This window comes from Capricornis sumatraensis, chromosome 2, assembly GCF_032405125.1.
Source record: "Capricornis sumatraensis isolate serow.1 chromosome 2, serow.2, whole genome shotgun sequence".
Taxonomy (NCBI): domain Eukaryota; kingdom Metazoa; phylum Chordata; class Mammalia; order Artiodactyla; family Bovidae; genus Capricornis; species Capricornis sumatraensis.
In genome coordinates, this window is record NC_091070.1 from 77,301,681 (window position 1) to 77,373,769 (window position 72,089).

Below are 72,089 nucleotides of genomic sequence, written 5' to 3' on the forward strand. Positions count from 1 at the left end.
TCCTTTTCTGAATGTTGAGCTTTAAGCCAACTTTTTCACTCTCCTCTTTCACGTTCATCAAGAGGCTTTTAGCTCCTCTTCACTTTCTGCCATAAGGGTAGTGTCATCTGCATATCAGAGGTTATTGATATTTCTCTCAGCAATCTTGATTCCAGCTTGTGCTTCTTCCAGTCCAGTGTTTCTCATGATGTACTCTGCATATAAGTTAAATAAGCAGGGTGACAATATACAGCCTTGATGTACTCCTTTTCCTATTTGGAACCAGTCTGTTGTTCCATGCCCAGTTCTAACTGTTGCTTACTGACCTGCATACAGATTTCTCAAGAGGCAGGTTAGGTGGTCTGGTATTCCCATCTCTTTCAGAATTTTCCACAGTTTCTTGGGATCCACACGGTCAAAGGCTTTGGCATAGTCAATAAAACAGAAATAGATGTTTTTCTGGAACTCTCTTGCTTTTTCCATGATCCAGCGGATGTTGGCAATTTGATCTCTGATTCCTCTGCCTTTTCAAAACCAGCTTGAACATCAGGGAGTTCACAGTTCGCGTATTTCTGAAGCCTGGCTTGGAGAATTTTGAACATTCCTTTACTAGCATGTGAGATGAGTGCAACTGTGCTGTAGTTTGAGCATTTTTTGGCGTTGCCTTTCTTTACAATTAGAATGAAAACTGACCTTTTCCAGTCCTGTGGCAACAGCTGAGTTTTCCAAATTTGCTGGCATATTGAGTGCAGCACTTTCACAGCATCATCTTTCAGGATTTGAAACAGCTCAACTGGAATTCCATCACCTCCACTAGCTTTGTTCATAGTGATGCTTTCGAAGGCCCACTTGACTTCACATTCCAAGATGTCTGGCTCTAGATTAGTGATCACATCATCATGACTATCTGGGTCGTGAAGATCTTTTTTGTACAGTTCTTCCGTGTATTCTTGCCACCTCTTCTTAATATCTTCTGCTTCTGTTAGGTCCATACCATTTCTGTCCTTTATCGAGCCCATCTTTGCATGAAATGTTCCCTTGGTATCTCTAATTTTCTTGAAGAGATCTCTAGTCTCTCCCATTCTGTTGTTTCCTCTATTTCTTTGCATTGATCGCTGAAGAAGGCTTTCTTATCTCTTCTTGCTATTCTTTGGAACTCTGCATTCAGATGCTTATATCTTTCCTTTTCTCTTTGTTTTTCGCCTCTCTTCTTTTCACAGCTATTTGTAAGGCCTCCCCAGACAGCCATTTTGCTTTTTTGGATTTCTTTTCCATGGGGATGGTTTGATCCTTGTCTCCTGTACAATGTCAGGAACCTCCATCCATAGTTCATCAGGCACTCTATCTATCAGATCTAGGCCCTTAAATCTATTTCTCACTTCCACTGTATAATCATAAGAGATTTGATTGAGGTCATACCCGAATGGTCTAGTGGTTTCCCCTACTTTCTTCAATTGGAGTCTGAATTTGGTAATAAGTAGCTCATGATCAGAGCCACAGTCGACTCCTGCTCTTGTTTTTGTTGACTGTATAGAGCTTCTCCATCTTTGGCTGCAAAGAATATAATCAATCTGATTTCGGTCTTGACCATCTGGCGATGTCCATGTGTAGAGTCTTCTCTTGTGTTGTTGGAAGAGGGTGTTTGCTATGACCAGTGCATTTTCTTGGCAAAACTCGATTAGTCTTTGCCCTGCTTCATTCTGCATTCCAAGGCCAAATTTGCCTGTTACTCCAGGTGTTTCTTGATTTCCTACTTTTGCGTTCCAGTCCCCTATAATGAAAAGGCCATCTTTTTTGGGTGTTAGTTCTAAAAGGTCTTGTAGGTCTTCATAAAACCGTTCAACTTCAGTTTCTTCAGCATTACTGGTTGGGGCATAGACTTGGATAATTGTTGTATTGAATGGTTTGCCTTGGAGATGAACAAAGATCATTCTGTCGTTTTTGAGGCTGAATCCAAGTACAGCATTTCGGACTCTTCTGTTGACCACGATGGCTACTCCATTTCTTCTGAGGGATTCCTGCCCGCAGTAGTAGATATAATGGTCATCTGAGTTAAATTCACCCATTCCAGTCCATTTTAGTTTGCTGATTCCTCGAATGTCAACGTTCACACTTGCCATCTCTTGTTTGACCACTTCCAATTTGCCTTGATGCATGGACCTGACATTCCAGGTTCCTATGCAATATTGCTCTTTACAGCATCGGATCTTGCTTCTGTCACCAGTCACATCCACAGCTGGGTATTGTTTTTGATTTGGCCAAATAGTATATTCATGTTTTCTTGTAACATCTTGCATGTGATGATTTTGACTGGGAAGAAATAGGCTACCTTGGAAAGGAAGCTCAGAATTACTGCACAAAAGGTTGTTTTGGTTTTGTTTTTTCCTTCTTCTTCTGGTAGGTGAAATTGTTTCTACTGCTCTGTCCTTTCTTGTAATATAGTATAGAAATATCCTGAGAATGGGGGCAAGAATCAAAAATGGGGAAAAAAGCAAAGAATCATAGCAAACACTGCTTTGGTATATTCATTCCAACAACAACAACATCTCAATCTCTCAATATAACACCCTAATGAACTGATTTTCCCTGAACAGTAAGAACATGATAGACCATGGAAACTTACAAAAATACATGAAATCTACCATTTAAACTGCCAAATATACCTCAAAAATATTAAGCTCTATCTTGTGTATAGACTCCTTTGCAATTTGAGAGTTTGGCTCCCAAATCCTCAACGTTCTGTGCATTGCCTGTAACTGAGTGCCTATGCTAGGGAAAGTGTTGTGTGAGGTGATTTTCAGGTGTGTTCTCACTCACTTCTTATCCTAACCCTTCAAGGTTTGGTCCATGCTACTTTAGGGAGGCAATGTAACAGTGCTTGAGATGGAAGACTTGGATTATGTTTCTAGATCTATCACTCATTAGTTGAGTGATCTTGGGAGTATCACTTAATTATTTTTGTGCTTCAGTTCCCTCATATCTGCAGTGTGGATATTGATAGAATCTACCATGCAGGGTTGTTAGGAGAAGTGAATGCGATGATGAATGCCAATGTGAGCCCGGTGCCCAGCAGGATACTGACTATTCACAGAAATGGAAACTGAACATGAGAGAGGTTCAATACCTTGCCTGGTGTTGCAGAGTAAGTGTCAGAGTGGAGCCCTCCCTCCATACCTTACTTAGAGCACAGGCCTTTCCTTATTCCAAGAGTAACTCTCTATCTTAATACAGTATCTTATTGTCTTTAAAGTGCTTATCCAATGCAGTGGGTGCTATGCTGGTTTGATACTTGCTCAGGGAGCTAAGACCCCATATCCCTTGTCCCCAAAAAACAAAAACATAAAAAATCCAGAAGTAATATTATAATAAATTCAATAAAGATGTTAAAAATGATTGACATCAAGAAAAATTTTTTTAAAAAAGAACAAAAGTCAACAAGAAAACTCATATTATTTTTAAAATATATTATTCTGACATTTAAAATATTTACAGAATATCACAAACATAGGGGCATGACAGATTCCAAACACCATAGGCTTCATACCAGATAGATAAGTGTTCTAATTTTTACTATGCCAATTACCTGATATTTCACCTTGAGTTAATCACCCAAACTCTTTGAGCTTCAGTTTTTGTTACATCCTAAACCTGCTTCTCTTTCTGTTTCTATATATAAAGTAATTCAGATTCAGATTTACTTTTGACTTTAAAGAAGTTTTGAGATTTCTACTGTTTGTATAATTACATGGCAACACTTCAGAGACATTAAGGACCCTATAGTGTGTTGGAGGGCGGGCCGCGAAAGATACATTCACATCCTGACCCATGGAAACTGTGAATGTGAACTTAAATTTAACAAAGAACCTTTTCAAATGTAATTAAGCAAAGGATATCAAAGTCCAATCATACTGGATTGTCTTGGTGGGGCCTCAATCCAGTGACAAGTGTCCTTTTAAGAGACACACAGGTGAGAAGCATCTCCTTCCTCACCAGGAAGTCCTTGTGAGGTCTTCTCGATGGAGGAGGAGGCTGGAGGTATGCAGTCACAAGCAAAGGACCACATAGAGCCACCAGAAACAAGAAGAGGCAAGGAAGGAGTCTCTCCTAGAACATTTGCAAGGAGTATGTTCCTGCTGACACCTTGTTGTCAGACTTTTGCCCTCCAGGTTGAGGGGACCTGATTCTTGTTTTTTGGAGCCATCGAATTTGTGATGATTTGTTATGGGAGAAATAGGGCTACTGGGGCTCACACAGTTTTCCAAAGGTAACATTTCTAGATAGCTACAAGCAACTCCTGACTCTTTACATTCATGGAAGGGCACTTTTAAATTGCTCTTTGGGAGATTTGGGTTCAAATTCTCACATATGCAAACATACATATTTATTTATCATTCAACAAATGTTTGAGTAACCACTATTTACCAGGTATTACTGGATCAGCAATTTTTGATCCAGTCACAGAGGGGCAGCATCTGCAAACATTGACACTCCCTGGGGAAGATGGGTGGGTATATACAAGGTCATAAGTCTGATTGGCTGTCTCAAAGTGTACTCACTCCTTTCTATTTTCTTTCCAAAAGGCAGTATAGACTACATTTCTATAGGTCTGGAAGAAGCTGATACAAGGGAAACCCTTTTAGGAGCAGGCAGATTCAGCAACTCTTTCTGAAGAGGAAGAAAAGGGAGATGCTACTGTTAGCACCAGTGTTGATCTTATGGATACAAATATCACGTGAGTTTGGGGTTTCCCTGATTGCTCCCCAAAAATTCAGCATAGAGGAATCTTATCTGCAGGCAACTGCAGGAGTGGGATTTTCTGAGTGAAAGCAGGATGTTGAGAAAAACATAAAAACTAAAATGTGGGAGATAGAGGGAGCTGGGGAAGGAGACACGGAAAGAAGGAGAAAATACACAAGAAGAATGAAAGAGACCGTTACAGCTGAGAGAGTAAACATCTAATCAGACTTTCTCTGTTACTTCTCATTGCTTTTCTGAACAGAAATGAATGGACAACAGATAAAGCATTTTCCTGAATTCTTGCTTCTCCAAGAAGGGGAGAACTTCACCACGTACTGCAATTCCTCAAGCCTTTTAAGCAGCTTACAGTGGTATAAGCAGAGGCCTGGGGGCAGTCCTGTCCTCTTGATGACATTAGCTAAGAGTGGAGAAGTGAAGACACAGCAGAGATGGACAGGTCGGTTTGGAGAGTCCAGACAGCACAGCTCCCTGCACCTCGCTGCTGCCCAGCTCTCAGATGCAGGAACCTACTTCTGTGCAGAGGCACAGTGCTCTAGAAGCACCTGCTGTCTGTCCCCAAACCTCACTGTGGACTCCAGCGGTCTCTCCTCATCTCTCCTCAGAGCAAGGGCCAGAGATAGGTGAAGTCATGATGTCTATGAAAAAATTGAAGTTTTAATTTAAAAAAAATCCCCAAACTCAGTGTCACTGAATAATTCTGTCAAACATTGAATTATACACAATTTCTTGCAGAAAATAGGAAGAAAATAATTCTTCACTCATTTTATGAGACTAATATTACCCTGAGACCCAAATCAGACAAAGACCATAAAGAACCAAAAATTACAGGGAAATATCTTTTATCTTGAAGACAGACACAAATTTCTGAAAATATATTAGCAAGTAAAATTCATTGATATATAAAATGAATAATATAGTGAGCACAAATGTAATTTCTTTCAAGGGTGCAAGACTCTTTAATATTGAAAATCGATGGATGGAATTCACCATATTAACAAGGTAGAAAAGAAAAATCATACCATCATATTAATCTAGTCAGAAAAAAAGGATTTGCAAAAATTCAATAGTCAGTTATGGTGAAAACTCTGAGCAACACAAGAAGAGTGGGGAATCTCCTCAATAGCTAATGGTATTTTTACTAGTAAAAGACTATGATTTTCTCTAATAAAGAGAACAAAACCAGAGTTTCCATTCTCGTCATTCCTTCAGTACAGTGCTAGATGTTGGAGCCAGTACAATAAAGAAAGTAGATGTAACAATCTAATAGAGTTGGAAGAAAAAGTAAAGCTTCCACTATTTGCTGGTAACATGATTATCTATGTAGAAAATTCAAAGAATATACCCCTAAAATTATATTAGGGAAATCCAAATTAAAATTACAAACAGAAACCACTTCACATCTATCATAAGGGCTAAAATGAAAATTACTGACAATACCAAGTTCTGGCAAGGAAGCAGAGAAATCGGATCACTCATGCATTGCTGGTGGGTGAATGGCCCAGTCATTCTAGAAAACAGTCCAAGAGTTTCACATAAACTTAAGTATTCACTTACTGAACAACCCAACAATCACACTCCTGGGTATTTATGCTTGAGAAAGGAAAACTTTATGTTCACACAAAAATATGTACATCAGTACTGGAAATTAACCAGTGATCTTCACTGAATGAACAGATAAATATCCTGTAGTACATTTACACAATGAAATACTATTTATACATCTTCCTCAACTTCAACAGGGTTATTTTGCAATAAATCATTTTAAGTTGAAACAATAGTAAGTCAAAAGTTCATTTAATATGGGAAGGAAATCTAAAAAGAGTAGAGATAAATGTATACATGTACAACAGATTTTCTTTGCTGCACTGCAGAAACTAACACTGTAAAGAAACTATACTTCAAAAAAAATTAAAATTTTAAAAATGGTAACCCATGTAATATATTTAACCTAGCTTCCCTTGAAAGTGAAAGTCGCTCAGTCGTGTCCAACTCTTTGCGACCCTATGGACTGTCTATGGAATTCTCCAGGCCAGACTAATGGAGCGGGTAGCCTTTCCCTTCTCCAGGGCATCTTCCCAATCCAGGGATCGAACACAGGTCTCCTGCATTGCAGGTGGATTCTTAACCAGCTGAGCCACAAAGGAAACCCAAGAATACTGGAGTGGGTAGCCTGTCCCTTGTCCAGAGGAACTTCCTAACTCAGGAATCAAACCAGGGTCTCCTGCTTTGCAGCAAATTCTTTACCAACTCAGCTATCAGGGAAGCAGTAGCCACCCTTAAATGTGGCCAATGCTTACATTAGCCTACAGTTCGGAAAAAATTGTCTCACACAGTCTATTTTATACTAACATGATGAAAATCTTGTGAATGTGTTGAGTACTGTACTGAAAGTGAAAATCAGAATGGTTATATGGGTATGAAATGGCCGTAAATGTGTTGGTTATTTACACTCATGATTTTGAGGCTGGCCAGGAGCTCTGCTCACTGCTGCTGCCCAGAATCACCAGGGAATCTCATACTGCATACTGCTAGCCCAGGAAAAGATAAAATTTAAGTATTCCAAGTATGGTTTCTACTGAATGCATACCACTAAATCCTAAATTGAATTATCCTTAATTAAGTTGGGGACAATCTGTAGTGATTAAAAAGAAAAGATTATTGATATATGCAATAGTCTAGATGGATCTCAGGATGTTATGCTGAGTTAAAAAAAAATCAATCTCAGAGGCTACATGGTGTATGATTACACTTACTGGATTATTATGATTGTATACATAGTGTGATTCTACTTATACAACAGTCTCAACAGGACAAAATACAGAGATGAAAGGAGATCAGTAGTGACCTGAATTGTAAAGAATTTCAGGCCTCAGGAAGGTGTACAAAGAGGGTTTCTTTAGACAGAAGGAATAATTCAATGTCATGATTTTAATAGTGGTAACAAGAGCCTGTACATGAGATAAAGTTTCACATAGCTATGCATCAAAACCAGAGTGCATATAAACCTGAGGTGTCAGATCGCGATCCGTATTTTAATAAAATTTTAGCAATATCAATTTGCTGTTATGTATATGTAATTATTATATCAGCATATATATTTTAGAATATCAAGCTGCTCCCCAGGCTGTTGTGGGCCTTTGTGGTCTCTTCTGCCTAGTCACAAATGATTGGAAACCAAGGCATCAGCAGTTTTCAAGGGTTGCATAGGTGGGGATGATTGGCAAAGCAAGTTCTTTAGGGTGATGAAATGGTTCTGTATCTTAATTTCAGTGGTGGTAATAAGAATTTACAAATGTGATCAATTCACAACTATGCATAAAAAGGTGGATATAAAACATGTGATAAATATAATATACTGATACCTATAATACATGTATTATCTTGCTGTTCCCCAGACTGCTCTGGGCATTTGTGGTCTTCCTTGCTTCCTTGTAAATAATTAGAAACCAGGACTTCAGCTCCCTGTCACTCAGAGTTCATATAGGACAGAAGAATAGATGGTTCAAAGTCATATAAACTCACCTCCCTGCATCACTCATTAATGAGTTCTTTTGACCTTAATTTCTAAGAACTCGCACTGTTTTGGAGACGGTGTCTATACTTCCTTTTCTACTTGTTTGTTTGCTTTTGGTGCTTTTAAATGAATTCATCTATTAAAATGATGAAACCAAGTGGAAGATTGAGAGATACAGACTTCATGATCATGTACAGTATATAAAACTTCAGTCAAGTTCTGTGGTATTGACATATACTAAGTGTTTGAACAGGACTGGAAAATGCCAGTTTTCATTCCATTCCCAAGAAGGGCAATACCAAGGATTGTTCAAATTATTATGCAGTTGAGCTCATTTCACATGCTAGTAAGATTATGCTTAAAATCCTTCAGTTAGCCTTCAGCAGTATGTGAACCAAGAACTTCCAGATGTACAAGCTGAGTTTCAAAGAGGCAGAGGAACCAGAGATCAAATTGCCAACATCCATGGGATCATGGAGAAAGCAAAGGAATTCCAGAAAAACATCTACTTCTTTTTCATTGACTACACTAAAAACTTTGTGTGGATAACAACAAACCGGAAAATTCTTAAGGAGATGGAAATACCAACCCACCTTACTTGTCTCCCGAAAAACCTGTATGCAGGTCAAGAAGCAACAGTTAGAACTGGACATGGAACAACCGACTGGTTCCAAACTGGGAAAGGAGTATGTCAAGGTTGTATTGTCCAGCCCTCTTATTTAACTTATATGCGGAGTATAACATGTGAAATGCTGGGCTGGATGAATCACAAGCTGGAATCAAGATTGCTGGGAGAAATCTCAAAAACCTTGGATATGCAGATGATACCACTCTAATGGGAGAAAGTGAAGAGGAACTAAAGGGCCTCTTGATGAGTGTGAAAGAGGAGAGTGAAAAAACTGGCCTGAAACTCAACATTCAGGAATCTGACATCATGGCATCTGGTCCCATCACTTCATGGCAAATAGAAGGGGGAAAGTAGAAGCAATGACAGATGTTACTTTCTTGGGCTCCAAAATCCCTAGGATGGTGACTGAAGCCGTGAAATTGAAAGATGCTTGCTCCTTGGAAGAAAAGATACGACAAACCAGCAGGTGGGCTAAGTCGCTTCAGTCATGTCCGGCTCTGCATCCCTATGAACCATAGCCCTCCAGGCTCCTCTGTCCATGAGATTTCCCAGGCAAGAATCCTGGAGTGGGTTGCCATGCCCTCCTCCAGGAGAACTTCCTGACCCCAGGATCGAACCCATATCTCTTATGTCTCCTGCATTTGCAGGTGGGTTCTTAAACATTTGTGCCCCCAAGAAGCTTAAGATGGCATATTAAAAAGCAGACACATCACTTTGCTGACAAAGGTCTGTATAATCAAAGCTATGGTTTTTCCAGTTGTCATGTGTGGTGTGAGAGCTGGACCATAAATAAGGCTGAATGCTGAAGAATTGATGCTTTTGAATTGTGGGGCTGAAGAAAGCTCTTGAGAATCCCTTGGGCTACAAGGAGGACAAACCAGTCAGTCCTAATAGAATCAACCATGAATATTCACTGGAAGGACTGATGCTGAAGCTGAAGCTCCAATACTTTGGCCACCTGATGTGAAGAGCCAACTCTGGAAAAACTCTGATGCTGGGAAAGATTGAAGGAGAAAGGAGAAAGGAGCAGCAGAGGATGAGGTGGACAGACAGCATCATTGACTCAATGGACATGAATTAGAGCAACTTTGGGAGATATTGAAGTACAGTGTAGCCTGGGGAGCTGCAGTCCATGGAGTCACAAAGTTTGGACACGACTTAGTGAGTGAACAACAACGAAAAAGTGTTTAAAACCTGTAGATACCAAGTTTTGTAGGAGAACATTACAGCATTATGTCACAGAAAGATCTGGCATACTTATTTTGAATTTATTTTACAAAGAGAAAAATAATGAGCCACTAACAAGTGAGACTGAACACTGGACCAATGACATAGAAAATGTGACATCAGGACAATTCCAGGACACATGGTCTGATAAATGCAATTCTACTTGTGTAGGGGACAGGACTGAATATCCTGACCTTCCTCAAAGTCTAACAAATAAGACTCAATTTCAAATTTCAAAAGAATATTTTATTCCTGTATAATTTCATTCAAAATTTAAAACTGGATAGACTCTGAAAGTCAGATGGACTGATTTTTTTTTTTTTTTGGTCATTTCGTGGTGAAGTAATTTTATTTATTGAGAAACCTAAATAGAGTCACAAAACTGAATACAAAGACAGAGATACATTAATGATTTTGAATAAAATTTCCATTCACCAAGAAGCCTAAGATCTGCAAGTTTTTTATTTTTATTTTTATTTTTTTTACAATTTTTTTAAAAGAGTCATTACATTCTGGATGGAGAAAAGTAAGAATAGGCTAAATGAACGACCTGTTAGTAGATTACAGAAAGTTTCATAGGCTATAGTAAATTATATCTTAAACAGGATGGCAAAACTATTTTGCTGAATAATTATCAATGTATGTCAACTTGCTTAATATTCAGTTCTCCTCCGCTCAAATTTTAACACTGATTGCTTTTTTTCATGCCTTCTTTCAGGATCTGCTTATCTTAATGACTAGGGAAAGACAAGCAGACAAAGTAAAGGTTTGTGGTGAGCCAGACTTATTCCCGTATGTGCACAGACCACGTGGTCTATGAACATGACAACCCCCACTTCCTGTTCCGGGGAGTCACACGGGTACCGGGTAGTATGTATATGTGCTGCCAGGCACTCAAAGACACTGAACTCTCAGCTTGAGACAGAACTAAGCACATTTGTGCAGGGGAATTCATGCCTCATGCAGCTCTCCAGTCTGCCCTGGATGCTCCTGGCCTTCACCTTCTCTGGTAGGGATGCTTCCAAACATGAGTGCGTGTGTTCAGGATGAAAGGACTGCACACAGGCACGTGGAGCTTCACAGGGACTTGGGGAGGAAAGGAGGGTTGGAGAAAAGCAAGCGTCTTAGGATTTCAATTTTTTGTCTTTGGATCCTAAGTAACTCCTACACTATTTTATTCATTGCTTCATCTTTGTTTTCTGATTTTTTTCCCTACAGGATCTGGTGTGGCCCAGAAAGTTACTCAAGACCAGTCAGATGTATCCAGCCAGCTGGGACAGTCAGTCACCCTGAATTGTCGGTATGAAACAAGCTGGAGCGCTTACTACCTTTATTGGTACAAGCAACTTCCCAGTGGACAGATGACTTACGTTATTCGTCAGGGTTCACAAGTGACAAACGCAAGGGAAGACCGCTACTCTGTAAACTTTAAGAAAGCAGATAAATCCATCAGCCTCACCATTTCAGCCTTACAACTGGAAGACTCTGCAAAGTACTTCTGTGCTCTCTCTGTCTCACAGTGCTTGAAGTGATAGGAAAAGCTGTACAAAAACCCCGGAGCTTAGTAAGAGAGAGCCACCCTGCTGCAGGACCCCAGCTGAAATGTGCACCCGCAGACCCCAGACAAGAAATGATAGTCCTGTGGTTATTTAAGTTGTGGTCTGGATCAGAAGATTTAGTTCCAGTTAAAGGCACCTTCTACGTTATTTGGAAACAGGTGTCCAGAGTAATTTTCTACTAATATATTCTCCTCTTGAATTTTTGACTTTAAATCAACTGTACAGAACATGTGTAAAGTTGTCTAAATTTGAAAACTTGCCCCATAATATTTTAAACTGGCAGTTTTACTTCATCACAAAACTGGGTCTAGTTGTGTGGAATCACCATCAAAACTATTTCCTTAATCATTCCTCTTAGACTTTGTGTCAGGGCACAATCAGAAAAGCAGAACCATGAGTGATGTAGAATAAGAGATTAGTTCTAGGGATTAGAACTCAGGCAATGGCTAGAGCTGGTGGACGAGTCTGTACAAAGTCATTATCTTCATATCTGGTGTTGAGCCTGAATTCACTTTAAGTCAGCTTAGAGTAACACTGATGCTTTTGAATTATGGTGTTGGATAAGACTCTTGAGAGTCCCTTGGACTGCAAGGAGATTCAACCAGTCCATCCTAAAGGAAATCAGTCCTGAATATTCATTGGAAGGACTGATGCTGAAGCTGAAATTCCAATACTTTGGCCACATGGTACGAAGAACTGACTCATTGGAAAAGACCCTGAAATTGGGAAAGATTGAAGGTGGAAGGAGAAGAGGATGAAAGAGGATGAGATGGTTGGATGGCATCACTGACTCAATGGACATGAGTTTGAGTAAGCTCCGGGAGTTGGTGATGGACAGGGAAGCCTGGCATACTGTAGCCCATGGGGTCGCAAAGAGTTGGACACAACTGAGCAACTGAACTGAACAAAACTGAACTGAGGGTAACATTTATAAAGGAAAGTCTGATGGGGATGAAAGCATGGACAAACTGTGACAAACAAAGTCATACTTGAACTATGAGGACAACTGGAACCCACAGACTTGTCTGTTCCTAAGCTGCGATTCATGGGGTCAAAAAGAGTCGGACACGACTGAGCGACTGAACTGAACTGAACTGAAGGAAGGGAACAAAGGGAGAATATCCACTTCAATCACTCCCCTTCAGCACAGTGCTGGACACTGTAGCCAGTGCAGTAAAGCAAATAAATATATAAACAATCTTTTAAGCCAGAAAGGCAGTCAAATTTCCACTATTTTCTATTTATGTAGAAAATCCCAAAGAATATATCTTCCAAAACTCCTACAACTAGTAAGTGGGTTCAGAAGGTCTCAGGACATATAAGCTAAACACACAAAATAAAATGCATTTTTATATACTATCAGTAAACATGTGGATACATAAATTAAAAATATAATACTATTTACAATGGCTCAAGAAAGACCCTAAATCTTTAGGCATAAATCTAAGAAAACATGTACAGAACTTATACACAGAAAGCTACAAAACACTGCTACTTCCAAAAAGTAAAAATAGCCAATTATTCTAGCTATTATCCTAGAAAGACAAACTTTCCCCAGTGGAGCAGCATAGGCAGTTTTAGAGAAAAAAAATTGATGGCACATGTATTATGACCTCTTTTTGGACTTGATTCTGTTTATTGACTTCTTTATTTTATCCTCATACCAACAGACCATTCTATCTTAATTACTGGGGCTTCATACACATTTTGAAATCTGGAAATGCAAGTCTTGTTTTCTTTGTCTTATTCAAGGCTTATTCTAGGTCTTTGCACGTCCACGTAAGGTATAGAATAGCTTCTACCACAAGAGACTGAGGTAATTTCATTGGGATTGTGTTGAATTTATGAATTCATTTAGGACAATTGACATTTAACATATGGAGTCTTTGGGTCCATAGCCTCTTTATTTGTCCTCTCTGATTTCTTTCAGTAATCTAGGTCCTCTCTGACTTCCTTCGTTAACGTTGAGACTGCTGTAGAGGCTGCATTGCTGCTGTTGTTTAGTCTCTGTCGTGTCCAGCTCTTCGCAACCCCATGGACTGTAGCCCGCCAGGCTCCCCTGTCCATGGGATTTCCCAGGCAAGAATACTGGAGTGGGTTGGCCCTCCCTTCTCTAGGGGATCTTTCCAATGCAGGGGGATTTTCTACAGGTACAAACGTATGATGTGTAAATAAAAATAGTCCACCTGGTTGGCAGGCAGACTCTACTACCACTGAGCCACCTGGAAAGCAAGGCTACTTATAACAATTTTATCTTTTATTTTGTAAAGCTTTTTTTTCTTAATTGACCTAAATGCCCAGCATCAAATCCAGAGCTATGACTAATGGGGTTAAGAAAAATGTGGATACAGGGAATTAATTATGCCAGAAATTACTTCTGTTCTGAAATAGCCAGAACAGAGCTAGGATACCTGTCAATATGAGAACAGAGTTAGTTCAACAGCCAAACAGGTGGTACCAATCTCTTGTTTGGGGTTTTGGAAACATTATTTCATTGAGCAGCCTTAGGATATGGTCTTTCATGACATTAGTGTCTGTAGGCGGCAAGGACTGGTCACCACTGAGTACCAGGCCATGATTTATGTTAGTTACCCCAGACCTCAGAAGTGAGGACTTTTCTCATCTCCTATGTGATTTTTATCTCTCAAATCAAAGCTATTTTAGAGTTACTGGAGAGGAATCAAGAAAAGGTCTTGCATACCTTAAATTAGTTCCCAAGCATTTGATAAATGACATTTTAATTGCATTTTCTAACGCTTTTGCTAGAATCTAGAAATAAAATTGATTTTTGTGTTTGGTGACTGTTTCAATGCACTAATAGGTTCTAGCACTTAAACAGCTTGTTTAGAGGTACTTTGTATTTTCTACATGTATAAACTTATGATCTATAAATTAAAATAGTTCTGCTTCTCCTTTTCAAATTTAACTTATCTTATTTCCTTCCCCGGTTTGATCCCAGGTCCTTCATTAGGACAGTGAATAGAAGTAGTAAATAGAAGTACCCGTCTTGTTTGTGATCCTGCAGGGAGTAATATTAGCTTTGATATTTTCACTGATACCCTTTATTAGATTTGGGAATTTCTCTTTTATTTTTGGATTGTGGGGAGTATTCATCATGCAGAGACGTTAGCCTTTCATCAGAGTCCCTTGATTTTTTAAAAGTAAATTAAGTACATTATTTTGGTTTTCATCAAGCAAAGAAAGATCACTTCACCTCATATGGTCAAGATATAATCTTCTAAAATTAAAAATTCTGAAAAGAGCCAATAGGCTAAAAAACTTATTTTTAGATTCTCCATATTTTGGTTTCCTTTTTTTTTCGGTTTTCGTTATTATTTAAAATGTCACTTTGAAATGTTTCATACAGTCTTCTAAACAATAAAGTCAAAGAAACCAAGAAACAAAAACATTTTTTTTCTACCTTTGTCTAATATAATAAAATAATATATTCCTATATAGCTTAAATTAGTTTATGTTAGTTCTTATATTTTCAGTAGTAGTAGGTGTTGACTTGTGTGTGTGTAATCCACCACATAACAGACTACCAAAGAATATTTATGAATATTTGTTAAATATTTGTATGGGAATAATATTTATTCTCATATAATAATATTATTTATTAATTATAAATATATAATAATATTTATTCCCATATCATCAGTTTAATTTTCCTCCATCCTAGACTTGTGATTTTGTTATCTGTTCTTGAATTTTGTCCACAAATATAACCCTCTATTTATCCTGCTGGAGTCTTTTTTTTAACTTGACTGCCATAGTATTGAAAGATTGCTTTCGGAATAATTTCAAGAGTTGTTCAGTATAACTTCTTTCACTAAGTTCATGAATAACAACTCATCTACTCATTCAGAAAACAGATAACTCTTGAGTGCTTTATGTGTACCAACCTCTTTTTATAAACACTGAATAAACTTTAAATATGGGAAGATAAAAGACAAAAGGAAAACTACAAAGAAGCCAACAACTGAGGGTGTGTGACAAAGAAAGGAGCCAGAAATGATGAAAAAAATTTGTGGAATAGGATAGAACTAAGAAAACACAGATGAATACAGAGGTCATGCAACTAAGATGTGTGTATCTCAGTCGAATCCATCTCTTGGGACACCATGGACTGTAGCCCACCAGACTCTTCTGTGCATGGATTTACCCAGGCAGGATACTGGAGTGGGTTCAGTTCAGTTCAGTTGCTCAGTCATGTCCGACTCTTTGCAACCCCATGAACTGCAGCATGCCAGGCCTCCCTGTCCATCATCAACTACCAGAGTCCACCCAAACCCATGTACATTGAGTTGGTGATGCCATCCAGCAATCTCATCCTCTGTTGTCCCCTTCTCCTTCTGCCCTCAATATTTCCCAGCATCAGGGTCTTTTCAAATGAGTCAGCTTTTTGCATCAGGTGGCCAAAGTATTAGAGTTTCAGCTTCAAAATCAGTCCTTCCAAAGAACAACCAGGACTGATTTCCTTTAGGATGGACTGGTTGGAACTCCTTGCAGTCCAAGGGACTCTCAAGAGTCTTCTCCAATACCACAGTTCAAAAGCATCAATTCTTTGGCACTCAGCTTTCTTTATAGTCCAACTCTCACATCCATACATGACCACTGGAAAAACCATAGCCTTGACTAGATGGACCTTTGTTGGCAAAGTAATATTTCTGCTTTTTAATATGCTGTCTAGGTTGGTCATAATTTTCCTTCTAAGGAGTAAGTGTCTTTTAATTTCATGGCTGCAATCACCATCTGATTTTGGAGCCCAGAAAAATAGAGTCAGCCACTGTTTCGACTGTTTCCCCATCTATTTGCCATGAAGTGATGGGACTGGATGCCATGATCTTCGTTTTCTGAACGTTGAGCTTTAAGCCAACTTTGTCACTCCCTTTTTTCACTTTCATCAAGAGGCTCTTTCATTCTTCTTTACTTTCTGCCATAAGGGTGGTGTCATCTGCATATGTGAGGTTGTTGATATTTCTCCTGGCAATCTTGATTCCAGCTTGTGCTTCTTCCAGCCCAGCATTTCTTATGATGTATTCTGGATATACGTTAAATAAGCTGGGTGACAATATGCAGCCTTGACATACTCCTTTCACTATTTGGAACCAGTCTGTTGTTCCATGTCCAGTTCTAACTGTTGCTTCCTGACCTGCATACAGGTTTCTCAAGAGGCAAGTCAGGTGGTCTTGTATTCCCATCTCTTTCAGAATTTTCCACAGTTTATTGTGATCCACCCAATCAAAGGCTTTGGCATAGTCAATAAAGCAGAAATGGATGTTTTTCTGGAACTCTCTTGCTTTTTGATGACCTAAATCAAATCCCTTATGACTATACAATGGAAGTGAGAAATAGATTTAAGGGACTAGATCTGATAGACAGAGTGCCTGATGAACTGTGGACGGAGGTTTGTTACATTGTACAGGAGACAGGAATCAAGACCATCCCCAAGAAAAATGCAAAAAAACAAAATGGTTGTCTGAGGAGGCCTTACAAATAGCTGTGAAAAGAACAGAGGCAAAAGGCACAGGAGAAAAGGAAAGATATACTCAACTGAATGCAGAGTTCCAAAGAATAGCAAGGAGAGATAAGAAAGCCTTCCTCAGTGATCAGTGCAAAGAAATAGAGGAAAACAATAAACTTGGAAAGACTAGAGATCTCTTCAAGAAAATTAGAGATACCAAGGGAACATTTCATGCAAAGATGGGCACAATAAAGGACAGAAATGGTATGGACCAAACAGAAGTAGAAGATATTAAGAAGAGGTGGTAAGAATACACAGAAGAACTGTGTTAAAAAGATCTTCATGACCCGGATAATCACGAAGATGTGATCATTCACGCTCACCTAGAGCCAGACATCCTGGAATGTGAAGTCAAGTGGGCCCTAGAAAGCATCACTACGAACAAAGCTAGTGGAGGTGATGGAGTTCCAGTTGAGCTGTTTCAAATCTTGAAAGATGATGCCGTGAAAGTGCTGCACTCAGTATGCCAGCAAATTTGGAAAACTCTGCAGCGGCCGCAGAACTGGAAAAGGTCAGTTTTTATTCCGATCTCAAAGAAAAGCGATGCAAAGAATGCTCAAACTACCACACAATTGCACTCATCTCACATGCTAGTAAAGTAATGCTCAAAATTCCCCAAGCTAGGTTTCAGCAATACGTGAACCGTGAACTTCCAGATGTTCAAGCTGGTTTTAGAAAAGGCAGAGGAACCAGAGATCAAATTGCCAACATCCACTGGTTCATCGAAAAAACTGGAGTGGGTAGCCATTTCCTTTTCAGGAGGCTATTCTTGATCCAGGGATCGAACCCCCATTGCCTACACTACACATGGATTCTTTACCGACTGAGCCACTAGGGATATTCACCTTTCAGTCTGAGAAACATTTCAAAAGGTTGGCATCCGGTGGGAGTTTAGCGCTGCAGTTCATTTATTCAGTCACTAGAGGGGGCTGCGTCATTTGGAAACAGCGGTCTTTTCTGGCTATCAAGGAAAGGAAGTTTATGCTTTCCATCGATGTTCCACAGAAAAGTAAAAAAAAAAAAAAGATTTTCATCATCTTTAGACAACTTGATTTTATAATCCTTTGTTGAGTGCGTGTTGTCAAGGATTCAGGGGATCATAGCCTTATAGCCTTAACCTCTTCCATGTACCTCCCTAAACACTGCTTTCCCATTTCCCACCCCTGTTAACTCTTCCCTTCCCGATTCCTTACGCGCTTTTCTCTTCACTCCTCTTTTTCTGCCAGGATCACCCACCTCCACCCTTGTCCTCCCCAGATAGTGTGCTTTCCCTTCTGTCTCTTCTCTCTGTCTCTGCATCCTTGGTGTCTCTCTGTCTCAGCATCTTTGGTGCAGACCACCTACAAACACGGGCACAGAGGGCATAAGGATTAAGGACCATTGTTCAAGGAGGATGAGGAGAATACCGTCTGTGTCATCAGTTACTATTTCAAGAACAGATGCGTTGAGAAATGTCTTCCTAGATGGAGACAGATCCATGATTCCAAGGACCTTTTCAGGACGCTGAGCTCTAATGTCTGAGCTCAAGACGTTTAGCTTTCTGTCCCAATGTTATTAATATTTCTTGTCCCTCAGAGCAATCACAGCCTACTTTGAAATCTCACATACATTTGCTAGAACATGGATGGGAATTTTTATCTCTTTACAATGCACAGCTCAGTACAGTTTTCTGGGATTAAACAATGTTTTCCACAAGCTTCATGGAACACTAGAAAATGTCTTTGAAGAAGAAATGATAGAACAATGGTTCTGGATAGACACACAACTGTGATTGGTGTTCCTTTTCCAGAGTCAGACTTTAAACTTCACAGAGGATGGCAGCACACACCCTGTGAGTTGAGGATGTATCCCCTCCTTCGGGGGACATGATTAAAGCAGGGCAGAAAAACCTAAACAAGGAACTGCCTCATCATTGGCTGACAAATCCTGGCAACAACAGACTGCGACGGACACCTGCACTGGTTGTAAGTCTCTAACAGCAGCAGTTGCTTCTGTTCTCTGGAAACAAGCCCAGGAGCAGACCCAAGTCTGAACTCTGAGCCCACAGTCCTGGTTTGTCCTTGAAGTATGAGGCTGGTGATTGGAGTAACTGTTTTTCTGACCTTGGGTAAGTGTTCTCTGTCTACAAGGGATGACTTTGAAGCCAAGGAACCGTGAAGGGTCATTTGCTCTCTGCTCCTCTCCCTGTGTTTTATTCAGCATTGTAGCAATGGAATCGAGAACAGCTCTATGCATTTGCTAGGGAGCACAAACTTCCATATGACAGGTTAATTCATAGCCATGATCCAGAAGAGACCTTAGCAGTAAGCAGGTTAGAAGAACTCTCTGGGGTTATTGAGCCAAGGACCCCAGGATAAAGCCTATAGGGTCTCAGATTCTTGCCATCTGTCTTTGGTCCCTATATAATAAGCATCAATAATATTTCTGAGGACATAGATAAAAACACTGGAGTAGGGGATAGGTCCAGACAGTTTGGGGAGTGTTGTGCTCTTGATCCATAGAATTACACTGATTTGTTGTCAGGGGATAATTTTATTTTCTTCACCCTTTAGGGACTGTGATTAATGCTAAGACCACCCAACCCAGCTCCATGGATTGTGCTGAAGGAGAGGATGTAAACCTGCCTTGTAACCACTCTACCATCGGTGGAAATGACTATATACATTGGTATCGGCAAAATCCCAATCAGAGCCCACAGTATGTCATTCATGGCTTACGAGGCACAGTGAACCGCAGCATGGCCTCTCTGCACATAGCTCCAGACAGAAAGTCCAGCACCCTGGTCCTGCCCCAGGTCACCCTGAGAGACGCCGCTGTGTGCTACTGCGCCCTGAGAGAGGCACACGGGGACAGACGGGGCTGCACCTGTGCAGCATCTCTGGTGGGAAGATGGGGGGACGGAGTGGGGAGAGCAGTCACGAGAGCAAATTTAGACTCTTCTAGCAGGAGAATCAGAGAACAGTAAGAGATGGGAAAAATGAAGGGAAAGGAAAGGGAAGAAGATGGTTAATAACAGAAGAAAAAGAGGACAAGGAATAAGCACCCAGTTTACTGAAGAATCAGAAGAATTTTGAGGAACGTCAGAATCATAATTTTAACAAAGTAATAAAGTAAGAGGTGTTAATAATTTTTACGACTCTTTCTCATGTCAATAAAATGTTGGTGTCAGTGTGCTAGTCCCACATAAGAAGTGGGAAACATACACATAATTCTCCTTGTACCAAAGGCTTCTTTCATTTGGATCCAAGGCCAAGTCTAGACTCTGATGTGTTATAGCTTTTCCACTTACCAGAAACAAGTTACTCTCTCTGAGAAAGATCTAAAATGTTATTGTTGCTAGTCTAGAACATTCATATTTCCCATGAAGTTTTTTGAAAGAAACAAAAATTAAGTGAATAATGATTTTTCTCTTTCTAGGCAGGTCTGGAAACCCTGCCTCTATAAGGAGTCTTCATCAATTTGATAATCCCTAAGCAGCACATGGGGGTTCCCCCATGGCTTAGCAGTAAAGAATCCACTTGCAGTGCAGGAGCTGCAAGAGACCCGGGTTCAATCCTTGGTTCAGGAAGATCCCTTGGAGGAGGGCATGGCAACCCATTCCAGTATTCTTCCCTGGAGAACCCCATGGACAGAGGAGCCTGGCAGACTACGGTCTTTAGAGTTGCAAAGAATCAGACATGACTGAAGTGACTAAGCATGCAAGCAGCATGTGGGGCTTACCCTGGTGGCTCAGTGGTAAAGAATCTGCCTGCCAATGCAAGGGACCCAGGTTTGGTCCCTGGTTGGAGAACTAAGATCCCACATGCCTTGGAGCAACTAGGCCTATGTGTTGCTACTACTGAACCATCCTTGAACTGTCCATCTGAACGTTAGTGTCTGCAGATCACTTCCCTTTCACTGCAGTGAAAATATTCAGGTCTTCATCTTCCATCCCTTTTACCCCCAAATCTACTGACAGAGAATCGATATTATTTACAGAGTCTGAGATAAGAGCACAAACTAGAATTATCTTCATCTGGTTTCAAAAGCACTTATTTTTCTCTAAAATATCCTACTAAAATTAAAAAGCATAATACAAAACTAGTAATCAACAGTTTAAAAATGTATTTACAATAGAAATTAAAAAATAATTTATTCACTTTCACTTTAATAAAAATAAAATTATTACAATTCAATTTTCAATGTCCAGCTGGTTGTTAAGATAACTAATATTGCTCTCAGTGCAGGCTGAGTCTAAACATATATAACTTTTAAAATCATCAGTACCATTTTTATAGAATAAATATATGCATTAATATACAATTTTTCTCTTTCTGACTTTCATCACTCTGTTTAACAGGCTCTAGGCTCATCCACCTCACTAGAACTGTCTCAAATGTGGTTTTTTTCACGGCTGAGAAATATTCCATTGTATATGACAACTTCTTTATCAGTTCATCTGTTGATGGACTCTATTTGCGGGGTAAAAACAGAGACACAGACATAGAGAAAAGACTTTGGACACAGTAGGGGAGGGAGAGAGTGGGAAAAATTGAGACAGAAGCATTGAAACATATGCTTTACCATATGTAAAAGAGATAGCTAGTGGGAAGTTGCTGTATGATGCAGGGAGCTGAACACGGAGCTCTGTGACAACCTAGAGGGATGGGTGGAAGGCTCAAAAGGGAGGGGACGTATGTATACTTCTGGCTGGTTCACATCATTGTATGGCAGAAGCCAACACAATATTGTAAAGCAATTATCCTCCAATTAGAAATAAATTGATTAAAAAAAATAAAATTTAAAAATAATACCGTTTAATACAGCAAAGTGTTTCAGCCAATAGAAGCAACTTCTGATCGTGCTGATTCATGAATGCCCTTCAGAACCACAAGGAAGTGCATAAGAGAAGCAAAAGCTGCATCCTCAGCTCTTCCGGGAAAAAGTGTTTCATTAGGGAAGAACCTACTGCATCCATGCCGTGTGAGAGCAAGATGGGGCTGTGTAATTAATGTTTGCTTTCTTTTCCCTAAATTCTCCCAAATCCTAATCAGGGTCTGCCTTCTCCTAAATGTTCTCAGAAAATGTCCCTCAAATCATAAATAATGATCTTTCTATTTCCTTCTCTCCCCCTGGCCAGCACGTTCTGAGTAGGTTGCGGTGGGGGGGTGGGGCGTCTTGTCAGTGTCACCTGAGCAGGATTTGCTGGGTGAGCTGATTGGCTGCAGGAGCAGGAACGACTTACGACACTCACTCCCTCGGGGTTTTGTTAAGTATGTTACAGTGAAAATGTCCCAATAAGAGGAAGCATCATGAAGAGGCTAGCAGGCACTGTGCTGGGGCTTTTGTTTGCCCAGGTTTGCTGTGAGTTGGGGCTGCCCCACAGGGGACCTGAAGGAATGAGACGCTGCTCTGTTGTTGGGGGATGGAGAGGAGCTGACAAGTCCTGCAGACTTTTTATCCTTCTCATCATCTATGCGGATGGGGAGGGCACTTTCAGGGTTTAGTAGGAGTTACAGTGACCGTCACCAGTGACTGTTTCTCTTTCCTCATCAGGTGTGCGAGGGGTGGATGTGGAACAGAGTCCCCCAGCCCTGAGTCTCCAGGAGGGAGCCAGCTACACTCTTCGGTGTAATTTTTCCACTTTCCCACAGAGTATGAATTGGTATCTTCAGAACCCTGGGGGCCGCATCATCCACCTGTTTTACATTCCTTCAGGGACAAAGCGAGATGGAAGATTAAATGCCACAACAGTTCCTACAGAACGCCGCAGCTCACTGCACATTTCCTCTTCGCAGACCACAGACTCAGGCACTTACTTCTGTGCTGCGCTGCACAGCGCAGTGCTCCCCAGGCACCTGCAGCCTCTACACAAACCCTCCGCGGGGCTCAGCCCCTCCTCCAGCCACAGTCACACCGTGAGGCCACCAGAGGGCATTTTCAGTGCTTAATGTTACTCACCTTTATCAGGACAGTTTTAACCACAGACACTTTTTGGCCCTACAGATTATGGACTTTCGTCTTTATCTTTCCTTCTCAACATGTATCTCCTTCTGCACTAGAAACTTCTAACTGTGAACTAGCAGAGTAGTTGATAAGAGGATAGAATTAAAATAAATATTTATCCACAGCTTCCCAGGGGTAAAGAATTTGCCAACCAATGGAGGAGATGCGGAAGACATGCGTTTGATCCCTGAGTTGGCAAGATCCTCTGGAGGAGGAAACGGTAACCCACTCCAGTATTCTTGGGAAACACTGGGAAATCTCATGGACAGAGGAGCCTGGCGGGCTCCAGTCCACGGGGTCTCAAAGAGTTGGACTGACTGAGTGACTAAGTACACATGCTGAACTGAAAAATGTTAAAAAGTGAAAGGAATTAAATGAAATCACTCCAGTAAAGATACTACCCAGTGTGTGAGAGGGTGGGGCCTACTGACGAATTAAAGCATATATGAACTTAGAGCTCTAGCTGGCTGAGAAGAGCAGAAGAGGAACTTGAGCTGCCACTGAGCACTGACGCCAGAAACAATGGGCAAGATACTGGGAGCATCATTTTTGATTCTGTGGTTTCAATTAGGCTGTGACTAGTGGAGGAGGAAACCTAGGATATCTCATCAATTAGGCAGACTGAGAAAACTGGATTACAAACAAGTTCATGCAGATAGAAACTCTAAGAAGGAAATAGGTGTCTGTGGAATTAACGACTTTTTATCTCTTTAAGTAGGGGTGAGTGGACAACAGAAGGAAAAAAGTGACCAAGAGCAGGTGAAACAGAGCCCTCAATCTTTGACAGTCCAGGAAGGAGAGATTTCCATTCTGAACTGTAGTTATGAGAAGAGTGCTTTTGACTACTTCCTGTGGTACTGGCAATATCCTGGTAAAGGCCCTGCGTTCTTGATAGCCGTAGTTCAATTATGAATGAAATGGAAGATGGAAATTTCACAGTTTCCCTCAATAAGAGTGCCAAACAGCTCTCATTGTACATCACAACTTCACAGCCTGGAGACTCAGCCACCTACATCTGTGCAGCAAGGGCACAGTGCTCCCCAGGCACCTGCAGTCCGTACTCAAACCTGCAGCTCAGATGTAGCCACACCCTGCTGTGTAGATGAAATACACATGCACACACACACACACACACGCACACACACAAAATCTGTTTGGTCATAAAAATCTTAACATATTTAAGAAAACTGAAATTATATAGAATTTATTCTTCAACCAAAATGGAAACGACACAGAATATCTAGTACAATGAGATGTCTGTAGAAACTCTCAAAATTTGGAATATATGCACTAACTTAAAGATAACCATAGGTTAAAGAAACAATTACTATGACTTTAGAAAATATTTTGAAAGTAAATATTGTGAGAGCACATTGTATAGATATGTATGAGATGAAGCTAAAATTATACATAAAAGGAAATTTATCTTTTTAAATGCTTATTTAACTAAAGAAAAAAGGTTGAAAAAATATCATCTAGGCTTTCAGTGAAAGATGATAGAAAAGTGAATTAAACCCAACCTAAACTGAAAGAAGTAAATAATAAAATGTTGGATTGGTGAAATACAAAGAAAGCTTTAGGGATAGCCATGAAATACAAAGTTAATTTTGTTAAAATGGTCAATAAGATTGAAATATTTCTAGGTAGAATTATCAAGGGAAAAAAGAAAAAAAACACAAATTATAAATATAAGTAACTAAAAAGAAAATTATTCTTCAAGTTCTATAATGTTAAAAGGGTAATAAAAGAATATAATTAACAAGTTTACGTCACTGAGTAAGTGTATAGAAGTAGACTTACACAGGTAGGGAAGATGTGTTTTTTTGACAAAGTTCAAAGACAATTCAATGGGGGTAATGAATGAGCAATTGATGAGCAAATGATGTTGGGACAATTGGGTATTCTTGGTAAATAATTAAAACTTGGCCAAATATCACACCTTATACAAAATTTGGGTACAGCCTCAAAATGAACCATACATCCACGTGTAAGATGTAAAATTACCAAATCTTTTAGGAAAAATATAAGAGAATATCTTCATGACCTAGGGTTAGACAAACAGAATTTTGACATGACACCAAGAGCACGATCCATAAACAAACTTAGATTTCATCAAAATTAAAAATTTACTCTGTGAAAGACACTGTTTGCTCTGTGAAAGACACTGTTTAGAGAAGGAAAAAGATAAACTGCAGAAATGACAGGAAATACATTTTCATCAAAAGATTGTGTTCCAAATACAATGAACTCTCTAGACAGCAGGAAGAAAACAATCTAGTTGAAAACTGGACGATAGATTTACACAGACACTTCACCAGAGAGCTATGTGGTAAGGAAATAAGCATATAAAAAGACGGCCAGGCTAAGTCAAATATCTCTCTTAGTAAATGTCACATTGCCCTGGAAAATATGTGGGTTATTTTCAGATATTTTTTGATATTGATTTCTAACAATTCCACGATGATTAGGAAACAGATGGTAGGATTTTAATATCTTTAGACCATGAAAATTTGCACCTTGTTTTATGTCCCTAGATATGTACCAATGTCTCCTAGTTTATAGTCTATGGAACCATGAATAGAGTTTGCATCCTACTACTGCGTGAAAATCGCATAAGTCTTAACTATGTTGATTCACAGTGCTTTTCAGGTCTACTGTACCCCCCTACTTTTCTGTATATTCATTCTATTAATTTTTGAGAGTTTGCTATTGAAACTCCAACCAAAAATTTTTATTTATTTACTTAAAGAATAGTTGTAATATATAGTGGAACTGTATTTTGTGCTGTGTTTTCTAAGTCTAATATACACTTTCGTAATTTAAAAAATAAGGAGAAAAAAAGATGGTCAACATTATTAGTCTTTAGGAAAATGCAAATTAAGGCACAAAGAGATACTACTTCACATCTACCATAAAGACTAAAAGTAAAAATACTGACAATATTGAGCTCTGGCAAAGATGCAGAGAAATTGGAGCACTCATATATTACTGGTGGGTGAATGGCCCAGTCATTCTGGAAAAAAGTTCAGCAGTTCCACATAAACTTAAATATTCACTTACCTTACAACTCTGCAATTACACTCCTGAGTATTTATGCTTGAGAAATGAAAAACTTATATTTACACAAAAATCTGTACATGAATATTCATAGCAGCTATATTCGTGATGACCAAAAGTGGAAACCAGTCAAGTAGTCTTCTTTGGGAGAATAGATTAATAAATCCACTGTAATACATCTGTACAATGACATATTATTTATAGATTTTTTTCAACTTGTAGTAGAATTGTGTCTCAATAAATCATTTTCAGTTGAAAATAACAAAAATGCATTTAATATACCTAACCCAGCCTACATTAAAGGTGCTCAACACTTACTTTAGCCTACTTACTTTATCTTTAGACGGGAGAAATCATCTAATGCAAAGTTTATTTTATTCTAAAATGTTGAAAATCTCATGTAGTTTATTGAGTGCTGTACTGAAAGTGGAAAATAGAATAGTTGTATGATTACAGAATGAAGGTAAGTGTGTCAGTTTTTTACCCTCATGATCTCAGGGCTGGCCGGGAGCTCAGCTTATTGGTGCTGCTCAGATCACCAAAGAATATATAGCAAATGTTGCTAGCATGGGAAAAGATCAAATTTAAAATTTCAAAGTGTGGTTTTTACTGAATGTGTATCACTTTCTTACCACTGTAAAGTCAAAAATCCAAAGTCAAGACATCATAAGTTGGTGACAGTCTATAGTGATTAAAAGAAACAGACTACTGATATATGCAATAGCTTAGATGGGGCTTCCGAGGTGGCTCAGTGCTAAGAATCTGCCTACAATGAAGGAGATGGGGGTTTGATCCCTGGGTGGGGAAGATACCCTGGAGAAGGAAATGGCAACCCACTCCAGTATTCTTCCCTGGAAAATTCCAAGGACAGAGGAACCTGGAAGTCTACAGTTAGTGAGGTTGCAAAAGAGTGGGACATGACTTAGCAACTAAAAAACAATAGCCTCGATGGCTCTCAGGATGTTGTGCTGAATGAAGAAATAGTCAATCTCAGAGGCTACATGGTGCATGATTACGCTTATTGGATTGTTTTGATTGTATACGTAGTGTGATTCTACTTATACAGCATTCTCAAAGAACAAAATTAGAGATGAAAAAGAGATCAGTACTCAGGGTTGGAAAGAGCTGCAGGGATGGGGAGAGTATACACAGGGGATTTCTTTAAGAGAAAAAACAATTTTGTGTCATGATTTTAGTGGTGGTACAAGAACCAATACGTGTGATAAAATTTCATGGACTAATGCATCAAAACCAAAAAATGCAAATAAAAACTGATGATAAAGTTACGGTATTTTAATAAAATTTTATCAATATCAATTTCTTGGTATATGTAATTGTTATATTAGTATGTATCTATATTTTATAATATCATTCTGCTTTGCAAGCTGCTGTGGTCATTCATGATCTCCTCTGCTTAGTTACAAATAATTTCAAGTCCAGGCATTCGTTGCCTGTCAGCACTCAGAAGTGAAATGAGACAGAAGAGTAAATGTCTCAGATAAATACAATCTCTCCTCCCTGCTTCAGTCATTCATGAGTTATTTTGATTTTAAATTCCATAAACTGGCACTATTTTAGGCCTTGTCTGTATTTTCTTTTCTACTTTCTTTGGTTCTTTTATATTAATTCATCTATTACAGCAATGAAACCAAATGAAAGATAGACAGCTACATTCCACATGAACATGAAACAGTGCAGAGAACTTCAGTCACCAACTTCTGTGGTGTTGACAGGTACTAAGTGTCTACAGTCTGTAAATATTAAATTGTATAGGAGTGCATTATAGCATTACACCAGAGAAATCTGGCATGTTTATCTTTATTTTATAAATAGAAATAATAATGAGCAGCTGACAAGTGAGACTGAACACTCTGGACCAATGAGACAGAAAATGTGACATGACAATGACTCTAGGACAGATGACTAATAAGTACAATTCTACATTTAGAGGTAACAGGATTGAATAGCCTGATTGCCCTCAAAGTCTAATACATAAGACTCAATATAAAATTTAAAAAGAATAATATTTTATTCCAGTTATAATTTCATATAAATATACACCACTGACTGGTGGCGCAGACGGTAAAGCGTCTGCCTGCAATGCGGGAGACCCGGGTTCAATCCCTGGGTTGGGAAGATCCCCTGGAGAAGGAAATGGCAATCCATTCCAGAACTATTGCCTGGAAAATCCCATGGACAGAGGAGCCTGGTAGACTACAGTCCACGGGGTCGCAAAGAGTTGGACACGACTGAGTGACTTCACTGATTGACTGATATACCACTGAATAGACTCTGAAATTCAGATGGGCTGATTTTTTTAAATCATTTTATGTTGAAGTGATATTATTGATTGAAAAATCTAAGTGGAGCCCTGGAACACAGTAAAAAAACAAAAAGACATATATTAATTCTTTTGTGTAAGATTGCTATTCACCCAGAAGGCCTAAGTACTGTGAATGTTTTAAAATAGTCACTAGATTCTGGATGGAGAAAAGTAAGTGTAGGCTAAATGAATGACCAATCAGTACATTACAAGAATGTTTCAGAACCTATACTAAATTACATCTTAAACAGGATGACGAAATTATTTTACTGAATCAATGCATGTCAGCTTGTTTAATCTTCAGTTTCCCTCAGTTCAAACCTTTAATATTAATTGCTTTCTTCATGCCCCTTTTCAGGATCTGCCAAACTTAATGACCAGGGAAAGAAAAGTAGACAAAGTAAAGGTGTGTGGTGAGCCAGTCTTCATCTGTACACAGACCACGTGGTCGATGAACATGACACCCCACTTCCTGTTTGGAAGGAGTCACACAGGAACCAGTTACCATGTATATGTGCTGCCAGGCACTCAAAGACACTGAAATCTTAGCTTGAGGCAGAACTGAGCACATTTGTGTAGGAGAGTCCATGCCTCATGCCTCTCTCCAGTCTGTTCTGGGTGTTCCTGGCCTTCACCTTCTCTGGTAGGGCCGCTTCTAAACCTAGGTGTAAACGTTCAGGGTGAAAGGACTGCACACAGGCACATGGAGCTTCACAGGGACTTGGGGAGGAAAGGAGGACCGGGAAAAAGCAAGTGTCTTATGATTTCAGTTTGGTTTTTATTTTAGAGACCTAAATGAGTCTATTTCCTACACTATTTTATTCACTGCTTCATCTCGGGTTTCTGATTTTTTCCACAGGATCTGGTGTGGCCCAGAAAGTTACTCAAGACCAGCCAGACATATCCAGTCAAGATGGGGAGTCAGCCACCATGAACTGTCAGTATGAGACAAGTTGGAGCAGTTATAACATTTTTTAGTATAAGCAGCTTCCCAGTGGAGAGATGATTTACCTTATTGGCCAGAATTCTTATAGCCCAAATGCAAGGGATGGCCCCTACTCCATAAATTTTCAGAGATCACGTAAAGCCATCAATCAGCCTCATTATCTCAGCCTTAAAGCTGGAAGACTCTGCAAAGTATTTCTGTGCTCTCTGGGAACTCACAGTGGTTGAAGTGATTGGAAAAGCTGAACAAAAACTCCTGAGCTGGATAAGAGAGAAGACCCCCCTCCCCCACAACCCCACCCCCTCCCACCCCTGCTGCAGGACTACCGCCAAAATACATACCTGCAGATCCCAGACAAGAAATGATAGTCCTGTGCTTGTTTCATCTGTGGTCTGGATCAGAAGATTTAATACTGAAAGAAAGCTCCTTCCATGTCATTTGGAAGCAGGTGTCCAGGGTAATTGTCTACTGCTATATTCTCATCTTGAATTTTTGACTTTTAAGTCAACCATCCAGAGCATGTGTAAAGTTGTCTAAATTGGAAAACTTTCCCCATAAGAATATAAAATGGCAATTTCACCTAAAGATCCTCACATTACGAATCTGGGTTTAGAAGCTGAAATCGTCCTGAAAATCATTTCCTTAGTCCTTTCCTCTCAGATTTTGTGTCGGGGCACAATCAGAGAAGGGGAACCACCAGTGATGCAGAGTGAGAGATAAGTTATAAGGATTAGAACACAGGCAGTAGCTAGGGCTGGTGGAAGAGTCCATAAAAACTGTTGTATTTGTATTTGGTGTTGAGCCTAATTCACTCTAAGTCAACTAGAGTAACATTTGTGAAGGAGAGTTGAATGTGGACATAAGCATGGAGAAACTGTGACATGTATGGAAGTGTATGAGGACAATGGAGCCCACAAGACACACTAAAACTTGTCTGTCTCTTACTTCCTTCAGTCTCATAGTAGTGCGTGAACTTCAGGAGAAGTGGATGTCATTTGCCATCATGCTTCATGCATACTTGGTCTAATGCAAAGAGAACATGAGTAAGAGATCTGGTGGGAGGTAGAGGAGTTGTGAGTCAATAACAAGTTGAACTATCAGAGCAGCAGCAACAGTATGTATTGCCATAGCCCCTGGAGCTCTGCACCAACCCACGGAACATAAAAATATGGCTGCTTCATCACAAGTACCTTCCAAAACTCACACAAATCTCTTTCATGGCCAAGCCTAACCCAGAACAAAAAGGGAAGCAAATTCGAGGAAATAGATTTCCAGATAGTTAAGCTGAAACAGTACAAAGGTACCATAATACTTTAACTAGTTAACTTTCCTCCTTGTTAACTAGGTATTCATCGGTACCTCCTTGAACAACACAACTTTCTAATAAGGACAACAGGAAAATTATGCTTCCTGTTAATATGATGCAATTATTTCTTCAATCAACCAAAGCAACCTCTCTCCCTCAAAGAGAATACCAAGTTCATTTATCCATTTAGGGGTGATGCTCTTTCCTCTGATACCTGAATCAGAGGATCCATTGAATTCTTTAACTTGACTACTGAGATACAAGGAGATACAAATTAACTTGTAGTAGCACATTTTATGCTACTACAGGAAGGAAAACTGGAGATGAAAGTTAAAAATGGTTAATGCATACATAAATATATTCATATAAAATGAAAGTAATTTCATAACTATTATATTTTTTGTTACTGCAAATGGCCACATGGTTGTAACTGGTATTTATAACTACCTCATGTATTACCTATTCTATAATCTCTTTGCTCATAGCCAGAATCTCCACTCACTGTTGTACTTAACTTCATATAAAACAAGCTCCTTATTCAGGAATAACACTATATGGAAAGCAATGTAGTGGTGGGGGGTGGGGGGGTGGGGATGAGATTGGAAAGTAGGTCACAGAAGTGGACTTTGAAGGAAAGGTAATCTTTAGCAGAATAAAGAAAGTTGATATTTATTGAGCTTACTATAATATAGTAAGGCATGGGATGAATTTACAATCCATTATCTAATTTTTGTGTTAAAACCCTATGAGACAGATTTTATTGTTCCATATCTTTTAATCTTTGAGAAGTGAGACATAACTTTTCTAACTGTGAAAAGTGTCCCAAACTTTTATTGTCTTCCAGAGTGTACCATCTTAGAGGGCTCCTTAAGAGACAGTTTGGGTATGGAGAGGCACTTGGATCTAAGACAAGGCAGCTGGATGTCTCAGTGATGGTGAAATTATACAAGTTTAAACTGGAAACTAAAGGCAACTAGGAAAGAAGATGGTAAACCTAGGTACAAACTGCCCCAGGATCAGTAGATGAGGAAATCATCCACTATCCAGTTAAGTGCTAAATGCTTTAGCAAGTTTGTTAGTTGTAGTGTGCCTGGAAAAACAAGAGGCTACAGGAAAAGAAGAGATATTACTCCTTAAACACTCCAAGCATCTTGTATATCAAGACCTGTGCCCGTTGCCTTTGTCCTCTCTGCTGTGATGCTATCCCTCAAAACATTTACATGGTGCACCTCTGAAAACTCAAATGTCACGCCTTTGTGAATACTTTACTATTTGCATTCCCAGACAATCAGGCTCCAGCGACTGCGTAGCAAGAATGAAAGGGAAAACACTGCCACCTGGTGGCCTGCTAAATATTTCATGTGAGGCTGACACTGGGCACCTTGCTGCCCTCTAGCAATCATGGATTAAACTGCGGGCAAACCTAGTTGTTTTAATGTGCCTGGAGAATCCCATGGACTGAAGAGCCTGAGTGGCTACAGTCCAGAGGTTTCAAAGACAGAGGCTGAGCAAGTACGCACGCACGGTAGTCAAAACAGGGGCTGCCATTGTTGAACCAAAGTCAATAAACGTCTCAATGCAGAAATCACAGGAGATGAGAAGATTCGGGACAACTGGCTGGTTTTTAATCTTTGCCTACCAGATGTGAAAATGATCCACTTCAAATGACATATAGTGGTTTGGCTAAAAAGTATCTTCATGTTTTCTTGTAACATCTTACATGCGATGATTTTGGCTGGCAAGTAATAGGCTACCTTGGAGAGGAAGCTCAGAATAATTGCACAAAGGGTTGTTTTCTTTTTTCCTTCTTCTACTGGTAGGTGAAATTGTTTCTACTGCTCTGTTCTTTCTTGTAATATAGTATAGAAATATTCTGAGGATGGGAGCAAGACTCAAAAATGGAGAAAAAATTAAGCAATCATAGCAAACACTGAACAACATCTCAATCTCTCAATATAACACCCTAATGAACTGATTTTCCCTGAACACAAAGAACATGATAGACCATGGAAACTTTTGAAAATACATGAAATCTACCATTTAAACTGCCAAATATACCTCAAAAAATATTAAGCTCTATCTTGTGGCTAGACTCCTTTGCAATTTGAAAGTTTGGCTCCCAAATCCTCAACGTTCTGTGTATTGCTTGCATCTGACTGAGTATCTACGCTAGGGAAAGTGTTGTGTAAGGTGATTTTCAGGTGTGTTCTCACTCGCTTCTTATCCTAACCCTTCAAGGTTGGGTCCACGCTACTTTTGGGAGGCGATGTAACAGTGCCTGAGATGGAAGACTTGGATTATGTTTCTAGACCTACCACTCATTAGTTGAGTGATCTTGGGAGTATCATTTAATTATTTTATGCTTCAGTTCCCTCGTATCTGCAATGTGGATATTGATAGAATCTACCATGCAGGGTTGTTAGGAGAAGTGAATGAGATGATGAATGCCAATGTGAGCCCAGTGCCCAGCAGAAGGATACTGACTATTCACAGAAATGGAAATTGAACATGAGAGAGGTTCAATACCTTGCCTGGTGTGGCAGAGTAAGTGTCAGCGTGGAGCCCTCCCTCCATACCTTACTTAGAGCACAAACCTTTCCTCATCCCAAGAGTAACTATCTTAATATAGTATCATATTGTCCTTAAAGTGCTTATCCAGTGCAGTGGGTGCTGTGCTGGCTTGATTCTTGATCGGGGAGATAAGATCCCACATGCCTTGTCCCCACCCCCCCAAAAATTTAAAAACCCAGAAGCAATATTGTAACAAATTCAATAAAGTCTTTAAAAATGATTGACATCAAGGAAATTCTTTTTAAAAAAAGAAAGAAAATCAACTAGTAGACTCCTATTATTTTTAAAACATATAACCTCTGACATTTAAAACATTTACAGAATATTATAAACTTAGGGGCATGACAAATTCCAAACACGATATGCTCCATACCAGAGAAATAAGTGTTCTAATTCTTACTATGCCACTTCCCTGATATTTCACCTTGAGTTAATCACCCAAACTCTTTGAGCTACAGTTTTGGTATTTGTAAATTAGGAATAATAGTAACTCTATTGTGTGACTTTCATATTAGAATAATGTACATGAAGCAAAAGAAAACTTATCACATTATGTGGGTGAACATTTCTATTTGGGGAATTTGAAAGTTTTAAAAATTTTGTTTAAAATACATATAAAGATTCTTAACCAAAGCAGAATTCATGTCACATACTACCATCCCACTCTCTCAAGTTGAATAGTAGCGGTCCATGATTAAGCAGCCCACTTCTGAAAGGTTGTTAGTTCTCTTTGTGTGGTGAGCTCATCTCAATGTTTGTGAAGTTGGTCTCAAGAAAGCAGTGTTTGATCCCTCATTTTGAACCACAGGCAACTGATTCTAGGGCAGAAATGGTTGGTGTGTTTCTAGCACGTGTATGTGGTCTTGTCTCTGATTGGTTGGGCAACCAGGTACAGAAACCTATTTTCTGAACCAGCATGTTTCACAGATCTAGGCTGCAGAACGTTCCTCTGCTGAGGATACTTGATCAGGATAAATGGAAAGGAACCCTTTACCAGCCTCATGGCTGATCCTGTGGCTTCATCTTGGCCGTAAGTCCTGGGGCTGCTGAAGACATTCTGAACAATCTGGGTGGTGATGGGGAAGGAGGGAGATGCAGTCAGGCACCTCAAGACTCTAATATTTGGGAATGTGTGAAGGCAATGAACACTGTAGAGAAATCAGTTTTTATGTGTGACCTTGTCTTTCTGAACAGGAGTGAGCAGCCTCTTGACTGTGGAGCAGCGTCCTCCCTTGCTGTGGGTTCAGGAAGGAGAGAGCACCAATTTCACCTGCAGTTTCCCTTCCAGCTCTTTCTATGCTTTACACTGGTACAGATGGGAACCTGCAAAGGGCCCCAAGAACCTGTTTGTAATAAGTGTAAATGGGGATGAAAAGAAGCAAGGACGAGTGAGAGTCACTCTGAATACTAAGGAGGGCTACAGCTCCATGCACGTCAGAGGATCCCAGCCTGAAGACTCAGCCACCTACCTCTGTGCCCCCACACAGTGCCACTAAGCCCCCTGCAGCCCATACCCAAACCCGTGCCTGCTGCTGCTCTGGGACCAGCGTTGAGGAAGAGCCATTGTCAGGAGGAAAAGGGAAATTCAATGAAAGACAGCGTTTTCAGTAATCAGGGGGAAATATAAACATAGATAAACAGGCATTCCAGTCACTGTAGCTCCCTCAACTAACTGGACTGTTCCTAAACATCACTAGTCTCCACTACCACCAGTATATTGGCCATATCATTGGTTCCAATTCCTAGGCTCCTGTTTTCCTGTGATTCCAAGTAAACTAGATAGTTTCAAACCTATTTAAAATAATATGGTTATTCCTGGGTAATATTTACCCTTCACTATTGCTACATCCTAAGAGCTAGTCTTTATGGTATTTCCTTATGTGCATGAATGTAATATGGGGATATGCTGTCTCACACATCTGGCATGGCAGTCTGTATGTTTTCTATCAGAACAGTCAATTCTGTCTCATTTAACTCGGAGATTTTGGTTTGCTTTAGCTCAAACTTCCCGCTACATGAATATCTGTATGTCATTTCTTTACTGTGTGGTTGTTTGCATTTTTAAAAATCACTGTGATATCTGGAAGAAGCATTGATAGGGGAAATTCACTACTAAACTTGGTCTCTCCCCCAGTTTATATTGTAACTGTGATAATGAATAAGTAACTGAACTCCAGGATCAAAGTTTCTTACTTAGTAATTTCCAGGTATATGAAGCTGATCAATTTTCTAATCCTGAGCTCATTTTGCAGATTTTCAAGTAACCCACCAGTTTAATACCATATTGGGCTTCTCTGATGATTCAGACAGTAAAGAATCTGCCCACAATGCAGGAGAGCCGTATTCGATCCCTGGGTCAAGAAGATCCCCTGGAGGAGGGAATGGCTACCCATTCCAGTATTCTTGCCTGGATAATTCCATGGGCAGAGGAGTTTGGTGGGCTATCATCCATGGAGTCACAAAGAGCTGGACACGACTGAGTGATTAACACCTTCACTTAATTCCGCACTGGTGCTGTGCTGCTGCTGAGTCGCTTCAGGTGTGCCCAACTCTGCGCAGCTATGGACGGTAGCCCGCCAGGCTCCTCTGGCACAGGCTGCTAATTCTGGGGTCTTTCTGGGGTTTGTCAACACGGATTAATTTGCATCTGGGCCTCTTCATCTTATAGCTTATGCTTTCAGGTTTCTCCCCACCATACACAATAGTAATTAATATCGAGCCTCTGTCTAGCCTCCTGAAGTATGGTGCGATTGTGCTCTCTCTCTTTCATAAATTCATATTTTAAAAGATTTATTAGTGTCATTATGTTTAGGAAAGATAATACATATTATAAAAATAATACCGGTTTGCATACAAATCCCTCAGAGCGAAACTATTTAAGAGACATTCATGTGAAAGATTTCTTTTTCAAAGATCATTCACAAGGCAGTAATGAATCTATCTGTCCATCAGATTGCAAATAGTTGAACCCATTTTCCTATATGAATGTGCATAGAACTGGAAGGTAGAGCACAGAAGTGAGTGAGGTGAACCTGTAGTTCATTGTACAGTAGTGTTAACGGAATTAAACAACGTGCAAAAAAAGAGCTGCTGGTCAACTTCCCAAACTGGACCTTCAACATTATTGGCCTAAAGATCAATGGAAGAAATTTGTAATACTATCAGTGAAGACCCTGTGTTTTAGCTAACTCTGAATTGGCAGAAACAAAAAGCACAGAGAAAAAGCAGGGACAAAATTTGTGTATACTGTGTGTTGCTGCGGCACAGTGCTTCATGTATTTTTCATACCAAAGAACATATAGAAATTGATTACATTTGTACAGCACTTCAGTATAGAATGCTGCTTGAAACTGACCTGTGATTCCACATTCCCTGGGTTCTGCCTCACCTTAGGAGGTAAGGAGATAAAGCGCTTTCCACACACGTAATCAATTCCTGGGTGCAGTGGCACATAACTTGGAAAATCTACTCTTATAAACATGGGGAAAATGTAAACATGGAAATGAGATTTCTTAAAAGATACCTGTATCTTTATGAAAGTCATATGTAACCAAGCAAACATGCACCAAAGTTTTCAGTTTCTTTGGGTTCTCAAACGGATTTGAAATTGAAAATATTCTGTTTGTTGTGTTAGTTATAGAGATATAGATCTGACCTCTTAAATAGTCCCTCATTTTTTAAAGTCACATGCAGTGAGAAGAATGAATAAAATATAAAAATCAAATTGAACAAGGAAAGCTCACATCTCCCTGTTTACTGTAGGGCCCCAACATGAGCAACCAACCACCTGCTCCTGTTCTGTGGGGCCCAAGGCTCTCATCACACCTGAGCTGCTGCTCCTGCCAAGTCGCTTCAGTCATGTCCAACTCTGAGCGACCCCATAGATGGTGGACCACCAGGATCTCCCATCCCTGGGATTCTCCAGGCAAGAACACTGGAGTGGGTTGCCATTTCCTTCTCCAATGCATGAAAGTGAAAAGTGAAAGTGAAGTCACTCAGTCGTGTCTGATTCTTAGCGACCCCAAGGACTGCAGCCTTCCAGGCTCCTCTGTCCATGGGATTTTCCAGGCAAGAGTACTGGAGTGGGGTGCCATTGCCTTCTCCTATCACACCTGAGCATCGCCAGCTAATCTTCTCTGCTAAGGCAGGAGCACTCAGACCACAGGTGAAATGAAGTTTGGTGAAACAGACAGATGTTTCAGGTCCAGCTCTTAGAGACAATCAGAAATCAGAGAGAGGAAAAGCGCACTGTATTCTTGTTAATATCTCGCAAGTCTCCAACAGGATTCTCTTCATGGGCTTTAGTGTCACTGTGTTTTGCTGCACAACAAACCACCTCAAAACTTACTGATTAATTATCTCATGATACCTCTGCTCAGTGCCGTGAAAGGGGGCTCAGTTGCACTGGAATCCCTCAATCTACTCACTTAATTAGTGGGGTTGACTGGAAGCTGAGGCTCAGCTGAAATCTCAGAGGCCCGGGCTCATCTCTCCTTCAGACATTCTCAGGACTGACCATGACCCATACATGTGATCTCTCTGTGGCCCTGAGGAAGCTGGGCATCCTACACTGTGCCTCAGGGCTTCCAAAACCACAGAAGTGCCAACTGCCAAAGAGTTGCCACCTCTCGCCTCAGAACCGGCATGATGTGAACTTCTGCTCATCTGTTTACTACAGTAAGTCATGCAGACAGCCTGGCCTCAGTGTGTGCGGGGGCTACACAAGGTCCCAGATATCAGAGAGCAGGGTCACTGGAGGTAACTTTGACCACTAGTTTCCATGTAAGCTGATAGAATAAATACATTCCTTGTGGCAAACTGGCACTAGAGCACTAATGAAGCTCATAGACCTTAATAACCATCAAGGTCATGTCAGTTTACTTCTCGAATAGCACCCACATCCACTTCCTCATCTCTATACTCCTTGCAGCTCCCCTAATCCAAGCATTTAGCACCTCTCACTTAGATAACTGCAAAGGCTTCTTCACTCTCTTCCTGCCTTTATTCTGAACTCTTTGAATCTGACTTCTACATGATCACAGAGTTTATATATATATATATATATATATATATATATATATGAGAAGGAAATGGCAACCCACTCCAGTATTCTTGCCTGGGAAACCCCATGGACAGAGGAGCCTGGCGTGCTGCAGTTCATGGGGTCACAAAGAATTAGACATGACTTACCAACTGAAAAACAATAACAACAATAACATAAAATTAGTTTTCTTCCTGCTCATCTTTGGATAATGAAGAACCATTAGAAATTGTAAAGATCAAGTGTTATATTAAGAATTACAAGGCAATGTACAATTTTTCCCTGAGTTACTTCTAGTTTTCTCATTCACCCTTTTCTGCCACATACTCTAGATGTACATCAGCCACTTTGAAATAAAACCATTCATGCTAGTATTAAGCTCTTTCCTTAATCTGAACCTTTGCAGATACTGTCCTCTTTGGTCAGAATGGTTTTTCCCAAATACTTGTTTAAAACATTTATATGTACTCAACCTTTACAGCCCAGTTCAAGCAACATGATTTCTTTAAAAAAATATACATTTATTTATTTTAATTGAAGGTTAATTACTTTACAATATTGTATTGGTTTTGCGAAATCTTAATGGATAATATTGCTAATTTTTAATTATAAATATTCTTGAATCTGGTCCCCTCTTAAGATGGTTTGCCAAGAATATTTGCTACTGAGGGCCATCTTATATTTATATTCATTCAAACTGTTTCCTATGAGGCATGAAGAGATTCCTTTTAGTCCACAAACCAAAGCATGGTCAGGTTCCCTTCTTTTCATTTAGCAAATATCTCCTTCATAGCGCAAGACCCGGAGATGGGCTATGGCAAATACGATGGTGTGAGCTGGGAAAGAGCAACCTTCTCCAGTGGGTGACTCTTCTGTCTTGGTTTACATCCTTCCGTGTAAACTGCGGCAGGGCTCCTGATCTGCATGAAGACCAGGGAACTTTTAAAGCATCCCCGAGTGCTGCTCCAGACCCATTGCTCTTTTAGGGTGGGAGTGGGGCCTTCACCACCATAGCGTTCCTAGATTTGTCTTCATTTGGGGTTCAAACCCAACATGCCTGAAAAGGAAAAGTTATCCCAATGATGTGCATTTCAAAGAACTTTGTTAACTCATGGGATTTTCCTTTTCCATTACGTCCTAAACCTGCTACTCCTTCTGTTTCTATATATAAAATAACTCAGATTCAGATTTACTTTTGACTTTAAAGAAGTTTTGAGATGTCTACCATTTATATAACTGCATGGCAACAGTTCAAAGACATCAAGGATCCTATAGTGAGTTAGAAGGTGGGCCCCAAAAGATACATTCACATCCTAATCCATGGAAACTGTGAATGTGAACTTATTTAACAAAGAAACTTTTCAAATGTAATTGGGAAAAGGGTATCAAAATCCAATCATACTGGATTGTCTTGGTGGGGCCTCAATCCAATGACAAGTGTCCTTTTAAGAGACACACAGGTGAGAAGGCCTTGTGAGGTCTTCTTGATGGAGGAGGAGGTTGGAGGTATACAGTCACTAGCAAAGGAGGACCTGGAGCCACCAGAAGCCAGAAGAGGCAAGGAAAGATTCTCTCCTCATTTGGAAGGAGTCTGTTCCTGCTGACACCTTGTTTTCAGACTTCTGACCTCCAGATTGTAGGGAACCAATTCTTGCTTTTTGGGGCCATCAAATTTGTGATAATTTGTAATGGTAGAACAAGGGCTACTGGGGCTCACACAGTTTTCCAAAGGTAACATTTCTAAATAGCTACAAGCAACTGCTGATTGTTTACATTCATGGAAGGGCATTTTTAAATTAAATTAAAGAGTAATTAATTAAATTATTCTTTGGGACGTTTGCATTCAAATTCTCACATAAGTAAACATGCACATTTATTTATCATTCAACAAATGTTTGAGTAACCACTATTTACCAAGTATTACTGGATCAGCAATTTTTGGTCTATCACAGACGGGCAGCATCTGCAAACATAGACACTCCCTGGGGAAGATGGGCGGGTAATAAGGTAGTAAGTCTGACTGGCTGTCTCAGATTGTAGTCACTCCTTTCTATTTTCTTTCCAAAAGGCAGTATAGACTACATTTCTATGGGTTTGGAAGAAGCTGATATAAGGGAAACCCTTTTAGGAGCAGGCAGATTCAGCAACTCTTTCTGAAGAGGAAGAAAAGGGAGATGCTACTGTTAGCACCAGTGTTGATCTTATGGATACAAATATAAGGTGAGTTTGATTCCTCCTAGAAGATTCAGCACAGAGGAATCTTATCTGCAGGCAACTGTAGGAGTGGAATTTTCTGACTGAAAGCAAGATGTTGAGAAAAACATAACAACTAAAATGTGGGAGGGAGACAGAAGGAGTTGGCGAGGGAGACGTGGAAAGAAGGAGAAAATACACAAGAAGAATGAAAGAGACCATTACAGCTGAGAGAATAAACATCTAACCAGACTTTCTCTGTTACTTCTCATTGCTTTTCTGAACAGAAATGAATGGACAACAGATAAAGCATTTTCCTGAATTCTTGCTTCTGCAAGAAGGAGAGAACTTCACCACATACTGCAATTTCTCAAGCACATTTTACAACTTACAGTAGTATAAGAAGAGCCCTGGGGGCAGTCCTGTCCTCTTGATGATACTAGCTAAGGGTGGAGAAGGGAAGACAGAGCAGAGACTGACAGGTCGGCTTGGAGAGACCAGACAGCACAGCGCCCTGCACCTCGCTGCTGCCCAGCTCCCAGATGCAGGAACCTACTTCTGTGCAGAGGCACAGTGCTCTGGGAGCACCTGCTGTCTGTCCCCAAACCTCACTGTGGGCTCCAGGGTAACTCCTCCTCATCTCTCCTCAGAGCAGGGGCCAGAGAAAGCTGAAGTCATGATGTCTATGAGGATTGAATTTCAATAATAATAATAAAAAATCCCCAGATTCAGTGTCATTGAAGAATTCTGTCAAACATTGAAGAGGAATTAGCATGAATTATACACAGTTTCTTGCAGACAATAGAAAGAAAATAATTCTTCACTCATTTTATGAGGCTAATATTACCCTGATGCCAAAATCAGACAAAGACCATAAAGAACTGAAAACTACAGGGAAATATCTTTTATCTAGAAGATAGACCCAAATTTCTGAAAATATTTTACCAAGTAAAATTCACTGATATGTAAAATGAGTAATATACCAAGCACAAATGTAATTTCTTTCAAGGGTGCAAAACACTTTAATATTGAAAATCAATGGATAGAATTCACATTAGCAGGGTAGAAAAGAAGAATCATATCATCATATTAATCTAGTCAGAGAAAAAGGATTTGCAAAAATTCAGTAATCAATTATGATGAAAACTGAGAATCACAAGAATAGTGGGGAATTTCCTCAATCACTAATGGTATTCTTACTAGTAAAAGACTATAATTTTCTCTAAGAAAGAAAAAAAAGCCAGAGTGTCCATTCTTGTCCCTCTTTCGGTACAGTGCTAGATGTTGGAGCAAGTGCAATAAAGAAAGTAGATGTAATGATCTTATAGAGTTGAAAGAAGAAGTAAAACTGCCACTGTTTGCTGGTAACATGATTATCTATGTAGGAAATACAAAGAATATGCCCCTAAATTTATATTAGGGAAATCCAAATTAAAACCACAAAGAGATACCACTTTACATATATCATAAGGGCTAGAATTAAAAATACTGACAATACCAAGTTCTGGCAAGGATGCAGAGAAGTTGGATCACTCATGCACTGCTGGTGGGTGAATGGCCCAGTCATTCTAGAAAACAGTCCAAGAATTTCAAATACACTTAAATATTCACTTGCTGAATTCTTAATACTGGAAATCAACCAGTGATCTTCACTGAATGAACAGATAAATATCCTGTAGTACATTCCCACAATGAAATATTATTTATACATCTTTCTCAACTTCAAGAGGGTTATTTTGCAACAAATCATTTTAAGTTGAAACAATAGGAAGTCAAAAGTTCATTTAATATGGAAAGGGAATCTAAAAAAGAGTAGAGATAAATATATACATGCAAAACTGATTCACTTTGCTGCACTGCAGAAACTAACATTTTACTCCAATAAAAATCAATTAAAATTAAAAAAAAGAAAATCCATCTAATATATTTAACCTAGCTTTCCTTAAATGTGACCAATACTTGCATTAGCCTACAGTGGGGGAAAAAATCATCTCACAGTCTATTTTATACTAAAATAATGAAAATCTTATGCTATGCATAAATACTGTCCTGAAAGTGAAAATCAGGATGGTTATATGGGTATGAAATGGCTGTAAGTGTGTTAGTTGTTTACAGTCATGATTTTGAGGCTGGCCAGGAGCTCAGCTCATTCTTGCTGCCCAGAATCACCAGGAAACATAATACTACATGTTGCTAGCCTAGGAAAAGATAAAATTTCAATATTCCAAGTATGGTTTCTACTGAAAGCATATCACTCTCTCACTACTGTAAAGTCAAAAATTCTAAATTGAATTATCATAAGTTGGGGACAGTCTGTAGTGATTAAAAGGAATAGACTATTGATATATGCAGTAGTCCAGATGGGTCTCAGGATGTTACTCTGAGTAAAAACATCAATCTCAGAGGCTACATGGTATATGATTACACTTATTGGGTTATTATGACTGTATATGTAGTGTGATTCTACTTCTCAACAGGACAAAATATAAAGATGAAAGGAGATCAGTAGTGAGCTGGATTGTAAAGAATTGCAGGCCTCTGGAGGGTGTAAAAAGAGGGTTTCTTTAGAGAGATCAAACAACTCTATGTCATGATTTTAATGGTGGTAACAAGAGCCTGCAGCCATGAAATTAAAAGACGCTTACTCCTTGGAAGAAAAGTTACGACCCACCTAGACAGCATATTCAAAAGCAGAGACATTACTTTGCCAACTAAGGTCCGTCTAGTCAAGGCTATGGTTTTTCCTGTGGTCATGTATGGATGTGAGAGTTGGACTGTGAAGAAGGCTGAGCGCCAAAGAATTGATGCTTTTGAACTATGGTGTTGGAGAAGACTCTTGAGAGTCCCGTGGACTGCAAGGAGATCCAACCAGTCCATTCTAAAGGAGATCAGCCCTGGGTGTTCTTTGGAAGGAATGATGCTAAAGCTGAAACTCCAGTACTTTGGCCACCTCATGTGAAGAGTTGACTCATTGGAAAAGACTCTGATGCTGGGAGGGATTGGGGGCAGGAGGAGAAGGGGATGACAGAGGATGAGATGGCTGGATGGCATCACTGACTCGATGGACGCGAGTCTGAGTGAACTCCGGGAGTTGGTGTTGGACCGGGAGGCCTGACGTGCTGCGATTCATGGGTTCTCAAAGAGTCGGAAACGAATGAGCGACGGAACTGAACTGAACTGAACTTCATTTATTGAAAAACCTAAATAGAGCCATAGAACTCAAAGACAAAGAGATACAATAATTATTTTGAATAAAATTTCCGTTCACCAAGAAGCCTAAGATCTGCAAGTTTTTTTTAAAGAGTCATTAGATTCTGGATGGAGAAAAGTTAAGTATAGGCTAAATAAATGACCAGTTATTAGATAACAGAACATTTCATAGGCTATAGTAAATTATATTTTAAATCAGCTGGAAAAACCATTTTGCTGAATAATTATTGATGTATGTCAACTTGCTTAATATTCAGTTCCCTTCAGGTCAAATTTTAATACTGATGCTTTTTTTCATGCCTTGTTTCAGGATCTGCCTAGTTTAATGACCAGGGAAAGACAAGCAGACAAAGTAAAGGTTTGTGGTAAGCCAGACTTTTTCCCGTGTGTGCACAGACCACGTGGTCTATGAACATGACAACCCCCACTTCCTGTTCTGGGGAGTCACACAGGTATCGGGTAGTATGTATATGTGCTGCCAGGCACTCAAAGACACTGAACTCTCAGCTTCAGGCAGAACTGAACACATTTGTGCAGGGAAATCTGTGCCTCATGCAGCTCTCCAGTCTGCTCTGGGTGTTCCTGGCCTTCACCTTCTCTGGTAGGGATGCTTTCGAATGTGGGTGCGAGTGTTCAGGGTGAAAGGCCTGCACACAGGCACGTGGAGCTTCACAGGGACTTGGGGAGGGAAGGAGGGTTGGAGAAAAGCAAGCATCTTAGGATTTAATTTTTTGTCTTTGAGTCCTAAATAACTCCTACACTATTTTATTCACTGCTTCATCTTTGTTTTCTGATTTTTTTCCCCACAGCATCTTGTGTGGCCCAGAAAGTTACTCAAAGCCAGCCAGATATATCCAGCCAAGTGGGGCAATCAGTCACCCTGAATTGTCGGTATGAAACAAGCTGGAGCTATTACTACCTTGTTTGGTACAAGCAACTTCCCAGTGGACAGATGACTTACCTTATTCAACAGTATTCAGAAAACAGCAACACAAGGAATGGCCGCTACTCTGTAAACTTCCAGAAAGCAGATAAATCCATCAGCCTCATCATTTCGTCCTTACAGCTAGAAGATTCTGCAAAGTACTTCTGTGCTCTCCGTGACTCACAGTGCTTGAAGTAATAGGAAAAGCTGTACAAAAACCCAGAGCTTGATAAGAGAGAGCCTCCCTGCTGTAGGACTCCAGCTGAAATGCACACAGACCCCAGACAAGAAATGATAGTCCTGTGGTTGTTTAAGTTGTGGTCTGGATCAGAAGATTTCATTCTAGATAAAGGCTCCTTCTATGTAATTGGAAACAGGTGTCCAGAGTAACTTTCTACTAATACACTCTCTTGAATTTTTTTCTCCATATAATATACTGAATTGCTTTTCTTTTTTTTTTTAAGTTTATTTCTAAGTCAACCATGCAGAACATGCGTAAAGTTGTCTAGATTATCCCATAATACTTTAAACTGCCAGTTTTACTTCATCACAAACCTGGGTTTAGTTGTGTGGAGTCACCATCAAAACCATGTCCTTAGTCATTTCCTCTTAGACTTTGTGTCAGGGCACAATCAGAAAAGCAGAACCACGGGTGATGTGGAATAAGAGATAAGTTATAAGGACAAAATCTCAGGCAATGGCTAGAGCTGGTGGACAAGTCTGTACAAAGCTGTTGTTTTTATATCTGATGTTGAGCCTGAATTCACTTTCAGTGAGCTTAGAGTAACATTTGTAAAGGAAAGTTTGGTGAGGACGAAAGCATGGGCAAACTGTGACACATAAAGTCGTACTTGAACTGTGAGGATACTTGGAACCCACAAAGACTTGCCTGTCTCACCTCCTTCAGTTTCACAATACTGGGTGACCTTGAAGAGAAGCGGCTGTCATTTGCCATCATGCTACACGCACACTTGGCCCAAGACAAAGAAGATGAGGAGGACATCTAACGGGAAGTGGACGAGTTGTGAGTCACCAATAAGATGAGCTAGTTCATCAGCAGCAATGTGTAGAAAAAGCATTTGCCCAAATCCAGTAGTCTACCATGGTGAAAACTCTAAGAAACACAGGAATAATGGAGAGTTTCCTCAACAGCTCTTAGCATGTTTACTGGTAAAAGACTCTATATTTTTCCCTAAGGAAGGGAAGAAAGGGAGAATATCCACTTTAATCACTCTCCTTCAGCACAGTGCTGGACGTTGTAGCCAGTGCAATAAAGCGAGTAAATATATAAACAACCTTTTAAGCCAGAAAGGCAGTCAAATTACCACTATTTTCTATCTATGTAGAAAATCTCAAAGAATATACCCTCCAAAACTCCTACAACTAGTAAGTGGGGGTTCAGAAGGTCTCAGGATATACAAGGTAAACACAAAATCAAATGCATTTCTATATACTAGCAATAAACATGTGGATATCTAAATTAATAATATAATGCTGTTTACAATGGCTCAAGAAAGACCCTAAATCCTTAGGCATAAATCTAAGAAAACATGTACAGAACTTATACACAGAAAGCTACAAAACACTGGTACTTCCAAAAAATACAAATAGCCAATTATTCTAGCTATTATCCTAGAAAGACCAACTTTCCCCCCATGGAGCTGCATAGGCATCTTTAAAAGTGAAAGTGAAAGTTACTCAGTCATGTCCAACTCTTCACAACCCCATGGACTGTAGCCTGCCAGGCTCCTCTATCAATGGAACTTTCCAGGCAAGAATACTGGAGTGGGTTGCCATTCCCATCTCTAGGGGATCTTCCCAACTGAGGGGTATTTTCTACATGTACAAACGTGTGATGTGTAAATAAAAATAATCCACCTGGTTGGCAGGCAGACTCTTTACCACAGAGCCACCTGGGAAGCAAGGCTACTTCCTATAGATATAACAATTTTATCTTTTATTTCATATAACTTTTTTACCTTTAATTGACCTAAATACCCAGCATCAAATCCAGAGCTAGGGTTAACTGGGTTAAGAAAAGTGTGAATACAGGGAATGAATTATGGTCTGAAATGGCCAGAACAGAGCTAGATACCTGTCAATATGAGAACAGATTCAATTCAACAACCAAATAGACAGTACCAACCTCTTGTTTGTGGTTTTGAAAACACTATTTCATTGATCAGCCTTAGGAAATGGTCTTTCCTGATATCAGTATCTGTAGGCAGCAAGGACTGGTCACCGCTGAGTACCAGGCCATGATTTATGTTAGTTACCCCAGACCTCAGAAGTGAGGACACTTCTCATCTCCCTAAAATGATCTGTGATTTTTTTTTCTCCCAAATCAAAACAATTCTAGAGTTACTGAAGAGGAATCAAGAAGAGGACTTGCCTACCTTATATTAAGTTAGTTCCCAAGCATTTGATAAATGACATTTTAATTGCATTTTCTATTGCTTTTGCTAGAATCTAGAAATAAAATTGATTTTTGTGTTTGGTGACTGTTTCAATGCACTAACATGTTCTAGTTCTTACAGTTTGTTTAGAGGTACTTTGTGTTTTCTACATGTATAAACTTATGATCTATAAATTAAAATAGTTTTGCTTCTCCTTTTCAAACTTAATACATCTTATTTCCTTTCCTGGTTTGATCTCATGCCCTCCATTAAGACAGTGAATAGAAGTAGTGATAGTCTACCTGTCTTGTTTGTGATCCTATAGGGAATAACATTGACTTTGATATTGTCAATGATAATGTTTATTAGATTTGGGAATTTCTCTTTTATTTTTGGATTGTTGGGAGTATTCATCATACTTACTCCCATAACTCCCATCATACATACATACAGAAGAGACGTTACCCTTTCAGCAAATTCTCTTGATTATTTGAAAGTAAATTAAGTACATACTTTTGGTTTTCATCAAGCAAAGGAAGATAACCTCACCTCATATGGTCAAGATATAATCTTCTAAAATGAACAATTCTGAAAAGAGGCAATAGGCTAGAAAACTTATTTTTAGATTCTCCATATATTTTTGGTTTTCAGTATTATATAAAATGACACTTTAAAGTGTTTTGTACCATTCTAAAAAATAAAGTCAAAGAAACCAACAAACAAAATGTTCATGCTAGTTTTCTTCTGCCTTTTGCTAATGTAATAAAATAATATATTCTTACATAGCTTAAATGTATTCATTTTCATTTGTTCCTATATTTTCAGTAGTAGTGGGTGTTGACTTATGTGCGCATGTGATCCACCAAAAAGAGACTCCCAAAGAATATCTGTGACTATTTGTTAAATGAATGAAGCGTGATTACCACGATATTTATTTACATATCATTAGTTACATTTTCCTCCATCCTAGAGTTGGGATGTTTTTAATCTGTTCTTGAATTTTCACCACAAATATAACCCTCTATTTATCCTGTTGGAGTCTTTTGTTTAATTTGACTTCCATAGGATTGAAAGATGGCTTTTAGAATAATTTCAAGAGTTGCTCAGCATAATTTGTTTCATTAAGTTCATGAATAACAACTCATCTACTCATTCAGAAAACAGATAACTCTTAAGTGCTTTATCTGTAGCAACCTCTCTTTATAAACATTCTGTTCAGTGCAGTTCAGTCACTCAGTCATGTCCAACTCTTTGCGATCCCATGAATCACAGCACTCCAGGCCTCCCTGTCCATCACCATTTCCCAGAGTTCACTCAAACTCACATCCATCGAGTTGGTGATGCCATCCAGCCATCTCATCCTCTGTCTTCCCCTTTTCCTCCTGCCTCCAATCCCTCCCAGCATCAGAGTCTTTTCCAATGAGTCAACTCTTCTCTTGAGGTGGCCAAAGTACTGGAGTTTCAGCTTTAGCATCATTCCTTCCAAAGAACACCCAGGGCTGATCTCCTTTAGAATGGACTGGTTGGATCTCCTTGCAGTCCAAGGGACTCTCAAGAGTCTTCTCCAAAACCACAGTTCAAAAGCATCAATTCTTTAGTGCTCACCTTTCTGCACAGTCCAACTCTCACATCCATACATGACCACAGGAAAAACCATAGCCTTAACTAGATGGACCTTTGTTGGCAAAGTAATGTCTCTGCTTTTCAATATGCTATCTAGGTTGGTCATGACTTTCCTTCAAAGGAGAAAGCGTCTTTTAATTTCATGGCTGCAGTCACCATCTGCAGTAATTTTGGAGCCCCCGAAAATAAAGTCTGACACTGTTTCCACTATTTCCCCATCTATTTCCCATGAAGTGATGGGACCAGATGCCATGATCTTCGTTATCTGAATGTTGAGCTTTAAGCCAACTTTTCCCCTCTCCTCTTTCACTTTCATCAAGAGGCTTTTTAGTTCCTCTTCACTTTCTGCCATAAAGGTGGTGTCATCTGCATATCTGAGGTTATTGATATTTCTCCCAGCAATCTTGATTCTAGCTTATGTTTCTTCTAGCCCAGCATTTCTCACGATGTGCTCTGCATATAAGTTAAATAAGCAGGGTGACAATATACAGCCTTGATATACTCCTTTTCCTATTTGGAACCAGTCTGTTGTTCCATGTCCAGTTCTAAGTGTTGCTTCCTGACCTGCATATAGGTTTCTCAAGAGGCAGGTCAGGTGGTCTGGTATTCCCATCTCTTTTAGAATTTTCCACAGTTTATTGTGATCCACACAGTCAAAGGCTTTGTCATAGTCAATAAAGCAGAAATAGATGTTTTTCTGGAACTCTCTTGCTTTTTCCATGATCCAGCAGATGTTGGCAATTTGATCTCTTATTCCTCTGCCATTTCTAAAACCAGCTTGAACATCAGGGAGTTCATGGTTCACATATTGCTGAAGCCTGGCTTGGAGAATTTTGAGCATTACTTTACTAGCGTGTGAGATGAGTGCAATTGTGTGGTAGTTTGAGCATTCTTTGGCATTGCCTTTCTTTGGGATTGGAATGAAAACTGACCTTTTCCAGTCCTGTGGCCACTGCTGGGTTTTCCAAATTTGCGGGCATATTGAGTGCAGCACTTTCACAGCATCATCTTTCAGGATTTGAAAGAGCTCAACTGGAATTCCATCATCTCCACTAGCTTTGTTTGTAGTGATGCTTTCTAACGCTCACTTGACTTCACATTCCAGGATGTCTGGGTCCGGATGAGTGATCATACCATCATGATTATCTTGGTTTATCTTATAAACATTGAATAACCATAAACTATGGGAAGGTTAAAGGCAAAAGGAAAACTACAAAGAAGCGGACAACTGAGGATCATAATGGGGTATGACAAAATAAAGGAGCCAAAAATAATTAAAATCTTCTGTGGAGCGTATAGAACACAGAACGCTCTGTGGAGCGTAAGAAAACACAGCCAAGTACAGAGGCAGTGCAACTGCGATGGGTGTCTTCTCAGTCGCGTCCAGCTCTCAGGACACCATGGACTGTAGCCCACCAGGCTCCTCTGTCCATGGATTTACCCAGGCAAGAATACTGGAGTGGGGAGCCATTTCCTTTACCAGAGGATATTCCTGATCCAGGGATCGAACCCCATTGCCTACATTGCAGGTGGATTCTTTACCGGCTGAGCCACCAGGGATATTTTTACCTTTCAATATGTGGAACTTTTCAAAAGGTTGAGTTCTGGTGGGAGGTTAGCTCTGCAGTTTATTTATTCAGTCTCAAGAGGGGGCTGCTTCATTTGGAAACAGTGGTCCTTTCTGGCTATAGAGGAAAGGAAACAAGTTTTCCATTGATGTTCCACAGAAAAGTGAAGAAAAATGAGATTTTCATTGTCTTTAAATAAACTGATTTTATAATCCGTTGTTGACTGCGTGTGGTCAAGGATTCAGGGGATCATAGCCTTATAGCCTTAACCTTTTCCATGTACCTCCCTAAACATTGCTTTCCCATTTCCCACCCCTGGTTAACTCTTCCCTTCCTGATTCCTTACGCTCTTTTCTCTTCACTCCTCTTTTTCTGCCAGGATCACCCACCTCCACCCTTGTCCTCCCCAGATAGTGTGCTTTCCCTTCTGTCTTTTCTGTCTCAGCATCCTTGGTGTCTCTCTGTCTCAGCATCTTTGGTGCAGAGCACCTACAAACATGGGCACAGAGGGCATAAGGATTAAGGACCGTTGTTCAAGGAGGATGAGGAGAATACCGTCCGTGTCATCAGTTACTATGTCAAGAACAGATGTTTTGAGAAATGTCTGCCTACAAGGAGACAGAACCATGATTCCAAGGACATTTTCAGGATGCTGAGCTCCAATGTCCAAGCCCAAGATGTTTAGCTTTTTGTCTCAATGTTACTAATATTTCCTGTCCCTCAGAACAACCGCAGCCTACTTTGAAATCTCACATACATTTACTAGAACATGGATGGGAATTATCATCTCTTTACAATATAGAGCTCAGTAAAGCATTCTGGAATTAAACATTTTCCACAAGCTTCAAGGAGCATCAGAAAATTTCTTTGAAGAAGAAATGATAGGACACAGGTCCTGGAAAGACACACCATTGTGCCTGGTGTTCCTTTGCCAGAGCCAGACTTTAAACTTCACAAAAATATCAGTCAGTACCCTGTGAGTTGGGAATGTCTCGCCTTCTTTGGGGGACATGATTAAAACAGGGCAGGAAAACCTAAACAAGGAGCTGCTTGATCATTGGCTGACAGATCCTGGCGACAACACACTGCAATGGACACCTGCACTGGTTGTAAGTCTCTAACAGCAGCAGTTGCTTCTGTTCTCTGGAAACAAGCCCAGGAGCAGACACAAGTGTGAGCTCTGAGCCCACAGTCCTGGTTTGTCCTTGAAATATGAGGCTGGTGACTGGAGTAACCATTTTTCTGACCTTGGGTAAGTGTTCTACATCTACAAGGGATGAGTTTGAGGCCAAGGATCCGTAAGGGTCATTTGCTCTCTGCTCCTCTCCCTGCGTTTTATTCAGCATTATAGCAATGGAATTGAGAATAGATCTATGTACTCTAGGGAGTACAGACTTCTACATGACAGGTTAATTCATAGCCATGATCCAGAAGAGACCTCAGCAGTAAGCAGGTTGGAAGAACTCTCTGGGGTTATTGAGCCAAGAACCCCGGGATAAAGCCTATAGACTTCTCAGATTCTTGCCATGTGTCTTTGGTCCCTATATAATAAGCACCAATAATATTTCTTAGGACATAGATAACACTGGAGTCGGGGGTAGGTCCAGACAGTTTGGGGAGTGTTGTGTCCTTGATCCACAGAATTACACTGATTTGTTGTCAGGGGATAATTTTTTTTCTTGATCCTTTAGGGACTGTGATTGATGCTAAGACCACTCAGCCCAGCTCCATGGATTGTGCTGAAGAAGAGGATGTAACCCTGTCTTGTAGCCACTCTACCATTGGTGGAAATGACTATATACATTGGTGTCAGCAAAATCCCAATCAGAGCCCACAGTATGTCATTCATGGCTTATGAGCCACAGTGAACAGCAACATGGCCTCTCTGCACATAGCTTCAGACAGAAAGTCCAGCACCTTGGTCCTGCCCCAGGTCACCCTTAGAGACGCCGCTGTGTACTACTGCATCCTGAGAGAGGCACACTGGGACAGACGGGGCTGCACCTGTGCAGCATCTCTGGTGGGAAGATGGTGGAGGAGGGGGATATAGTTGGGGGAGCAGTCACAAGAGCAAATCTAGAGTCATCTGGAAGGAGAGTCAGAAGAGCAGTAAGACATGAGGAAAATGAAGGGAAGCGAAGTGGAAGAAGATGGATAAAGAAAAGAAGAGAAAGAGGACAGGGAAGAAGTGCTCCATTGGTTGATGTGGCTATGAATGATAAGGAAATTAAGAATCATAATTTTACACAGGAATAAAGTGAAAGAGGTAATAATAATTTGTCATGGCTCCTCCTTGTGTCAATAAAATGTTGGTTTCAGTGTGTTAAAGATGAAAAGATAAGGAAAACACAAATAATTCTCCTGTTCCAAAGCTTCTTTCATTTGGACCCAGGACAAATCCATACTCAGAAATGCTTATTATTACAGTTGTTTCATTTGCAGATTGATCTTACTCAGAAGAAAATCTGAAATGTTATTTTGTTACTACTCTAGAACATAAGTGTTTTTGTTAAAAAAAATTTTTAAGGAAACAAAAAGTAAGTGAATATTTATTTTTAATCTGTCTAGAAGTTCTGCCTCTATAAAGAATTTTGATCATATTTTATATTCTCTAAGCAGCACATAGATCCATCTCATCATAAAAGTCTCAGGCAGAGCAAAAGTGAAGGCTCATAGCTGGATCTCCTTCATTCCACCAAATGAAGGAGATTCCTCCCACTGTCCTTGACTGACAGTTTAATGTATATCATATCAGCCTGTTTATTTCAACTACATATATTTTTTCACAGTTCCCCAGGTGAAAGGTTTCCCTGGTGAAAGAATTTCTCTTGATGAAAATGAAAGAGGAGAGTGGAAAAGTTGGCTTAAAACTCATCATTCAAAAACTAAGATCATGGCATCCAGTCCCATCACTTCATGGCAAATAAATGGGGAAACAATGAAACAGTGAGAAACTTTATTTTGGGGGGCTCAAAAATCACTGCAAATGGTGACTGCAGTCATGAAATTAAAAGACGCTTGCTCCTTGGAAGAAAAGCTATGACCAACCTAGACAGCATATTAAAAAGCAGTGACATTACTTTGGTGACAAAGGTCCGTCTAGTCAAAGCTATGGTTTTTCCAGTAGTCATGTATGGGTGTGAGAGTTGGACTATAAAGAAAGCTGAGCACAGAAGAATTGATGCTTTTGAACTGTGGTGTTGGATAAGACTTTTGAGAGTCCCTTGGACTGCAAGGAAATCAAACCAGTTCATCCTAAAGGAAATCAGTCCTGAATATTCATTGGAAGGATTGATGCTGAAGCTGAAGCTCCAGTACTTTGGCCACCTGATGCGAAGAACTGACTCATTTGAAAAGACCCTGATGCTGGGAAAGATTGAAGGTAGGAGGAGACGGAAATGACAGAGGATGAGATGGTTGGATGCCATCACCAACTCAATGGACATGAGTTTGAGCAAGCTCCAGAAGTTGGTGATGGACAGGGAAGCCTGGCCTGCTGCAGTCCATGGGGTTGCAAAGAGTCAGACACGACTCAGCCACTGAACTGAATTGAACCCCAGGTGGTGCAGTGATAGAGAATCTGCCTGCCAATGCAGTAGACACAACAGAGGCAGGTTCAATTCCTAGGTCAGGAAGATCCCCTGGAGTAGGAAATGGCAACCCACTCTAGTATACTTGCCTGGGAAATTCCATGGACAGAAGACCCTGAGCGGCTGATCTAGTGGGTTGCAAAGAGTTGGACACAATTGAACACACATGCACATACCTTTGCACATCACTTTATGCAACTGCATACACATTTATACACATACATACATATGTACACACACACAGATCAAACGATTTGCCATTAAATTGAATTTATTTGGATTTTTTACACTGTGCCTTTTAATTTTCATTTAATAATGTCCTGGAGCTCTTTCTAGAGTTGAAACAAAGTAGAGTGGCCCACTACATTCTTTCTGATGCTTATTTAGTACTTTGAAACATTTTATCATTAAATTAATTAATAATTAATTAATTTTTAACTCATTAATGAATAATTGCTTCTTGTTCTTTGCTATCATAAAGAATGTTGTCTTACACATCTTTGTAGAGTCACTTTGGCATGTACATGAAAAATTTAATTACATATATGAATTAGATACTAGAAAATTTGATTAGATGTTCAATAAAGGGCACATTTAAAATTTTTGGAGAAGTGGCGTTTTGCCCTTTATATGCTGTAAACAGTCATACTTCAACAGAGTAAGAAGACATATCTTGCATCCTCCACAAATAGGAAATTACCTATATTTTTTATTTTAACAATCCAAGTGTACTTTATCTATACACAATGTGCATGTTTGCTAAGTCGTTTCACTCATGTCCAAGTCGTTTCACTTTGTGACCCTCTGGACTGTATCCTGACTGTCTCTCTGTCCATGGAATTCTAGGCAAGAATACTGAAGTGGGTTGCCTTGCCCTGCTCCAGGGGATCTTCCCAATCCTGGGATTAAACCCGTGTCTTTTATATCTTTTGCACTGGCAGGCAGGTTCTTTACCACTAGCGCCACCTGGGAAGCCCCAATATAAGAAGAGGCTTTTTATTAATCAAATTGGTTCACTACTTTAGGATTAACAAACACTGTGCTTCCTTGGGCACATTGCTGAATCATCATATGCATTTTTTTACATTTTCATTGACTTATAGTTGTGAAAACACATTGACTGTATCAACTGATGTCTAAATGAATTTTTTTTTTGTTGTTATTCCTTTTTGCAAAGTTAGGAGAATTCCTTGCATCTTTCCAGGGGACTCTATCTAGCTACATGCAATCATAATCTTTCAAACTATCTGGTGTCAACCACCTTATGACAAACACAATAATTAAAAATTTTAATAAAACAAGCAGAAATTTATGCTATTTATCACAATCTATGAAGAATGTCAGAGATAAAGGGAAGTTTGTATTGGAATGAACTGAAGTTCACAGGAAGAGACTAACAAAATAGTTGGGGACCAATTTCACATTTAATAATGATAGGAATGGGGAATAGAAAAAGGAAGAAAGGAAAAGAGAGAGGGTGGGAAGAAGTAAAGAAAAAAGGTGAATAGGAAGGAAAAATTTAATGAGTCCATGAATGAATAAGGATTTTGGAATACATTCTTGTCTTCATTATGAGACCCCATGTGATGTCCTTTGAGTCTTTCTTCTATTGTTATAGACGATCTAACTCATGCCCTCTATATTTTATTGCATCCCTAGCAATTATCAGTAAAATGTTCAGCCAAGAATATTTCCTTACTCAATAAATGTTTATTGAGCATCTACTATTCGTCAGGTACTATGTTGATTACTGAGAACACTTCAATAAATAAAACAGACAGAAAGATATATTTTAGGAAAAGCAAAGTGAGGAAATAAGCAAGTGAGCTCTAAAGCTGTGAAGAGGAGGAAATGAGGGAAAAGGTGACTGAACGTGTCCTGGAGGGATGTGCTGATTTTGGAAAGTGCTGGAGCAGCTCTCATTGTACTTTCCAAGACTTGAGGACAAGCATCTGTTTCCTCAGACTGCACTTACAGAGTCAAAACAATTTCCAAAGTATGATAAACATAGCCGTTTATGTTTCCATACACATCCTACACACCAGGACAAAGTTCTCAGTCTTTTTGAATATCCAAGAATACAATGTGAATGATGCCGCATTGAGGATTCTAATGTTTCACAAATTCCATCTGTTAGGCACATCTGAGAGACTGATTCTAAGTTAGAAGAATATCCAATTCATTCTATCAGAATTGCATGAAATGTGCAACATACTAAGTAATTTCAAATTGACTTGGCCCCAAAGTAGATAAGATGTAAGAGGGTTATAAGAAACACGTAACAAGTGTATACACACACAGCACATGGAGAAGACAATTCCCTGAACACAAAGAAAAGAACACTTCTGAAAACAATCCATTGGGATAGCCAAAATTTACTGATTTATGACATCTTCTTAGAGACTTAAGCGCCAGTTGCTCTGGTTGTGGCCACATTCCCCTGTATTAGGACCTTTGAAGGCACATTTAATTCTACCCCTCATTGACTCCTTGCAGAGAGGAATGATTCACCAAGGAGTCTGACCTGTTTAATTTTCTACACTGACCTGCCCTCTAAATCCTCACTCTATTGAAAATAAACATTCAGTAGCCCCTGTAAAAATTCCTTCCACATATCCTAACTGAAACCTGACTGTTTGTAATAGAGCTCTTTTGCTTGTGGTTACTTCTGGTCCTCCCTCATCTAAAACGCTTCAGGAGACAGAGGGAAGATGGCAGAGGAATAGGACGGGGAGACCACTATCTCCCTCACAAATTCATCAAAAGAACATTTCAACGCTGAGTAAATTCCACAAAACAACTTCTGAATGCTGGCAGAGGACATCAGGCACCCAGAAAAGCAGATCATTGTCTTCAAAAACAGGTAGGAAAAAACATAAAAGATGAAAAAAGAGACAAAGGAGTTAGGGAGGGAGCTCCATCCTGGGAAGGAAGTCCCATCCTGGGAAGGGAATCTTAAGAAGAGAGGTTTCCAAACACCAGGAAACACTTTCGCTGCCGAGTCTATGGTGAGCCTTGGAAGCACAGAGGGCAACATAACAGGAAGGAAAAATAAATAAATAATTTAAACCAACAGATTACGAGCCCAACAGTAACTCCCCCAGCGGAGAAGCAGCGCAGATGCCTGCATCTACCACTAGCATGTGGGGGCTGGGCAGGGAGGTGCGGGAGGCGCGGGCTGCAGTGCTTTTTAAGAATCGGCCGGAACGCCCCACACTTAACCAGAATGAACTAACTTGGGCTAGCAAACCAGACTGTGGGATAGCTACCACGCCAAAAGCTCGAACATAAGACACCACCAGGACTGCACACAGAACAAAAGATGGAACAGAAATAGCCAGCTGCAGATCATCCCCCTCTGGTGACAGGCAGCCAGAGCTGTAAGGGTTGGAAGAGGGCAATCGCAGCCCAAGAGGGACATTACCTACCAAAATGCAAGCAGGCTTCTTTGCTAACTAAGACTTCTGAGGGTTCTGGACAGTCATCATCCACCTGAGAAGGGACGCCAGCGGTACACCCAGAAAACTGAGCAACAGAGATGGGAAAGGTGATAAGTCACAGCGACTGCGCTCGCCAAACACCTGAGCTACTCGGACCTGGGAGGCCCAACCGAATCTGCGCCTCTGAGGGCTACCTGAGCACGGAGCCTGAGCGGCTTAGACTGGGGAGGTGCATGCAGCCTAGGGCTGGCCTCAGACGGTTCCTGGTGGAGCAACGTAGAGCCTGAGCAGTGTGCACTGTGAGCAGGGGCAGGCCCAGTGGGGCTGAGACACTGCGAGCACACGACAGTGTTATTTGTTTGCAGCATCCCTCCCTCCCCACAGTGCTACTGAACAAGTGTGCCTAAAAAAAAGAGTGTCCACCACCGCACCTCCCCCCCCCCCCGTGTCAGGGCAGAAATCAGACACTGAAGAGACCAGCAAACAGAAGTTAAACAGACGGAACAGCCTTGGAAGTGACCCCACACTGCCCACAACACCAGAGAAAGGACCAGATATATCTTTACTATTTTTACGATCATTCTTTTTGTTGTTGTTGTTGATGTTGTTTGTGGTTGTTTTTTCTTCTTTTCTTTTTCTTCTTTTTTTTTAACTTTAAAAAAGTTTTAAGTCCTCTATTTCTCCTTTAATTTTAATTTTTATAACCTACTATTACTTTTCAAAAAAAAGACCCTATTTTTAAAGCAAACGCCGCATATTGTCTTTTTGTAGTTGTTGTTGTTGTTTCTAAATAATTCTTGTGGCTTTCTTCTTCTTCTTCTTTCCTTTAATATTGTATTTTTGAAAATCCAACTTCTACTCTAGATTTTTAATCTTTGCTTTTTGGTATTTGTTGTCAATTTTGTACACTTAAAAACCCAATCTTCAGTACCCAATTTTACCTGAGAGTGAGATTACTGGCTTGACCACTCTCTCTTCCTTTGGTCTCTCCTTTTTCTCCACCAGGTGGCCTCTGTCTCTTCCCTCCCCTTTCTCTTCTCTACCCAACTCTGTGAATCTCTGTGTGTTCCTGACGATGGAGAACACTTAGGGAACTGGTTACTGGCTGGATCTGTCTCTCTCCTCTTCATTTCCCTCTTTTATCCTCCTGGCCACCTCTGTCTACTTCCTTCCTCTCCCCTTCCCTGTATAACTCCGTGAACATCTCTGAGTGGTCCAGACTGTGGAGCACATAAGGAAGTGATTACTGGCTAGCTTGCTCTCCCCTCTTTTGATCCCACCTCATCTCATTCCAGTCACCTCTAACTACCCCCTCCCTCTTCTCTTCTCCATGTAACTCAGTGAACCTCTCTGAGTGTCCCTTAATGTGGAGAAACGTTTCATCTTTTACCTAGATGTTTTATCATCGTTGCTGTATAGATGGAGAAGTCTTGAGGCTACTGTAAAAATAAAACTGAAAACCAGAAGCAGGAGGCTTAAGTCCAAACCCTGAGAACATCAGAGAACTCTTGAATCCAGGGAACATTAAGCAATAGGAGCTCATCAAACGCCTCCATACCTACACTGAAACCAAGCACCGCCCAAGGGCCAACAAGTTCCAGAGGAAGGCATACCACGCAAATTGTCCAGCAACACAGGAACACACCCCTGTGCTTCAATATACATGCAGCTCAAAGTTACTCCAAAACCATTGACATCTCATAACCCATTACTGGTCAGTTCATTGCACTCCAGAGAGAAATCCAGCTCCACCCACCAGAACTCCAACACAAGCTTCCCTAACCAAGAAACCTTGACAAGCCACTGATACAACCCCACCCACAGTGAGGAAACTCCATAATAAAGAGAACTCCACAAATTCCCAGAATATAGAATGGCCACCCCAAACGCAGCAATATAACCAAGATGAAGAGACAGAGGAATACCCAGCAGGTAAAGGAACAGGAGAAATGTCCACCAAACCAAACAAAAGAGGAAGAGATAGGGAATCTACCTGACAAAGAATTCCAAATATTAATAGTGAAAATGATCCAAAATCTTGAAATCAAAATGGAATCACAGATAAATAGCCTGGAGACAAGGATTGAGAAGATGCAAGAAAGGTTTAACAAGGACCTAGAAGAAATAAAAAAGAGTTAATATATAATGAATAACACAATAAATGAGATCAGAAACACTCTGGAGGCAACAAATAGTAGAATAACTGAAGCAGAAGATAGGATCAGTGAAACAGAAGATAGAATGGTAGAAATAAATGAATCAGAGAGGAAACAAGAAAAACGAATTAAAAGAAATGAGGAAAATCTCAGAGACTTCCAGGACAATATGAAACGCTCCAACATTTGAATTATAGGAGTCCCAGAAGAAGATAAAAAGAAAGACCATGAGAAAATACTTGAGGAGATAATAGTTGAAAACTTCCCTAAAATGGGGAAGGAAATAATCACCCAAGTCCAAGAAACCTGGAGAGTTCCAAACAGGATAAACCCAAAACGATACACCCCAAGACACATATTAATCAAATTAACAAAGATCAAACACAAAGAACAAATATTAAAAGCAGTGAGGGAAAAACAACAAATAACACACAAGGGGATTCCCATAAGGATAACTGCAGATCTTTCAGTACAAACTCTTCAGGCCAGGAGGGAATGGCAAGACATACTTAAAGTGATGAAAGAAAATATGCTACAGCCCAGATTACGGTACCCAGCAAGGATCTCATTCAAATATGAAGGAGAAATCAAAAGCTTTCCAGACAAGCAAAAGCTGAGAGAATTCAGCACCAACAAACCAGCTCTCCAACAAATGCTAAAGGATATTCTCTAGACAGGAAACACAAAAAGGGTGTATAAACCCGAACCCAAAACAACAAAGTAAATGGCAATGGGATCAAACTTATCAATAATTACCTTAAAAGTAAATGGGTTGAATGCCCCAACCAAAAGGCAAAGACTGGCTAAATGGATACAAAAACAAGATCCCTATATATGCTGCCTATAAGAGACCCACCCTGAAACAAGGGACACATACAGACTGAAAGTGAAGGGCTGGAAAACGATATTGCACGCAAATAGAGACCAAAAGAAACCAGGAGTAGCAATACTCATATCCAATCAAATAGTCTTTATTTATTTATTTATTTATTTTTTTTTATTTAATTTTAAAATCTTTAATTCTTACATGTGTTCCCAAACATAAACCCCCCTCCCACCTCCCTCCCCATAACATCTCTGTGAAACAAAGGCTGTGAAAAGAGACAAAGAAGGCCACTACATAATGATCAAAGGATCAATCTAAGAAGAAGGTATAACATATAAAAATATATATGCACCCAACATAGGAGCACAGCAATATGTAAGACAAATGCTAATGAGTATGAAAGGGGAAATTAACAAAAACACAATAATAGTGGGAGACTTTAATACCCCAGTCAACCTATGGATAGATCAACTAAACAGAAAATTAACAAAGAAACACAAACTTTAAATGATACAATAGACCAGTTAGACCTAATTGATATCTATAGGACATTTCATCCCAAAACAATGAATTTCACCTTTTTCTCAAGTGCTCAAGGAACCTTCTACAGGATAGATCACATCCTGGGCCATAAATCTAACCTTGATAAATTCAAAAAAATTGAAATCATTCCAAGCATCTTTTCTGACCATAGTGCACTAAGATTAGATCTCAATTACAGGAGAAAAACTATTAAAAATTCCAACATATGGAGGCTGAACAACACGCTCCTGAATAACCAACAAATCACAGAAGAAATTAAAAAAGAAGTGAAAATATGCATAGAAACATATGAAAATGAAAACACAACAACCCCAAACCTGTGGGACACTATAAAAGCAGTGCTAAGAGGAAAGTTCATAGCAATACAGGCATACCTCAAGAAACAAGAAAAAAGTCAAATAAATAACCTAACTCTACACTTAAAGCAACTAGAAAAGGAAGAAGTGGAGAACCCCAGGGTTAGTAGAAGGAAAGAAATCTAAAAAATTAGGGCAGAAAACAATGCAAAAGAAACAAAAAAGACCATAGCAAAAATCAACCAAGCCAAAAGCTGGTTCTTTGAAAGAATAAATAAAATTGACAAACCATTAGCCATCCTTATCAAGAAACAAAGAGAGAAAAATCAAATCAATAAAATTAGAAATGAAAATGGAGAGATCACAGCAGACAACACAGAAATACAAGGGATCATAAGAGACTACTATCAGCAATTATACACCAATAAAATGGACAACATGGAAGAAATGGACAAATTCTTAGGAAAGTACAATTTTCCACAACTGAACCAGGAAGAAATAGAAAACCTTAACAGACCCATCACAAGCACAGAAATTGAAACTGTAATCAGAAATCTTCCAGCAAACAAAAGCCCAGATCCAGATGGCTTCACAGCTGAATTCTATCAAAAATTTCGAGAAGAGCTGACACCTATCCTACTCAAACTCTTCCAGAAAATTGCAGAGCTAGGTAACCTTCCAAACTCATTCTATGAGGCCACCATCACCCTAATACCAAAACCTGACAAAGACGCCACAAAAAATGAAAACTACAGGCCAATATCACTGATGAACATAGATGCAAAAATCCTCAACAAACTTCTAGCAATCAGAATCCAACAACACATTAAAAAGATCATACACCATGACCAAGTGGGCTTTATCCCAGGGATCCAAGAATTCTTCAATATCTGCAAATTAATCATTGTAATTCACCACATTAACAAATTGAAAAATAAAAGCCATATGATTATCTCAATAGATGCAGAGAAGGCCTTTGACAAAATTCAACATCCATTTGTGATAAAAACTCTCCAGAAAGCAGGAATAGAAAGAACATACCTCAACATAATAAAAGCTATATATGACAAATCCACAGCAAACATCATCCTCAATGGTGAAAAACTGAAAGCATTTCCCCTAAAGTCAGGAACAAGACAAGGGTGCCCACTTAAACCACTACTATTCAACATAGTTCTGGAAGTTTTGGCCACAGCAATCAGAGCAGAAAAAGAAATAAAAGGAATCCAAATTGGAAAAGAAGAAGTAAAACTTTCACTGTTTGCAGATGACATGATCCTCTACATAGAAAACCCTAAAGACTCCACCAGAAAACTACTAGAGCTAATCAATGAATATAGTAAAGTTGCAGGATATAAAACCAACACACAGAAATCCCTTGCATTCCTATACACTAATAATGAGAAAGCAGAAAAAGAAATTAAGGAAACAATTCCATTCACCATTGCAACGAAAAGAATAAAATACTTAGGAATATATGTACCTAAAGATACTAAAGACCTATATGTAGAAAACTATAAAACACTGATGAAAGAAATCAAAGAGGACACTAATAGATGGAGAAATATACCATGTTCATGGATAGGAAGAATCAATATAGTGAAAATGAGTATACTACCCAAAGCAATCTACAGATTCAATGCAATCCCTATCAAGCTACCAGTGGTAATTTTCACAGAGCTAGAACAAATAATTTCACAATTTGTATGGAAATACAAAAAAAACCTTGAATAGCCAAAGCAATCTTGAGAAAGAAGAATGGAACTGGAGGAATCAACTTGCCTGACTTCAGGCTCTACTACAAAGCCACAGTCATCAAGACAGTATGGTATTGGCACAAAGACAGAAATATAGATCAATGGAACGAAATAGAAAGCCCAGAGATAAATCCACACACATATGGACACCTTATCCTTGACAAAGGAGGCAAGAATATACAATGGAGTAAAGACAATCTCTTTAACAAGTGGTGCTGGGAAAACTGGTCAACCACTTGTAAAAGAATGAAACTAGATCACTTTCTAACACCACACACAAAAATAAACTCAAAATAGATTACAGATCTAAATGTAAGACCGGAAATTATAAAACTCCTAGAGGAGAACATAGGCAAAACACTCTCCGACAAATCACAGCAGGATCCTCTATGATCCACCTCCCAGAATACTGGAAATAAAAGCAAAAATAATCAAATGGGATCTAATTAAAATTAAAAGCTTCTGCACAACAAAGGAAGCTATAAGCAAGGTGAAAAGACAGCCTTCTGAATGGGAGAAAACAATAGCAAATGAAGCAACTGACAAACCACTAATCTCAAAAATATACAAGCAACTTATGCAGCTCAATTCCAGAAAAATAAACGACCCAATCAAATAATGGGCCAAAGAACTAAGTAGGCATTTCTCCAAAGAAGACATACATATGGCTAACAAACACATGAAAAGATGCTCAACATCACTCATTATCAGAGAAATGCAAATCAAAACCACAATGAGGTACCATTTCACGCCAGTCAGAAAGGCTGCAATCCAAAAGTCTGTAAGCAATAATGCTGGAGAGGGTGTGGAGAAAAGGGAACCCTCTTGCACTGTTGGTGCGAATGCAAACTAGTACAGCCACTATGGAGAACAGTGTGGAGATTCCTTAAAAAACTGGAAAGAGAACTGCCTTATGACCCAGCAATCCCACTGCTCGGCATACACACCAAGGAAACCAGAATTGAAAGAGACACATGTACCCCAATGTTCATTGCAGCACTGTTTACAATAGCCAGGACATGGAAGCAACATAGATGTCCATCAGCAGATGAATGGATAAGAAAGCTGTGGTACATATACACAATGGAGTATTATTCAGCCATTAAAAAGAATACATTTGAGTCAGTTCTAACGAGATGGATGAAACTGGAGCCAGTTATACAGAGTGAAGTAAGCCAGAAAGAAAAACACCAATACAGTATACTAACACATATATATGGAATTTAGAAAGATGGTAATGATAACCCTGTATGTGAGACAGCAAAAGAGACACAGATGTATAGAATGGACTTTTGGACTCTGAGGGAGAGGGAGAGGGTGGGATGATTTGGGAGAATGGCATTGAAACATGTATACTATCATGTAAGAAACGAATCACCAGTCTATGTTTGATACAGGATACAGGATGCTTGGGGCTGGTGCACGGGGATGATCCAGAGAAATCTTATGGTGTGGGAGGTGGGAGGGGGTTTCAGGATTGAGAACTCATGTACACCCGTGGCGGATTCATGTCAATGTATGGCAAAACCAATACAGTATTGTAAAGTAAAATAAAGTAGAAAAAAAAAAACCCTTCAAATTTAGAGATGAGAACAGCATTCTTGTCACTACCACACCCCCTCAAAAACACACTCTTGTCTTTGACTCTTTGGGGCTTTGCCTTTTATTCCTACTTTTCCCTATTCCTTTTATCACTCTCCTCTTTATAAACATCAGACACTCTTCTTTGGGAATCATCTTTTACTGTTTTCTCAGAAATGTCTCCTGGAATTGAATCTTACTCATTCCCTCTTCCTTGCTTGTTCACCCCTGCCTTTAAGTTAGATGTTCTGGTTGACACGTCAGCATTGCAAGATGCTGTTCTGCATGATAAACAAACCCCTCTTTCTTCAAAGACCTTCCTTTATGACTCTCATGTGATTTCCTCCACACCTCCAGGAGGTAGCTTCCTTAACCCCAGAGTGCTGGTCTCTGTCTTGCTTTACTGCTCTTAGTTATAGATTACATGACAAGTTACAAATAAATATGTGCTCAGTGTTTTCTCAGAGAGTTGCTCTTCCACGAACTCTCCCTGCACCGTCTCTTACAATCCTGTGTGTTTGTGAGAATTACTCAGTGTGACACCGCCACATTCTTCCTTATATGTTGAAGATGTAAATACATAAGATTCTACTGTGACCAAAAATACTCCTTGACTTAAATTCAGAGAGGACAATTCATAGAGAAACGTGAACTCATTAACTTTGAAGTCTATCAGTTATGACCCCTCTCAGTCACAAACTCCCATGGCCACACTCCAGAAAGATGTGATGCTATTTCTCCAGTTAGATGCCACTCCACCTCTGAAATCTTACATCCTATCTAAACCTTGCATCCTCAGATTCTTAGATTCATACACTTCTGCTGCACTCATTCTTTGACTCTTTATGATCATTTAATCCCCAGATGTCTTTATTGTTATCTTATTTCTCAGAAGTTTCTGATCCTTTATTTCTCTTTCTACAATATCCAAACTTCACAGCCCTCCTTCAATCAGTCACTAGCTTCATCGTTTTGAGTTAATTCTATGTCATATCAATGATCTCATTAATTCCTAATCATGGATTAATATCTGCCTTCTTATGCACCTCATTGGGGTAATGATTCAAAACACTATATTACACTCATACCATGGAATACTGTTCAGTCATCATAAAGATCAAATTACAAAAAAAAATCTACTTTCTATACGCTTTGATAAAGCAGAGTTCAAGAAAATCACAGATGAGCAGACTGGTGTCATTGAAATTGTTATCACCTCCAACACTAACTGCATCTACAAGGCTTCCAAGAAAGTATTCTTTTTCTCTATAATCATTTCTCATTGTCAACTCCCCCGTGACTTTTTCAAAACTTCTCACACTCATCAGATTTCTTAACCCAGGATCTCTTCTATTAATTCTCTTGGAAGGTACTTAATTTCTATCTACAAGAAGAAAAAAATTCATTACAACTAATAAATGTGTCAACTTTCTGCCTTCATAATTTGAAATAATACTGAAATCCAAACCAATTCTTTCCTCCTTCATTCCAATAAAATTGGAAATAACCGTTTCTCCTCACACATTAATTCTCCTACCTGTGGTCCGTATTCCATCCTGGCTGTCTCTTCAGAAGTTTGATCCACTGTCTATAGAACATTTCCAAAACATGTAAATATATCTCAACCTTTAAAACCCCTACAATTACACTTCAGCATCCTTGTCTACTCAGCACCATGTCTTTTTTCCCCTTCACAGTTCAGCCTCTGGAAAGAGATTTCTGTATTCCAAAATTTTTCTCCTTTGTCTTGTCTCTACTACAGTTGAGTTCCTGCTGAAAGTCTCAAGTCATGATCTTTGTGCTGCTAAAAGTCAATAGACACTTTTCAGTCATCATCTCACTAGGTGGACCTTTTTTAGCAACTGCTGTGATGGACAGTCCTTCCTTTAAGAAACTCCATTTTCCTGCTCTTTCAGGACACCAGTCAATTCTGATCTGCCATGTACCTCTCTGGACTACCTTTGAGGTTTCTCTGGTACTTTTTCCTACTGGCCCTCACATCAGTGTTTGAGTTCCTTGGAGATTTTCTTTAGTTTCAATTCTTTTGTGAAGTTTGCTCTGGGTGTGTGTCTTGGTGAAATTGCATTTATTCTAAAGAGTAGTATTGTCAGTAGTTGTCAGTAGACTGACAACATAATGGAGTCTAATTGAATTAGGTTCTAATCCTATATGTCCTTGGACAAATCATTTAACTTCTAAAGGACTTGATTTCCCCTCTAATAAGTGAGGATACTATCTAGCCTAATGGCCATAGTGCTAAATTGTCAGTGGCCAATGATACAGATTCTTGAATTATACCAATGGGACAAGTTCCAGATTACTTACTGTGATCTTGGACAGATTACATCCTTCCTTCCTTGCTTCAATTTTGTCATCTATGAAAATAAAGATTAATTTACTTTATGTGATTTAATACTATTTAATTAAATTACTATTTAATGCTATTTAATTCATAATACTAAAAGAGACTCTTAGTAAGCAAACATTTGAAACATTCTCATCAGTTTAGGATGCTAAGTAATTCAAGCCTAAATAGGAGCAGAAAGGAGATGGGACACAAAAGCCTGAAAACTGTATTTGTTTTTTTTTTTTTTTTGACCTGCAGAGGGTGATGTTGCATAAACTGGAAGTGTCTATCTCACTCCTATGAGCTTCTTTATCTTACAGCTCATTGAAGTGCATATATGAACAGGCTCAACGTCAGGAGCAGTCATTCTTAAGGAAGCATTTCTTACTGATAGTAGCTAGGATTGCCTAAACAGGGATCTCTTTAACTCTCAGATTTTCCCTGTTACAAGGACTCAGCACACCCTGGCACATTCCTTTCTGCTCCTCAGGGGAGATTTTCCTCCCTGCATAACCATGCTCTCAGCGACTTTTCTGCTACTTGGAATGCTCTTCACAGCAAGTAAGTAACATTATATTCCATGCTTCTGCCTATATAGAAGGAATTTTGTTCTGAGAGTATCTGAATGGAAACACTGTCTCATTGTAGATAGGTGTGTCCTGGATTCACTGACTCTGCATTGATGTTGCAGGAGGAACTGGAGCCCAGTTAGTGACCCAGCCTGACAGTCACATCAATGTCTCTGAAGGAAACCGTCTGGAGCTGAGATGCAACTATTCTTATGGTGGATCTATTTCTCTCTTCTGGTATGTCCAGTACCCCAGCCAAGGCCTCCAGTTTCTACTGAAGTATCTATCAGGGCCCACCCGGGTTAAAGGCATCAAAGGCTTCGAGGCTGAATTCAAAAATGATGAAAACTCCTTCCACCTGATGAAAGCTTCAGCCCATTGGAGTGACTCTGCCAAGTACTTCTGTGCTCTGTGTGACACAGTGCCTGAGTCTGCAGGGGAAGCTGAACAAAAACCTTCTCAGACATTGTAGCTTAAAATACTCAGGGTCTCAGCCTGACCTGGTTTTAGAGAGGTCTCTGATCTGATGAAAGTGAGCAGAAGGAGAAGCAGAGTCCTGGGGAGTGCTTGGTCCCTGAGGGAAAACAAGATTTTCAATGTGTCCCTTATTTTACAGCTATGCAAGAGCAGATCTGGAATAGAGTTGTATGGATAGTTTCTTTTTCATGGTGACATAGCATTCTGAAGGATCAGGATTCTAATTTAATGTGTTGTGGTTGTTGTTTAGTCACTAAGTCATGTCCAACTTTTTACAACTCCATGGATGGCAGTCCCCCAGGCTCCTTTGTCCATGAGATTTCCCAGGCAAGAATACTGGAGTGGGTTACCATTTCCTTCTCCAGGAGATTTTCCCAACCCAGGGATCAAAACTATATCTCCTGCTTGGCAGGTAGGTTCATTACTGCTGAGCCACCTGGGAAGCCCCAATTCAATGTGAACAACACTAAACTTCTGATCTTTCACCTTCTGAACTGTCTTCCAACATGCTCCTCCCACACCTCTTGCTTTACAGTTGATAGCACCTCCATTCTGTCCATATCTCTTGCTATAAATTTAGTTATCTTTGACTCTTATTGTTTTCTCACTGCTTACATCTAACTCAGAGAGAAATCCAGTTGGCCATATTTTAAAAATTAATGCCAAATCAAACCACCACTGCCATTTTCACAGCTACTTCTTCGGTCAAACCACACTCATCTCTCAAATGTATTACTCTGAAACCTAGTTTAAATATTATGACATAGACACTCTTCAGCAAATGGTATTGGGAAAGTTGGAGAACTGCATGTAAATCAGCGCCGTTAAAACATACTCTCACACGCCACACACAAAAATAAACTCAAAGTGCCTTAAAGACTTAAATATAAGACACAATACTATAAAACTCCTAGAAGAGAACATAGGCAAAACATTTCTCTGACATAAAACTCACCAATGTTTGTTTCAGGTAAGTCTCCCAAGGCAATAGAAATAAAAGCAAAAATAAACAAATAGGACCTAATAAAACTTACAAACTTTTGTACAGCAAAAGAGTGCATAAACAATATGAAGACCCAAGCTACAGACTGGGAGAAAATATTTGCAAATGTTGTGATGGACAAGGGCTTAATTTCCAAGATATACTAGCAGCTTATATAACTCAATAACAAAACAGCAAACAACCCAATGGAAAAATAGGCATATGACCTAAATAGAAATTTCTCCAAAGAAGACATGCAGATAGCCATCAGGCACGTGTAAAGATGCTCAACATTGCTAATTACTAGAAAACTGCAAATCAAAATGATGAGGTATCACTTCACACCAGTCAGAATGCCCATCATCAAAAAAATCTACAAACAATAAACACTGGAGAAGGTATGGAGAAAAGGGAACCCTTTTACACTGTTGGTGGGAATGTACATTGGTGCAGTCACTGTGGAAAACAGTATGGAAACTCCTCAAAAAACTAAAAGTAGAGTTCCTATATAACCAGTAATCCCTCTCCAAGGCATATACCCAGAGGAAAAAACATGGTCCAAAAAGATACTTGCACTCCAGTGTTCATTGCATTATTCACAATAGTCAAGACATGGAAGCAACCTAAATGTCCATTGACAGAGGAAAGGATAAAGAAGATATGGCACAAGAGTACTGGAGTGGGGTGCCATTGCCCTCTCCGAAGCAGATATGGTACAGGTATATAATGGAGTATTACCCAGCCATTAGAGGGAATGAAATGAATGTCATTTGCAGCAACATGGATGGACCTAGAGATGATCATACTTAAGCAAATCAGACAGAAAAGGAGAAATATTGTGTGACATTCCTTGTATAAAGAATCTAAACAGAAATGATACAAATAAACTTATTTACAAAACAGAAACACATCCACAGACTTAGAGAATGAACATATGGTTGCCAGGGTTGAAGAATGAGGAGAAAGAATAGTTAGGGAGTTTGAGATCAACATGTACACATTGCTATATTTTAAATGGATAACCAACAAAGTCCTACTGTATAGCACAGGGAACTCTGCCCAGTGTTATGTGGGAGGAAAGTTTGGGGGAGAATGGATACGTGTATATGTATGGCTGAGTCCCTTTACTGTCCACCTGAAACCATCACAACATTGTTGATTGGCTATATGTGTCACTCAGTAGTGCTGACTCTTTGTGATCCCATGAACTGTAGCCTTCCATGCTCCTCTGTCCATGGAATTTTCCAGCCAAGAATACTGGAGTGGTTTGCCATTTCCTACTCTAGAGGAATATAAAATAAAAAGCTTTAAAAAAGTAAAGTCGACTAACTTTGTAAAAGTAAAATTTCATATAGAAAGTAAAAGGCAAAAAGAAGACTCAATCTATGAACTTCATTTCATAGAAATATTTACTATGCACAGCTCAAATCATTTTCTGATTTCCTACCCTGTCTACCCTCTTCAACTTTTTTTCTTGGTGTTTCTCTAGTTTTGTATGTTCTATGCAGCATGTATTATGCAAAACTATTTGAGTATGTATGTAATTCAATTATAATCATAACCTGGAAAGTAGAAATAATCCCTGACAAGTAAAGCAATACAAAGACATTTAAGAGGGTAGGTGTATGCATATTCCAACTCAATTGAATTACAGCAAAAAGAATTTGATAAATATTTTAATCTTAGTTTTGTTACTTGTATACTGGGGTAGTTACAAGAAAGAAAGGAGCCATAGGACAGTGTTCAAAAGATAGTAGATGGAAAAATGAGTCCAGTCTGGCTCATTTAGAGACTGCTGTGATGCCCATGAAAGGAAAATAAAAATTCAAAGTATATTGCTTTTCAGCAAGATTCTGGACTATTCTGAATAGCTGTAAGTCAGCGGCCAAAATGATTTTGATTGCTGAGTATTGTGGAGGGAAAGATTTCACTTCTGAATTTCAATTATTAGGTGACATGTTTTGATATGGTGAACTCTAGCCCTTTAGTTTTCTCTATCGTGTAGTCACATGCACCTGAGGAAAATTAAAGGATAACTAAAACAGTTTTTTTAAAAAATCACAAATCTCTCACTATTATGACTTTGTGAGCCAAGTATTTGAGTGTGAACCTGGAAACTTAGCAGCCATAAAGCCGTCATCACCAGAACAGAACCATCTGCTCTGATAAGGGGACAAGATCTTATACAAGAGGTTCTTACTGTGAGCAATTAATTCACTTAAGGCATGTTCTTCAAATTTTACCAATAGAATAAAAGAGAGAAATGGGGAAAGCAAGTTACTTTTATTATTGATTTCACCTAGGTCTTCACAAAAACCTTTCTTAAATATTTGAAGTTAATACATCTTCTTTTCCCTGAGATGGTTAACCTGTGACTGCCCTATAAGCTCATTCTCATGTAGCTCATTTCCAAGTGTGCATGCGTGTGTGTGACCCCATGGACTATAACCAGCCAGGCTCCTTTGTCCATGGAATTTTCCAGGCAAGTATAGTGGAGTGGGTTGCCATTTTCTTCTCCAGGGGATCTTCCTGACCCAGGGGATTGAACCTGTGTCTTTTGCATCTCCTGCATTGGCAAGCAGATTATTTACCACTGTGCACCTGGGAAGCCCAAGAGCAATAGTGTATATTGTTTGTTGACTACTTGTTCTCTCTCGCTCTTGCTATGCTTACCTTTAGCCAGAGTGTACTTCCGATACTTCACCAAACTGTGGACTTTGGACATAACGATGTGACCATGTTTGACCAATAAAATGTGAATGGATAGTTATATTCTAGTTAAAACTAAATATATTTACATGATATGTCTTTTTTTGTTTCTTCCCTGCACATACCAAACAGTAGCTGCCCTTTCAGGTTTTATTCCATAGTGTGAACCAGACACCAGTTCAGAATGAAGAGACAACTCATGGGAGCAGACCTGAATCCACTTGTATGCAAGAGCAGAGCCACAGTGCTGGAGTGGCAGCTGACCCACAAGTAACACACAGTGGACCATTCATTAAGCTTTCTTCCTGTGGGCCACTGAGATTGTGAGGTTCTTTATACTAAGTCCTATGCTAGTCAAAGTTGACTGATATATTCTCACATTCAACCACCTCTTTTTAGTTCCCTTGTTACCATCCTGGTTCAGGTTCTCGTAATCTCTCACCAAGTTGGTTGGAATCACTTCTTAAATATATCCTTTGC